The sequence below is a fragment of the Phocoena phocoena genome, chromosome 19 (assembly GCF_963924675.1).
Source record: "Phocoena phocoena chromosome 19, mPhoPho1.1, whole genome shotgun sequence".
Classification (NCBI taxonomy): domain Eukaryota; kingdom Metazoa; phylum Chordata; class Mammalia; order Artiodactyla; family Phocoenidae; genus Phocoena; species Phocoena phocoena.
Genome location: NC_089237.1, coordinates 15853778 through 15910084, shown reverse-complemented (window position 1 = coordinate 15910084; position 56307 = coordinate 15853778). Strand labels below are relative to the sequence as shown.

General features: G+C 47.4%; 1 protein-coding gene across 1 annotated transcript; it reads left to right on the top strand.

The window, feature by feature from the left end:
* The first annotated feature begins 5996 nt into the window (after positions 1 to 5996).
* On the top strand, positions 5997 to 55302 carry ITGB3 (integrin subunit beta 3). The gene is made up of 15 exons (XM_065897255.1): positions 5997 to 6063; positions 21660 to 21745; positions 29374 to 29569; positions 31098 to 31350; positions 32547 to 32709; positions 33340 to 33501; positions 35340 to 35435; positions 36064 to 36153; positions 36868 to 37002; positions 38485 to 38914; positions 44424 to 44646; positions 45558 to 45658; positions 47956 to 48075; positions 53586 to 53752; positions 55237 to 55302. The coding sequence occupies exons 1-15, from the start codon at positions 5997 to 5999 to the stop codon at positions 55300 to 55302; spliced, it is 2355 nt and encodes a 784-aa protein (XP_065753327.1).
* Positions 55303 to 56307: the final 1005 nt, after the last annotated feature.

Genomic DNA, 56307 nt, shown 5'->3' with positions numbered 1-56307 from the left:
TTCCCATTTAGGTTGTTACGTAATATTCAGCAGAGTTCTCTGTGCTATACAGTAGATCCTTGTCGGTTATCCATTTTTAATATAGCAGTGTGTACTGTCGGTCCCAAACTCCCTAACTCTCCCTTCCCCCTGGTACCCATAAGTTCATTCTCTAAGTCTATGAGTCTGTTTCTGTTTTGTAAATAAGTTCATTTGTATCATTTTTTTAGATGATATATATATATACCATATCTTCTTTATCCATTCCTCTGTTGATGGACATTTTGGTTGCTTCCATATCTTGGCTATTGTAAATAGTGCTGCAATGAACATTGGGGTGCATGTGTCCTTTTGGACCGTGTTTTTCTCCAGATATATGCCCAGGAGTGGGATTGAAGGATCATATGGTAGCTCTATTTTTAGTTTTTTAAGGAACCTCCATACTGTTCTCCACAGTGGCTGTACCAATTTACATTCCCACCAACAGTGTAGGAGGGTTCCCTTCTTGGAGACTTTTTCAAGATCACTTAACTAGTAAGAGGTGGGGCAGGGACCTGAATCCAGGGACCTTCAGACTCTTAGTACAAAGGGGAAATAAGCATGACCTTGAAGGCAAGAGGTCCAGGAAATGGCCACAAAAGTGTTTCCTCCAATTTATAGTGGTGACAATGAGGAACTGGATAAAAGTGAGGCTTCCCCAAGAGGGCAGACTATTGATGAGAGCACAGGGAAAGGATTCCTATCTTGGGGTCAGCCTGGCCAAGGTCAGTCAAGGAGCCAGATACTGTGACTCTTGCATCTTTTTTTTTTTTTTTTTTTAATTTTCCTCTTTCTACCGTCTCATCATAGACATTTATTTTTATTTTTTATTTTTTGGCCACCCTGTGCAGCTTGCGGGATCATAGTTTCCCAACCAGGGACAGACCCGGGCCCTGTCAGTGAAAGCACCAAGTCCCAACCACTGGGCCACTGGGGAACTCCTCTTGCATCCTAAATGGATCTTGGAGAAGATCTATCTGTCATGCATTGGATACCCCTCCATTGTCCTATCACCTGGGGAGTATGGTACTTGGGCAAATCACAGAATAGACACTCAGATCCCCCGACATCGTTGTTCAATTAATATTTTATTAAAATTAACTATCAAGGGCTGCTAAGAAGGCAAAAATAGGAAGAAATTCTTTTTTTTACTGAGAGCCTACTGGGGAATATAAAGATAATAAGCACTCAAGGATCTCACTGTCTACCACAGAGAGGTGATGGTGGAAGAGGTGGAGTGGAAAAAGAAATAATCACAGAACTTCTGCTTCTGACTATGACAAAGTGACTGGTATGGGACTTGCTCTTCCACAGATAACAACAATACATTTAGATAAAATATTTGAGAAACTGCTTTAGACATTGAATATGACAAAGCAGAATTATAATCCTTGAGGGAAGGGAAACACATGAGATGAGCCCTACATCTGCCGAGCTTTCTGCCTGGGGGAACTTTCTGGACCGCAGTGCAAGAAGGTGGAGCCTAATAAGTGCATGATGGTCTCACTGAGGTGAAGTGCATAGATTACAGTTCAGGGCTGCTGAGGAAGCTGTAATTTGTGGGAAAGGCTTTTAGAGAGGAGGGAGCTGAACAGAGAGGTGCCCCCAGAAATCTGCATGGGTGATCTCCATGGTCTTTGGATAAGGGATGAGCTACACATGCACATGATGAGACTCTATAAGGCTTAGCAGAGAGCAGCTGAGAGCTGACGAGAACACTACAGGTTGTACATGGCTTAGAGATGTTGGAGTTTTAGCTCAGTCAGAATGAAAAGATCTCACTAAACAACTTGGGTACTTAGGTGATACAGAAAGTCCATACCTTAGGAGTAAGGACCATGTTCTACAGTAAAAAACAAAAACACACCCTAAGACTAAGGATAAAATTTAAAATGACCAGCCCTGAAAAAGAATAAAACCAACCTGTCAAGATAACCTGCCAGTAATTTAATTGCCTAATATAACAAAACTCAATAATCTTCAAGGGAAGACAATATACACTCTGAAATGAATAATTCACAATGTTTAGTATGTAATCTAATATTACTATACATATGAAGAAGCAGGAAATTGGGACCCACCATCTTAAAAAAGCAGTAAAGTGATACATTTCCTGAGATGAGTCAGAATTAGCAGACTGAAATTTTAGAATAGTGGTTGTAAACATGTTTAAGGGCTTAAAGGAGAATATAGACATAATTATTGAAGCTATGGGGAATCTCTGCAGAGAAACTGAAACTATGAAAGACAAGCAAAGGGGAATTCTAGAACTTAAAACACAATGTCTGAAAAATTTCATGGCTAGGCTTAACAGCATATTAGAGAGTGCCAAAGAAAGGGTTTGGAAACTTAAAGAGAGATTACTATTTAACTGAAAAACAAACAAAAAAAATGATTAAAAAAACCTGGAGCCTCAGTGGCCTGTGGGACAATTTATTTTAGATAACATCTAAAATATGGGTAATTGGAGTTTCAGAAGGTAAGGAGAGGGAGAATGGGCAGAAAAAATATTGGAAGAAATAATGGCTAAGGAGTTCCTCTGTTTGGTGAAAAATAAACCACTTATGTATCCAAGAGTCTCACCAACCTCAAGCAGGATAAATATGAAGAAAACCACTTATTCATCTTACAGTCCAGCTGCTAAAAACCAAAGATAAAGAGTACATTAAAAGCAGCTAGAGTCAAACTGAGACAGTTTGAGCAACAAAATAAATCATAGTATTGGATTATAACTCATAGAATAAAATAGATGCCCATGAATTCATACTGATATAAATAAATAACTGAATTTTAAAAGCGAGGAAGAAGGGTGCAGGTCTTCCTTACTATGGAATACCAATTAATAGCTGTAGAAGGAAAAATGGAAGTGGAAAATCACTATTAACCAACCATCACACTAACGAATTGCAATCAAGAACCGTTGATGGATGCTAAAATTAGTGGGTGAAAGTATGAAGAGAAACAGGATATTTGCATAGAATTGCAGTATTATATTCTCATAAAGTATTTACTAATTACAAAGAGCAAGAGAAAAACAGTTATTTTATAGTGAAGAAACCTGGCAGACACCACCTTAACCATGTGACCAAAGTTAACACTGTAAGTAATAAGATGTATTGTCATCATGTACCCCTTGATATAATGTAATGACAAGGCACATACTTTTTGTGATATTCTTGTATAGAATGCCTCAATACAATCATGAGAAAACATCAGACAAACCCAAACTGAGGGTCATACTATACCATAACTGGCCTAATAATTGACACAAAAGTGTCAAGGTGATGAGAAGAAAAGGAAGACTGAGAAAATGTCACAGATTGAAGGAGACTAAGGAGACATGATGACAATACAATATGGGATCCTGGATTGGATCTTACACCAAAAAAAGGACGTTAGTGGAATACTGGCAAAATTCAAATATTGTGTCCAGATTAGTTAATAGTATCTTATCGATGTTAACTTCCTGTGTTCAATAATTACAATATGGTAATCCAAATGTTAATAGTAGGGGAAACACTGAAGAATAAAAGGGAACTCTAATATTTTTAAACTTTTCTGTAAGTGTAAATGATTTAAAAAAAAAAAAAGCCAGAGGGAAAAGACAAGGGAACAAGAATGTAAATGTTGGGAAATCCCTGGCAGTCCAATGGTTAGGACCCTGTGCTTTTACTGCCGAGGGCCAGGGTTCGATCCCCGGTCAGGGAACTAAGATACCAAAAGCTGCGTGTCGTGGCCAAAAATAAATAAATAAATAAATAAAATACAATAAATGATGGCTGACTTCTTATCAGAAACAGTGGAGGCCAAGATAACAGTGGGACAACATCTTTAAAGTACTGAAAGAAAAAAAAAACCCTGTTAATCTAGAAATCTCTATATAAGAAATATCACTAAAAATGAGGATGAAACAAATGAAAGTTGAGCACATCTGCTGCCAGTGAACCTTAATTACAAGATGTGCTAAAGAAAGTTCTTCAGGCTGAAGGGGTTGGAAATTTGGATGGCATGTTTTCTGGGCCAGTGCCCACCCCAAGTGGTTGGCACCAGCAGAGCTAGGCTGAGGAGACACTTAGGTGAATGGGAGACTGGTTATATATATATGGGAATTAAACACATAAGTAAATATCGAGACAGAGATGTAACCAGGCTGTGTGATCTGGATTTTGCACCAGGGCAATGGCAACACTGTTGAGATGGCTTCTGACCTAGAGGCCTTCCAGCAGCTAGGAGAGGTATATTGTCCTCAGGTCAGGAAGCCCATCTACCCACTGTGGGCTCGTTCCTCCCCTGCCTCCTTGCAAATTGCTAGTGACACTTCTGCTGATGTGTGCTATTCTTTTGGTGTATCCTAGTGTTTGGGAGGTCTGAGGAGGGAATGCCCATCTCTGCTGAGGGTGGGGCAGAAGGAAGGGGGATATCAGATAAGATTACATGGAAGAAGTGACATCTGAGATGTTTTGAAAGAGAAGTGGAATTTTCCAGGTGGAAAAAGGAAGTAAGATCAGTCAGACAGAGAGGCATGGCGTGTTCGGGAATGCTAAGTATCTTCCTGGACTAGGATGGGAGATGAGGCTGGACATCAGAGGCAGGGCCACTTTTCAGGTATCTTGTGTGTCTCAGGAGAGGGCTTAGGGAAGCCCAGGGGCAGCCTGAAAGCCTTTAGGGGAGCCCAAGAGCTGGAGAGATGTCCAAATCCTGCCTGATGCCTCAGGCCTTATTTTTTTTTTATTTTATAAATTTACTTATTCATTTATTTATTTTTGGCCGTGTTGGGTCTTTGTTGCTGTGCACGGGCTTTCTCTAGTTGTGGCGACCAGGGACTACTCTTCCTTGCGGCGCATGGGCTTCTCACTGCGGTGGCTTCTCTTGTTGCGGAACACAGGCTTTAGGCGCACGGGCTTCAGTAGCTGTGGCACATGGGCTCAGTAGTTGTGGCGCACGGGCTTAGTTGCTCTGTGGCATGTGGGACCAGGGCTCGAACCCGTGTCCCCTGCACTGGCAGGCGGATTCTTAACCACTGCGCCACCAGGGAAGTCTTCAGGCCTTGTTTGTAATCATCCTTGGAGTTTCCCATCGAGGCAGCCTGAACCAGCCCCTGCCACTGGTGGCCTCCTGCTCATAGCCCTAGCATTTTGCCCCTTTGAGCCTCCTGAAGTTTCTAGTTTGGGGAGGACCCAGAGAGCAATAGGTAGGATTCGGCAGAGGCAGGAGGCCTTTGAAGAGAGATAAAGCTCCAAAGCCTGTGAGTTTGAGTGGAGGTAGTATATTGACTGTGTCTTGAAACGTTTATCAGATACTTACCCTGTGCAAGCAAGTATTTGTAGAGAAAGGCCCTTTCTGGACATCAAGTGCTTACACAGCTTGAGATGGTTTTGGTCCTGTCCTCAAGAGGTTTACAGTTTACCTGAAAACCGAACCAACCCAAGATAAAAATGAGTGAATGATAAAGGACTAAACCGGGGCCTGGCACAGAGTAGGCATTCAGCAGGTTTGTCAATTAAATGAATGTGTGAATGACCAAAACTCAAGGTACAGAGGGCAAGTGCCCACGGAATTCAGGGGAAAGAGAAAGCCGCGTGGGTGTCTCCAGGGAAAAGTGCCAGAGGCTCCTGGTTTTTCTAAGTATTCCAAGTGCCCAGCGCGCACCCTGGGACCAGGATGTCTACGGAAGATGCGACCTCGACCCCCGCCCCCCTCTCCCCGGTCCCAGTCTTGCCTTGCGTACCGGCCGGCGATCCTCGGCGGCTGAGCCGAAGTGGCGAGAAACGAGCGGCGGTTTCTCACTTCCCCTCCATGCGGTGGAGGGTCCAGAAAAGTGCCAGAGGGGAGGAAGCGCAAGTCCACGGCCCGCCCCGTTGCGTCCCACCCCCTGCGTCCCCTCCCCTTCGGCCACGGGAAAAGCGGCCGCGGGCGCCGCTGCTAACTGTGGGGCTGGAGGACGCGGCCGAGGCGGAGCGCGGCGTCCAGCGGACGAGATGCGAGCGCTGCCGCTGTGGGCCGCTGTGCTGGTGCTGGGGGCGCTGGCGGGCGTCGGCGTCGGAGGTGAGTGAGGCTCCCGCGCGGCGGGGACGCAGCCAAGTGTGCAGACTTCGAGCGGGGAAACCGGGCGGGCGGGTCCTGCGCGGCTGCGCTCCGAGTGCGCGGGGCCAGCCTGGGGCTGTCGGAGCCCGGAGCTGGGGACCTTCCGGGCCCCGCTGTGGGAAAGGCGAGAGGCTACCTAGGGATGGGTCCGCCGGGACACCGAAGCCCTTAGCCAGGTTAGGCGCCTGCTCCGGTTGGTCTCAACGTACGCGGTGAGGTGGGCGCATCTCTGAGCCCCGAGTTCAGCCCCGGCTGCGCGTATCGCAGGTGGTCCCGGCCCTCCGAAGGCCGACTGGCTCTGGAAGCCAAGGCGAGCTGGGGCTTCCCGGGGCTGTTCCCGCGCGTTGGCAGAGGGATGCGGTTGTAGCTTCTCGGATGAGAGTCTGTGCGCCCCCGGGTTTGCCGGTTACTCGACATTCCCCTTTCTCTTTGTGTACACTTTCTCCCAAGTTTCTGTTTGGTTTTTGCTTGGTGGCTCCCCGCGGGAACGATTCGGAGGAGGATGAGGGCTCTGCCTCCTACAGTGTCCCCGGGTGGCAGCGGTGCCTCTGCTTCCGGGACAAACCCAGCATCCGAAAAATCTCCCCTGTATGCGAGCTGCTACGCCAGGGGTCCCTGGAGCTGGCTTGGCTCCCTGGCTTTGTCTCTCCTGCTGCTGCACACACTATTAGCTGCCAAGGCAGTTGGCATTCGGCCTCCTTGGTGCTGCGAGGGGCAGAGCAGAGCACAGCCCAAGGGTGCTGCCCGTGATCTTTCTGGAGCCTGGGTGACCTTCCCAGGGAGAACTCTGGCTCCTGGTCCTCTGTGTTTCTCTGCAGAGGACGCACAAGTGTGCATATACCTACTTTTAGTGAAAAGAGTAGTACTCATTGTAGGGCAACTTAGTTCCTGCAGAGGATATTTTTTAAAAAGTAAGATTTATTGCTAAGGCCATTTCGAAGATAGCTATTCATAAATACTTGATGACTTCCTTCAAGACTCGTGCATGTATAAGAGATTGTGCAGGAGAGGGCAACAGCATCATTTAAAAAAAACCACTTTATTGAGGTATGATTGACGTACAAAACGCTGTATATATTTAATGTATATGACTTGAATTTGGAGATAAGTATACACTCATGAAATCATCACAATTTATGACCCATAACTTGATGAAGGAGTTAGAGATAATATATAGGGGGCTGTTTAAGTTATTACTGCTGAAGCTTCCCATGTGACAGATGCTCAAACAGGTCAGCTGATGTCTTTAGCCTGCAGTGAGCAGCTTGATGACTATGGCATGGAATTATGAATCTCCAGCATTCAGCCCTGGGAGAGGTTAGAGCCTTGGTTCAGATGCTGTCTGAATGGAGAAATCCAGAGGCAATTCAGGTGTCTCCTACGGAGATGCCTGCTTCCATGAACTTAAAACATTTTTGCTTTTTTTTTTTTTTCCACATCTACAGCTTCCTGAATTTCAGAATGGTTTCTGAATCTAATCATTATATTTTCTTACAGTTTTAGAAGTAAGTAAGGTAACACAAGATGGAGCCTAGCGTGGTGCTTGGATCAATTAGTGAAAATGAAGAGCGTATTTGTTATTTTGGTGTCTCTTTCTCCACCCCTGAGTATACCTTTCGTCGATCTGGTTTTTTTTCCAATAATACGTAGAGGATTCCACTGCATTGACATACCTAAGTTTGCATGAAATATCCGCTTGGGGATCTGTTCACAGATTCATCGTTGTGATTGGGGTGATTCCAGAAGTGGTGATAGGTCGTACTGAGCTAGCCTCAGACTCCCTCTGAGAGGCAGGATAGAGTCATATTTAAGAGCATGGGCTCTAGAGAAGACCTCCAGAGTAATAAGCCCCCCGTAAAAGCAGTTGCAATTGTCATTAAATCCCCCATCTCAGTGTTGGGGGCTGGCTTGCAGGTAACATCAGATCCCTGGGAAGCAGATGCAGGATGAGAGTTGGAGAGCTATATTGGGATACACAGTGTTGAAGGGACAGAGACAGAACTGGGTGGCGGTGGCACAGAGAGGCCACCCCAGAGTGGGAGAGTCTCATATGGGGAATAGAGAGGTTGTTGGAGCGTAGACTTGAGTTTTGGAATTTATGTGCAAAGGTGATCTTTTCAGCTTCACTCAAGAACTCTTGGGTCTTGTGGCTTCCCCAAATATGGTTCTTTTATTTTTTATATAAATTTATTAATTTAATTTGTTTATTTTTGGCTGCATTGGGTCTTCGTTGCTGCACACGAGCTTTCTGTAGTTGCAGCGAGCAGGCGCTACTCTTTGTTGTGGTGCGCGGGCTTCTTACTGCGGTGGCTTCTCGTGTTGCAAAACATGGGCTCTAGGCACAGGCTTCAGTAGTTGCAGCACGCGGGCTCAGTAGTTGTGGCTCGCAGGCTCTAGAGCACAGGCTCAGTAGTTGTAGCACACAGGCTTAGTTGCTCCGCGACATGTGGGATCTTCCCGGACCAGGGCTCGAACCCATGTCCCCTGCATTGGCAGGCGGATTCTCAACCACTGTGGCACCAGGGAAGCCCCCAAATATGGTTCTTTATTCTAATCTGAGACCTACTGAGTGACAAGTTTTGTTTGCTATCACCATCTAAATTGGTTAGTTCTGAGCTGAGGTGCTGATTTCTCCTCCTGATTTATATCCTGGAAACTCTCCAACTGAAACCCTCTGCAGGAGCCCTCAGAACCTGGAGAGACATAGGAGGAAGCCTTGTTGGCTGGGGAAGGGGACAGCTGTGATTTAAAGCCAATCAGATGTGGGTTTAATTCTTGATTTTGCCTCTTACTATCTGTCTTACTTTGGGCAAGTGACTTAATCTCTTGGGTCCTCAGTTTCCTCATCTGTAAAGTGGAGGAAATAATACTTCTATGATTGTGCCAGTTAAATGAGATGAAGGCACAAAAAAAGTTTTCAATAAATGGCATTATTCTTCCTATCCTTGGTAACTACAATGTATTGGAGGTAAGGCTGCTACTGCTTCATGCATGAATACAATCCAGGTTCCTAAATGAGACCCATGGGATCCCTTTTCCCATGCCTATGTGACAGGGGACTCCTCCTTATTTCAACCCATTCTGCATCTGTGGCTTGGCATACCTCAGCCACTCCGTCGCAATAAGAATTCACAGAAGAGTCCAAGAGGAAGAGAGGCCCATACGTTTGCTTTATTCATGAGAAAACCTTAAGTTCTGTCCCTGGGAAAAGAGGAAAGTAAAATACATTCACAGGTTTTGAGAAGAAGGACATGTCTATTTTGTTTGACACTCTATGCCCAGTGGCTGACACATAGGTGGCAAAATACGTACCTATGGAAAGGCATCTAGAGGAGATGTGCCTCACCTCGAGATACCCAATATTTGAATGTCTGTATTCATCCATACACGATCCTCAAGTGCTCCATCTGGGCATTCTGGAGGATATTAGAATACAGCCAAGCCCATGAGTTCTTTGGGCATTTGGACCTCTATACTTTTGTGCCATTTAGACCTCTGCTCTGAGGGTGCTGGAAACTCAGGGGATCCTCCGTGAAGTGTTTGCTTTTTCCCCCACCTCCTAGGAGAATATACACAGGAGGGCAGCATTCTTCTTTACCACCTTCAAAATTGTGAGTGTGAGCGGCTGAGGTCTCCTGGGCACAGCATAATTGGGGCAAGGAGGCAACAGTGACGAGGGAGAGTCTGGATATGACTCTGGAATTTCCTAGTAGAAATTCCCCCTCTACAACTGCCCACCCCACTCAGGATCTCTGGTTATCATCCCCTCCCAGCCCTAAGACTCCTTCTGCCCTTGTTGGCAGGGATAGCCAGGAAACATGCCCACAGGACCCACAACTCATGAATCAGCAGACAGATAATTAACTGGGGGAATGACTGAGCGGCTTCAGGGATCAACCATTTGGCTTGACCCACCCCCCTCTGCTGCCCACAGAGCTGGCCTGCTGCGTCACCCCATCGCCTCTTCTCTCTTCTCCTGACCCCTGGCCCTTTCTGAGTGGGACAATCATTGTGGCTGATGGAGCTCAGGTCACAAGTGGAAGTGCAGGTGGCAGCAGGGAAATGACACTGCCTGTTCTCGCTGTGTGAACTGCTGGTGTTTATTTAAATGGGAGACTCTGCAGCAAACATTTATAAAATCTGCCTTTCTCTGCATGCACACAGTATCGCCAGGAACACTCTTTTCTTTATAGTTAGTTTATTTAGGTATAATTTATGTACTGTAAAATTCATCCTTTTTAGGTGTACAGTTCTATGAATTTTTACAAATGCTCACAGTCAAGTAACCATCAGCATAATCAAGATACAGAATATTTCCATCACCCTGAAGAGTTGTCTTGAGCTCCTTGTCAACAATTTCCTTTCCCCACCTTTATTTCCTGGCAGATCTGTTTCCTGTCCCTGCAATTCTTCCTTTTACAGAATGTCATATCAATGAAATCATACAATGTGTATGTAGCCTTTCAAGTCTGGCTTTTTTTTGTTATGCGGTAAGCGGGCCTCTCCCGTTGTGGAGCACAGGCTCCGGATGCGCAGGCTCAGCGGCCGTGGCTCACGGGCCTAGCCGCTCCGCGGCATGTGGGATCTTCCCGGACCGGGGCATGAACCCGTGTCCCCTGCATCGGCAGGCGGACTCTCAACCACTGCGCCACCAGGGAAGCCCAAGTCTGGCTTTTTTCACTTAGCATAATGTGTTCGAGACTCATCCATGTTGTTGCGTATATCAGAATGCTAAGAGGTTATCCCAGGCTACTCTGTCTTCCTCAGGTTCTGAGACAGTTACCCTGAAAGCAGGGGGCTATATCTGTTAAACCCAGATCCAGCTTTCAATTTCTAAATTTTGAAATTGGACAGATGCATTTGCAGCCAGCACTTTTATTATCCTTGGTCCTAAAATCAAATGTGGTCAAATATGGTATGTCACAATCTTTGGAGCTAGAAGCTAAGTAAACTGGGGCTATTCTACCTTTTAAAATTTGGGGTAGCATCTCTGAAAAAACCAACTCACCATAAGTCTTCCCTTCTGGTTTTCTTTCATGTTCCCACAAAAAGACTTCTCTTCCTCCCTGCCAGCATTTCTTAGTTCAGTTAGTAAAGCTATTTAAACATTCACGGGGTGAATGAGGTGGTGTATGCTCATTATATGAAAGCCACATGTTGGAGAGTAAATGGCTGGTTCCCCTCTAATTCTTTTCCCCCCTAATGTTCACTATTAATTAGATGGTGTGTTCTATTCATATTTTTTGTAAAATCTTGCATATGTAATACTTCTTGCATATGCAATAATGCAAGAATTATTGCATTATGTAATAATGCAAGTAATAATTCTCATGGGTGTGTGTATTCCTTTACCTAAACTTACATATGTAATATGTATATGTAATAATTCTCATGTGTATGTCTATTCTTTTACCTAAACTTGTGTTACATTTTTCAACTTAACAAAAGCCACTTTTTTGTTCATATAGAGAAAAACCCCTCAGGATGAAAAGAACTGTGGGTCTGGAATTGAGAAGCCGATATGCAGTTCATGGCTCTACAGGCTTTTCTGTCAATTTGCTGGGTGATTTTGAACAAGTCATCTTCCCTCTGGGCCTCAGGCTCTTGGGGTCTCAAGGGCTGCAAACGGGTGAATGTGTCAAAGGCAGAGATGTTGGTTTGCTCTTGCCCTTCCCACACCACCAGCTGGAGAAGTTTTTCCTTTAGCTGATTAATAGTGTGGAAGTCCGTATAAGGATTTCTTTGGGGGGGGGGGAAAGGGAGGTCTGCAGTTAAAAACAAGCTTGGAAAACTTCGCCCTGGAAGAAAGCTCCAGAAGTTTGGCAAAAGGCACATTCAGTAGCCACTTTGAAAGTCCCTGTCGTCAACCCTAAATCTGCTTGGTGATGGGATTCTTGGGTAGAGGGAACCCAGGTCTGTGAGAACCGCTGATTCCAACCCCCTGCTTTAGCCACTGCACGTGATAAACTCCTCCAGGTTCAACCTGGGCTGGAGCCACCTGCAAGGGGCAGGTTTGACCAACTCCTTGGGAAGGTGGAAGAGGAGGGAGTGTGGTGCCTCCATTCTGGGACTCCTACAAATTGAGAATAGACCACACTCTCCTGGGAGATTCCTGAAGGCTGTGGGAGTGGGCTGGACCAAGTTACTTCTGGAGTTCCCCTTGAGCATTGGGATTCCAAGAGGTTACTGGGTTTTGGTGCTGAAGGTGCTTGCTTGTAGAGAGCCTGGCATGCCCTGGGGAGCCTACATTTAAATGAATGCAAATGTAGAGACTGAGACAGAAGAGAAGACATTTAAAATTAGCTTTAGTTTTTTTTTTTAGCTTATAAAACGAATTCAACTTTTTGTGGGGGGAAAAAGAATTCAAGGACATTCCCTGGCCATCCAGTGGTTAGGACTCAGCACTTTCACTGCAGTGGCCAAGGTTCAATCCCTGGTCAGGGAACTAATATGCCACAAGCTGCATGGCACGGCTGGAAAAAAAAAGAAAGTCAAGCAGTACAGAAATAGAATAATGTAGAAAGTACAAGTCCCTTGTAGTCTTGTACTTAAAGATAACCGCTGTTGACAGTTACTCCAGAATTTTTTTCCTGTGTATATGTCACCATATATAATGATTTATCATTATTGTTGTTTCTCAAGCAGAGTCATCCACAATAGGATCATTGTCACTTAATAATATACCGTGAGCATCTTTTTATATCAGTGCATGGCCTTCCATTACTATTTATGCCAAGAGCTGTAACTCTCGCCAGAAGGCATATTGCTATGTGGATATACCCGAATTTTCTTAACCAGTTCCCTGTTGGTCGACATTGGGATCACCCCCAATTACCTGCTACTACAGATAAAGCGGCAGGGGACATCCTTGTTCATTATTATGCACCTTTGTTCAAGTGTTTCTGCAGGCTGAATTTCTTAAACGAAAGCTGCTGGGTCGAAGGACACGAATATTTTAAATTTTAATTTTAATAGGTTTTCCAAATTGTCCTCCAAAATGGTGGGACCAGTTTGCCTTCCTACCAAGACAGACTGGAAGCAAGGGCTGGTGACAGCACCACCGCCTGCTGTTTATACCCACAAGATATGAGCCTCAGGAGGAAAAGTAGCAGAATTGGACAGTTGAATGCCAAGGAGGTCACCAAAAGGGTACTGCTGGGCTGGGCCTCAAACAGAGCTTGGTATGGACTTGCCTCTTTTCTATACTGAATGAGTCAGATGGGAGGTGGGGCCTGTGCTGATAAAATTTTCCAGAACTTGAGATGCAACATTTGAATCAAATATTAGTTAGGCCATTAGGGAGAAATGGACATGTGTGCAATATTTGAGGGTTCTTGGGCCCTGGGATGTTAGGCTTCCTAGAGTATTAGTCAGCTTGTTGATGCTTTCTGTTTGGAATATATATACTTCCAGGGCTGGCAGCAGCTTGAAAATCATCTAATCTAATACCGTTTGTTTTACAGAGAAGCACAAGGGGAGGTCCTGAGAGGTGAAGTGACCTGCCCAAGATAACACAACTAGTTTAGTGGCGTTGGTGGGGTCTAGCCCTGGGGGCTCCTGTCTCCTGGCCAGTGATTCTTCACTGTATCCTGTAGAGACCAAGGACCCTCTCTCATCTGACCCTGAGGCGGGTAGGGGTGTGTGGGGGGGATGGGCATTCCTCGTGCAGGAAGTGATTTGCGTGAAGGTAAGTAGGAAGGAAACCAGCATTTACTGAGCATCCACTATGCTATCCGTGGTTCTTTCATCTGTGTTATCTCGTTTAATCCTAACAACTCCTGAGGTAAGTATTCCGCCCATATTTGGGAGCATGGGGGAAAGGAAGGTCTCCAGTGCTTGGCTGATGTGGCTGGGTTGCACCCGTTAAATAGGAGGGAACACTTATAAGTTCTCGAATAGAGATGTGACAGAGACTCAAAGAGTCACTGGAGGGCTTCCCTGGTGGCGCAGTGGTTGAGAGTCTGCCTGCCGATGCAGGGGACTCGGGTTCGTGCCCTGGTCCGGGAAGATCCCCCATGCTGCAGAGCGGTTGGGCCCGTGAGCCATGGCCGCTGAGCCTGCGCGTCCGGGGCAAAAAAAAAAGAGTCACTGGACCTTAGAGAGAGCACCAGAGAGATGAAGGGACGTGCCTGAGGTCACACAGCCAGTGGAGCTGTAAAAGTGGTTTTAGACCTGAGGTCTCCTGTCTGCTGTCCCACCACCATGCTTCCCCCACCACATCCACTGTTACACTGTCCATCGTTTACTCCCCCTGCCCTCAGGGTGTTTTCCAGGGGCTGGGTGTTAATTTTAGATAATAACTACACAGAAGACAGGACTCTGTCCTTTTTATGCAGTGTTCAGCATAAAACATGGCGACTTAATTATCCCAGTTGGAGATGATAACAAGACATGTTCTGGCTTCGCTTACAAGGGCAGGGCCTACTGGCTGAAGAAAGGTCAGTGAAAGGGCATGGCCAGTGGTCAGTACATTTGAACTTTGTCCAAGGGGATCCACTTGCTCAGGGAGAAATCCTTCCTGTCTTTCGGTCATGTCCCTCATGCCAGTGGATCAGCAAGTCCTCAGAGAACATCTAGGGTCTAACCATGCCATGGATACCACTACCATCCAAATCCAGCCCCCTGCCATCTGCTGCCTGGATGGTTGTAATGCTTCCTAATTGGTCTCCTTCTGGTCTTGTTCCCCTACTGTCTGCCCTCCTTTCGTGGCCAGGATGATCTTCTGCTCACCTCTGCTCACAGCCCACCAGCGGCTTCCCACCACATGGAGAATGACAGCCACACTCCCTACCATGGCTACTGCTTCCCAGTATTATGGTCTCTGACTGCGTTTCCAACTGCCTCTCTATCTCTCTCCTCTTCCCTCTCTCTTCCTGCTGTTTTTTTAAGAGGCTGAGGACCATCTAGCTGCTGTGGGTTCTTTCTGGAATACTCGTCCCCTAGATCTTCCCATGACTCACTCCTTCATATCATTTTGAAACGTCACTCTGAGAGGCCTTTCTTTAAAGGAGACACCCTCCCCTTACCGATGCTTTGTCCTGCTTTATTTTCTTAGTGCCTCGGCCACTTTTTGAAATTGTACTTTTTCGCTGTGTATGTTTTGGCTTTCTGTTGAGCATGTTTGATTTTCGCTAAACTCTAAGCTCCACAAGAGTAAGGGGGTTGTTTATTTCATCAGTGTGTCTCCAGTACTTAGCAGAGTGCCAGACACAGGTAGGTGCTCAGTGAATATTTGTTGAGTAAGTGAGTGGATGAGTGAATGCCAACACCATTGATATATGTTAGTAGAAAAGTATAAAAGAAAAGTAAACACTTTTCTGTTATCCATAGGTGGGTTAACCATTACAAAATGGTTAGGCTGGCTTTTTTCAATCATGCAGAGTATTTCAGAGCAGTGTTTCTCAAAATCATGTCATATATGCTATGGAAATGCAAATCCATTTTGTATTATTAGCTTCTTAGGGCTGCTGTAACTGGGTGGCTTAAAACAGCAGAAATTTATTCTCTCTGGAAGCTAGAAATCTGAAATCAGGGTGTCAACAGGGCCATGCTCCCTCTGAGACGCTGGATGGACTCCTTCCTCATATCTTCCTAGCTTCTGGTGGTAGCTGGCAACTCTTGGCGTTCCTTGGCTTCCAGCTACATCACTCCGATCTCTGCCTCTGTCTTTATACGGCAACGTTCTCGCTGTCTGTCTTCACGTGGTGTTTTCTTCTTATGAGGACATCAATCATATTGGTTTAGCACCCACCCTAATGACCCCATCTTGATTACATCTGCAAAGACCTTATTTCCAAATAAGATCATAGTTGTAGGTACTGGGGGTTAGGACTTCAGCATATCTTTCTGGGGGACACAGTTCAACCTGTAACACATTTTAATATTGGTCGAGGCAAATTGTACACAAACGGCTTCTGATGTTAAGTACCATATTTAGTTGGCTCTGATGCACTTTTTTTTTTTAAACATTTGAAAATCCCTGAAATCAGCCTGCCTCCTGTACGGTAGTTTGGACTCCCTACTGCTTTGGGAGATGCTTACTGAAGCTTTCTGCTCAGAGCACAGAGGTATGTGTTACCTTGAATCCCACCTTCCTGCCTTCTTCCCCTTCCTTGGATTACTGAGCTGCTGCTGCATGTAAATGAAAGAACAAAAATAAGATAAACTTTCTTAACAACTTGTTCTAGAGAAACCACTTGTTGTATCCATAGCACCGTTAGCCTATGTTTTGTTCTTGGATGACTCACCCAGCCAGGTGACTGCAATGGAAGATCAGGCACTGCCTGAGTCACCCAGTGTCCCCATGGACCTATTTGAGAAGTCACTAGTCAAAGGTCAGTGGCGGGGCTGGAGACCCAGGCCAGAACTCCTCCCTGCAGATAGTAAGAGAGATGCCCATGGTGTTTGCGTTATGGACAGTCCTCCCTCCCACTGAACACCTCTTCCTCTGACTGAGCCCTCTCCTGGAGTCCCCTGGCCTCACTAGGGTGGCCCGTTCCTGTGTTCTGACATCCTGTCTAATTGGACAGCATATCCTCAAAATAGCTCTCATTGACGCATTATGACTTCCACTGGTTCCAACTCCCTTCCTTGTTCCCTTTTTTTCCTCCATTTTCCCCACCCTTTGTCTCTCTTCTGGTTCTGTGAATTGGGCTGATGTGTCAAACTACAGCCTTCTACTTCTACTTTCCAGGCAAAGTTCTTTGCTGGTCTTGTCTATGTTTTCTAATTGGCCTTCTCTTCTTGGCCATCCCTCCTAGACTATATATATATATATATATATATATATATATATATATATATATATACTTATTTATTTATTTAACATCTTTATTGGGGTATAATTGCTCTACCGTGGTGCGTTAGTTTCTGCTTTATAACAAAGTGAATCAGTTATACATATACATATGTTCCCATATCTCTTCCCTCTTGCGTCTCCCTCCCTCCTACCCTCCCTATCGCACCCCTCCGGGGCCGTCACTTTTGATCCCCTTCCTTCAGCTGCTTGGGCCTCAGGATACAAACAGCAACAATAAAAACAATAGCAACCATAGCAGCAGCAGCCCTCATTGAGAACTTTCTGTCTTGCCAGCTGTTGTGCTCAGAGTGTGACAGGGATTGGTTGCTTTATAACTACACCGGGAGGACCAGGGCCAGTCCTCCTGTTGCCTCGCTGTGGCTAAGCTGTCCAAGGAAATGGGTGCTAGGGGTTGTTAATTCGTTTCAGTGACAAAGTTCTGATGAAGATCCTTGATTCTCCAGCAGAGCCGAGTCTGGGCCTCCGAGGCTGAGCAGGAACGTAGGCCTTATGAATGACTGGAAACAGAGGCCCAAACTCCTTCCACATGTTTTGGGGGAGGGGTGGCCTCGGAGCAGCGCTCGCATGGCCCAGGCGCAGAGACTTCTGATGAGTCAGTCGCTTTCAGCCACTGCATTCCGGGGAACCTGCCCTTGGTCACAGGTCTTGGTGGGGGGCATCCCAGGAAGCGGGTGGTGGGCGGGGAAATCATTGATTCTCATGAAATCAACCTGTGATTCATTAAAAAGGAGAGGTAAGGGGAGCTGGGTAACCGTGACTCCCCAGCCATGACTTCCTAAAGAACAAGTCCCAGCAGCTCATAGCATCCTCTGGGGTCAGGGACTGCCCGTTCACTGCGGGGGTGGGGGGGTAGGGGGGCGGGGGGGGGGTGGCCTGCTGTTGTTTATTTCACATCTGATAAGGCTTGCTTTTGTGGCTATGAGTCAAGGACTCATGGGGAAATGCTAATTTGAGAATGAATGGGTGGCTAAATGGATAGACTGGGAAAAGTTTTCAAAAAATAATTAGCGCCCACACCTCCCACAGCCCGCTTCTCTCTTCTGACGGTTCCTGCGATCTTGTGCGTCTCCTCTCCCTACCGAAAATCCATGTCACTTATGTCCAGAAGTACTCCCATGGATGTAGAGTCTCATGGAAACTTCAAAAGGGGATGCCTAAAATAGTGCAGGATGTGCTTCTCTCAGAACTCTTCCAATAAGGCAGTGAAAGGGGGATGAGTTCCCATCTGGCTGAGAAAAGAGCAGTTGTGAGCTAACAGCCGGCCAGGCAGCCCATGAAGGGAGAGGCCCTCTGGATGCATTGCTGGTTCTGAACATTCAGGCATTCTGAATCTGGCAGCTCTGGGAAGATTGGCTATTTTCCCTTCAATTAGAGACAGTACATGGCTGAGGGCCACCCCAGCTCAGAGGTGGCCTTGGTGCCTTAGGGCCAGGTCTGGAACCACTGCCGTAATTTCCACCTCGCAGTCCTTGTATGGCATGCTTAGGTTGGAGTCCATCAGAGGCTGGAGCCCCAGAGGTTACTCAGGGGCTCGCAGTAGCATATCACTTGAAGAATTTTAGGGTTGGGAATGGCCTTTTTTAAACTAAATTTATTTATTTATTTTTGGCTGCATTGGGTCTTTGTTGCTGCACCCGGGCTTTCTCTAGTTGTGGCGAGCAGGGGCTACTCTTCGTTGCGGTGCGCGGGCTTCTGAATGCGGTGGATTCTCTTGTTGCAGAACATGGGCTCTAGGCACGCGGGCTTCAGTAGTTGTGGCACGTGGGCTTAGTTGCTCCGCGGCATGTGGGATCTTCCTGGACCAGGGATCGAACCCATGTCCCCTGCATTAGCAGGTGGATTTTTTTTTTTTTTTTTTTGCGGTACACGGGCTTCTCACTGTTGTGGCCTCTCCCATTGCGGAGCACAGGCTCCTGACGTGCAGGCTCAGAGGCCATGGCTCACGGGCCCAGCCGCTCTGCAGTATGTGGGATCTTCCCGGACCGGGGCACAAACCCGTGTCCCCTGCATTGGCAGGCGGACTCTCAACCACTGCGCCACCAGGGAAGCCCTGGCAGGTAGATTTCTTAACCACTGTGCCACCAGGGAAGTCCTGGGAAAGGTCTTTGAAGTTAGACAGACTCAGGGCTCTGAGGAAATGTGGGGCTTCCAGAAGGCGCTTCAAGGATTCCACATATAATCTAGTGTTTTGTGGAGAACAATGAAAATTTAAATCGCCCAAGGAACAGTTTCAACCCATTTGCCTGTTTTATATTGGAATTGTATGCATAATTTGGAGAAATGAGCTCAGTTGCTTAAAAAACAAAAGCAAAACTGATCTAGTCCAATACCTCTCAATTTGCTCTAATATATATTTATTGAGCATCTCCTTTGAGCAGGGGCTGAGGCTGGGCTGGGCAGGACAGGCCTCAAAAGGCTTAAAATCTATTGAGCGGCAGTGCTGTTAAGGCAGATACATAAATAATTATAAGTTGGGAATATTGGAGTGAAGAAACTAAGGCTGAGAGGAATTAAATGACTCATCCAAGGCTATATTATTAGTGGGTGACTCAGTTAGGACCACAGTCTACTGACTGTGTGTGCACCTTTTCTGTTAGGTCACTCTGCCCTGAGATGGATACTGTTAAAGTGTAATTTTCAAAGAGTTAAAAGTATGATTCTCATACAACTATAAAATGAACATGTGTCAAAGATTTCATCCGACTTAATGAGGGAACCAATAAGATGTTGACTAGTTCAAAAGAGAATTCAAGTAAGGGAGTTATAGTCAGTCAGTCAAAGGAATGCTGAAATCAGTTACCTAACAGATTCAAAATTGGTTAATGTTCTACAAGGCAATAAACCTTAACCTTTGGGGGTTACCTTTTCTACCGGACAGAAATCATTTATGTTGCTGTTGGATAAGAATCATATATGTTGCTCTCCATTGTTGTTGGTTTTCTACAGGTCAACCTCTGTTCTTACAGAATCATAAGGTAGAAGTCAAACAAAGGTACACATCCCTGGAAAATCAGATAATCCCTAAGCATGGTGGGTCTACTAGTCAACCCTTTGCATTACCTTGAAAGGACACCCAGTACTCCCTTTGCCTATTTCCACATTTTGGATAATTTTTCTTAACAATATTTTGTGTATGTGTGTACACACGCATTTGCTGGGTGTTGTTTTTTTTTTTTTTTTCCCAGATGTTGAAAGGGAGTTCAGCCACGCTCTTATAAAAGGGACTGAGACAGCTCTGTAAGAAGTTTCAGGGACACTGGGAAAACATCCCAGTGATGAGGTTGATTTCCCCCAAATATATTTGCTGGTCTTATGAACTGGGGGCAAGGGACCACTTTAGAAAATTGGATCAAGTAATTGTCAAGATAATTGGGTCATAGTAGGAATGGATCTCCCTCATTCTGCTCTTTGCCCAGTCGTCCCTCGGGATCTGTGGGAGATTGATTCCAGGCTTCCCTGACGACCAAGGATGCTCAAGTCCCTTATAGAAATAGTTTAGTGTTTGTATATAACCTTTGCACATCCTCCTGTATTCTATAAATCATCTCTAGATTACTTACAGTACAATGTGAATGCTATGTAAATAGTTGTAAATCCAATGTAAATGCTATGTAAATAGTTGCTGGCACGTGGCAAATTCAACTTTTGCTTTTTGGAACTTTCTGGAATTTTTTTCCTGAATATTTCCAACTCGTGGTTGTTTGAATCTGCGGATGCAGAACCCACGGATATGGAGGGCTGACTGTACTGCAGAAGGCCTTCCTGGGGCACTGGAGGTTTACCTGACTGAGGCCAGGAAGGCTAAGCTGGGGGAAGGAGGGAGGTTGGGGGCTTCTGTCCAGGCAGATGTCTGGTTGGGCTTCTCAAGGCTCTTTTCATGCCTCTGGTTGTCTCTGCTCCTCCCTGCAGCTTTTTCTCTGTCCTTTGACAGTATGAAGACTGTTCACACTTGAGCGGCATTTTGTAGTGTACCCAGTGCTTCTCCTTTACCTCACTGACTTCTTTGCACACATCCTATGAGACAGATATCATTATTTCATGGAGGTTAACTAACTTGACCAAGGTCATGACACCTAGTAAGAAGAGCATTCAGAATTCAAATACAGGTCTTCCAACTCCAAAATTCCATGTTCTTCCAGCTTATATCAGTCAACTTTTTCTAATATTTCTGCGGTTTTCCCTAAAGCATTCTATTTACTTGGATCCCAAGATATATGTATTGGGAAGCTTGAGAAGATTTGCTTTCCCCTGGCAGGCCAGTAGGACACTGCCATGGTGGTCACCCCCACCCCCATATTTAGACCGTGTGTTAATGTTAGTGCATCCGGGCTCTGAATTCCCTGTGTAGCGGCTGTGACTAAGTCACTAGAATAATTGGAGAGAGGGTACGTTGCCATGGCTCTGGGCCTGAGATTTTCATTTGTACAATGTAGGTGTCAAATCAGTTGTTAATTAAATCTTTTCCGTCATTTATGATCTGACACTTGCTCCATCACTTGCCAGCACAGTGACCTCATCAATTGAGGGCTGTGATGAGTTTCTCCTGAGCTTCCTCATTCTCCTTCTCCCTTACCAAACAGCCTGTGTTTGGTAAATGTCTATGGGATGGGTAAGGTGTATTTGTGTGCATCTGAGAGCTGTAAACCTGGGCATTTGGGAAAGCTGGGAAAGGATGGGGGCAGACCAGGTACTTTGTCATGTCAAATGAGATACTAATGCCTCTGTCTCTCTGTTACAGGGCCCAACATCTGTGCCACACGAGGCGTGAGCTCCTGCCAGCAATGTCTGGCTGTGAGTCCCATGTGTGCCTGGTGCTCAGATGAGGTAAGCAGCAGATATCCGACTTTATTTCTTCCCCAGACTTAGCTGCTTTTGTGTAGAGACAGACCCATGGGGATATCTCCTTCCTCCTAAGTATACAAGCCCCTTGTCCCTTCTGAGCAAAACTAGGGAGAAGCCTTCCCACTGATGGGCGTCGAAGGGAGCTGTCATGGACTGTTGCTGGGAATGCCATCCAGAGTGTATTGCGTGGCCCCGGCCTTAGGCAGAGTGGTTAGGCCTGCTGGCCTCTCTGTAGCCATTGCCATCCTTTACCACACTTTGCTTGATTTTTGTTGGGGTGCAACACCCCCGAGAAGCAGGGCCTCGGGTCTCAAAAAGGGAGGCATGAGAGGGTTATAGGTACAAAGGGGATGCTGGCTTATGAACATTCCAGAATTTTTAAAAGGCAAGTAAGAGAGGGATCTTGCGCTTGTCTGGGGGGCTGTTTAGACAGAGGATCTCTTCTCTTCCCTTTTCCTGTCTGATGACCCCCATGGCTTTACATTTTCCCCTTTCTTTCTCCTCTTCCTCTCCTTCCTTCCTTCTCTTGGGAAGGTGTCAATGAAAGAAAGAGCTGGGCCAATTTGGTGAGGCTGGGAGGGTGACAGGAAAGGGTTAGCTGTGTCTAGGCAGATGATTTGTTGTGTCTGGGGCCCTAGGGAATGAGTGTGTCTGAGGGAATGGCTGTGTTTGTGGCTGGGATGGGAATTTGGAGCTGGCAAGAGCTGGGGGGTGAGTGTGGCTGGAGAAGGTCCAGTGACCACAGAGTCTGGGGCTGAGTCATGGGCCTGGTTCCCGGCAGGTGGTTACCTGAGCTCCTGGCCTGGCTGCGTGTCAGCCACCTGAGGTGCCCTCTCTGTCCCTGCCCTCTGCAGCTCCGTGACTGCTCTGACTCAGGCCCTCATTCTCTCCGCTTCTCTTCCCAATCTACTGAGTTTCCTAAAAAGGCAACCTCCCTGGAAGGCTGGTGGGGGGTGGGAGCCGAGAGGCTGTGTTTATCCCTCAACGAGAGGACAGCCAGAACGACAGAGGCCAGCCCAGCACACTGCGTTGGCCTCTGAGCAGTTCAGCACGAGAACTGCTTCCAGAGGCAGCTGCCCAACATCTGGGCCACATTGACTTCGTTTAGCAAATGAGATATTCCCTGGGGCTGGGAGTTGGGGGTGGGGCTGGGTTGAGTGAGCCCTTCCCCTCCACCCCGCAGGTTCTCCACCCCTCTGGGCTGAACTGGCTGCTCAAGTGTGATGTGGCCTCCTCCCTTCTCATTTGCCATATGCTCCTTCCCTTGGTCACCATCGTGATATTATTAAGCTTCTTTTACGAGGAAGTTGGAATTCTGCAGCTGAATCCTCGAAGAAGGGAAAGCTGGATGGGGAGGGCGCCTCATTGGATTGGATGGCCTGTAGCTGGTTGGAGCAGAGGGGTAGCCAGGGCAGAAGCCCTAGTATCACTCAAAAGATGCTCCCCTCTCTTCAACCCAAAGCAAGACAAAATGGAGAAACTGTGGTTCAGAGGAGTCTGGGATTCTTGGAATGTCTGTCACCTGTCTTGATCTGCATAGGAACAAGCCAGGTAACTGGCCTGCTGAGGCCATGCTGAGGCCTGACCAGACAAAGCCCTTAGGTCATGTGACCAGAATTTGGAGATATACAGAGAATATTTATTGATGGCCGTGGTGAATTTTTTCCCATGGGGCATACCAAGGTGGGAGGAGGGAAGAAGGAGGGTGGGAAAGGTACCAGGTAGGATCAAAATATAATGTAGGACTAGCCTAGGGATGGGGGATGGAGTCAGAGAGAAGATGGGTGTATCCAGGACCAAAGAAAACTAATGAGAGGCGATAGGTGGTCCAATAAGATATTTTCTAGGAGGATGGAATTTAAAAAGGAAAGTGTTTTTTTTGTTTTTGGTTTTTTTGAGTGATAAAGTCAGATTTATTGCTCTGGATTGAATCAGTGGACAGGACCTAGGGAGGGGGAGGGGGACACAGGAAGTTAGTGAAGCATCCTCCAGGCCTTTGCTGAGTTCTCAGCACCCTGGGGAAGTGGGAGGGCCAAGGGCTTAGTGAATGACTACAATTATCTCTCTAATAGGGGAGGAAGGGTAGCAGAGGAGACCAGTGTGGGTTAACATTTGTCAACCAGGGAGAAATGGGAGGTGGGAATCCCGGACTGTAACTTGAACAGGACTGCTGTTTTTTTCCTGAGGGCTTCCCCTGCACTGACCAAGTTTAACTGCTGAAAGTGTCTTGGCTGTTGATTTTAAAAACCAAAAGTGAACCATCTGGGCCACTTTGCATGTGATTTGTTGAATAATCAATCCTGGAGAGCCCTCTGCTCCTGCCTCTCCTGCCTTGGCTGTTACAGGCAGAGTTGGCAGTGCCTGGAAAAACAACTGGTTGGGCTCAGCTTTCCCTGGTCCTGGAGGACAGCAGCTCTGGGTGTGGATAGCAAGCCGTTGGCTGGGTAATAGGAAAACATAGCCAGTGTGGATGAGTGCAGAGTTTTGGGCTCATCTGTATAGGGTGTGTTCTTGGGGGACTGGATACTGATATGGGCTGGGGTGGTGTGCTGTCTCTGGACTGTGAATCCGGCAGAGAGGCTGGCTTCACAGAGAGGTTCAACTTGTGGTCTTGGCCTTCGTGGCATCATGTTGGGATCTAGAACCTTCCACATTTGCCTGCTGGTGAGAATCACCTAGGGTGCTTGTTAAATGTAAGGGTTTCCAGGATGGACCCTGAACCTATTGCGTCAGAATGGGTTGTTACAATAGCAAGTTTGGCAAATATTGCTAATTGAAGGGGCTGATCATTGGGGTCATGATGGGTGGAGCTGGAGTTAAGGTTGCCAGATAAAATACAGGACACCCCAGTTAAATTTGAATCAAACAACAAATACTTTTAGTATAAGCATGTCCCAAGTACTTTTAGTATAAGTATATCCCAAATATTTACCAAATTTGGCAACCCTAATGTGGAGAGAAATACTAGGAATTCTTCTATAGTTGTGAGTGCACGTCAGAAGGTAGACCTGCTCACACTCAGCCTGACATCCATGGATAAAACAAGAAGAAAGTGTTTGGATTCCACAAAGAAGAAGACTCTAAAAGGACTTACTTCTCATTTTTCTTCTCTGCCTTTTTGGTGGGGGGAGGTTTAGGCCACTGTTTAATTCCTTTTTAGTCACTAATATAATTTCATTCTCACTTCTCTGCTGCTTTTTCTTTCTTACTATTTTTTTTTCTTAATCTGGAGGGCAAACTCTCATCTTGAGTGTTTGGCCCCAATTTGTTATCATAAAAAAAAGGCATAATATTAAAAGTGCTCCTCCCTCTGTAAACAGTGGGGTGTGAGTATCAATAACCATAAACTAAAATGCTCTCCTTTTCCTCTCCTTTCTGTCCCCTCCACACCTCTCTGTCTCTATGTTCAAGTGATTTCTTGTCCTTACCAGATGTCAAGAGAACCATGTTCATTCTTTTGGATTGGAGGCATTTGTTAGCACTCTGGGGAAATAAAATGTACCACGACCTATGTGTTCCTTGTCCTCCAAGAAAGAGTATGCAATAATAGCAGTACTTAGAATGGTAATAGTAGAAAAGAGTCGCCTATTTGAATCTATTTGTTTATATCAGATCAAAAGGATTTGAGTATATTTGACTTTCGTTGAGATTTTTATATTTTGAAAGCATTTCCCATTCACAGCTTTATCCCCTGTCCCACCCTGTGAAATAAGTAGAATAATGACAGTTATTCATGCTGTCCTTTCCCAGTTTCTAAAATGGGATTAATGGAGAATGGGACTAGGAGCTGAATTCCCGCCAGGAGAGGGCGGGAATTCAGCTCACCCTGCACGTGGGTTGGGACCTCCCACTGCTGTGCTCTGGCTCTTCCCCTGGGTCTTGGTTATCTTTGCCCTTTTTGTGTAACATCTGGTTTCACTGGGAACTGGAACTTGAACACTCCTCCCCCCCTCCTTCCAGCTTTCTCTCTGAGTAACCTGGACACATTCCTTTTACCTTCTCAGCCTGGGTTATTAAGAAAGGAATGTGGCCCAGATGTGTTGAGGTCAGTGCCTTGGTGTCCTTTTGGGACAGCAGGCTCTCAGGGCGAGCGTGGCTGAGGAGCAGGCCTGTTATGTTCCTGACCCCTGATGTCAGCGACCAGAGAGGGAGGGAAGGAGACAGTTTTTGTTTCTCAGTGTTTAGATTTCTTCGGAAATTCATAACAAACCATAAGCACTGTCAGCAAGGCTTGGCACTTCAAACTTTCTTCTAATAAACACTGCCACGTTAGGAAATGGGGGTCAGGAAACCCCCGCCAAGATATTCTCTCCCTTCACCGTTGCAGCCTGAAGATACATGATGGCCTTGCTGTTCTCATTGTTTCCTGGTCTCCCCCTTCCCTCTCCTCTCCTTCAGCATCTGTCTTAGTCCTGGAAAGGATCAGCAACTCAGGGCATCTCGGTCCATCCAATCATTGCCTTTTTTGGAAGGTTTTCTCTCTGGGGTTTTGTGGGACCCTGGAATCAGAGATACAGTAGGGAGTTTTTTGAGCAAGAAAGAGACTGCTTCCTGAGAGAGAAGAGTTGGGAGAGATGGACAGAAACAGCAAGAATTGGGGCACAAAAACGTACAGTGTTCGTGAGTTCTCCCTTCTGCCATTCTGTCCCTGGCAGAGGGACCTGGCTGGGTGAGGGGAGGGCATCTTCATCTCTCTGAGGAGCTCTGATGTCCTGTTGGGATCTTCTGAACCAGGGAGATTAAGTCTCATGTACCATTTCCCATTGCTGATGCCATTTCTCTACCTCAGACCCGTGAAGAGGAAGAAGGAAGCTGCTGGCTTCTGGAAGCTCTTTCCACATTTTGCCCGGGCTAGGGCGGTCCTCATGCCATTTGTGTCCGTTCAGGCTGCTGTAGCAAAAATACCGCAGGCAGGCTGGCTAAACAACAAACATTTATTTCTTACAGTTCTGGAGGCTAGAAAGTCCAAGATCAAAGGAGCAGCAAATTCAGTGTCATCGATGGCCATCTCCTCACCGTGTCCTCCCATGGTGGAAGGGGCCAGGGAGGTGTCTGGGGCCTTCTTTTAAAATAAGGGCACAATCCCATTCATGAGGGCTCCACCTCATGACCTGTCACCTCCCAAGACCCCACCTCCTAATACCACCACCTTGGAGATTAGGGTTTAATATATGAATTCTGGGGGGACACACATTCAGTCTGTAGTACTGTTGGTGTTGTTCATGGTCCCATCCACATGGGGAAGCCTTTCTGCCTATCAGAGGAGGGCTGGGCAGGAGTGGGAGAGGGGCGTCGAGCATCGGGAGGGGTTTAAGCTACAGAGTCCTGAGTTTCTGAGTATGGATGTCTCCTTGTGGCCCAGTCCCTCTCCTGGAAACATGGCTTCCAGTCACCTGAGGGGCTGAGGAGGCAGAATGTTATCTGTCCTTCCCACACCTCCCGTATCCCCATCTTGCATCCTGTTCCCTACCTGGTGCATTCTCAGGTGTGGCTCTTCCCGGGACTGTTTCTTCTACGTTCCTGCTTCTCTGCCTTGATTCCCGCTCTACACAGAATGCAATACAACGTACCGTTTTATGAGGATAATTACAGTCAGACGATCCAGTCAGCATCTCACTTCTGCCACTTCTTAGCTCTGTAGCTTTGGGCAAAATACTTAATTTCTCCAAACCTTCGATTTCTTACTTGTAAGATTGGGTTCCTCATTTGTGAAACCTCCAAGCCTCAGGTTTGTAATTTGTAAAATAATAATAATTCCAGCATTACAGAACCGTGATCAGGAGGATTGCAATAATCCACGTAAAGTGCTTGTTATGGTACCTGACATGCAGTGAGTACTCCATAAATGTTAACACTAGCTGTTCTGGGATATTGGTGTGGGTTATTCAGCTGACTTCTGGAAGTGGTTGTGAGAGGGGGTGGGTAGGGATGCGGGGGATTGTGGGGTTGAAGGCCTAGATATTTCGAAATAGGTCCAAGGAGGGGTTTTCTAGCTTTGCAGGCAGTTCCCCCAGCCTGGCAAGAAGCCCTTATGGGCTTGAGCCCACACGGTGCTGGCTAAGTTTGCTGAATGTCAGAGCAGGAAGGGACTGAGAACACCATGTCATCTAACCCCTTTAACAGGGGTGAACAGGTGAGGGAACTGAGGCTCAGTGGAGTGAAATGACTTATCTGAGGTCACAGGCTGGTTAGTGGCAGACCTAGGATTGAACCCATTTCCTGATTTCTAGCGTTCATTCCAATGCAGCATGTCCCCCGTTCAATACTCAGGTGGAAACACACACTGAGCCCCAGAGGGCTGTGGGATACACACCGGGGTGTTTGGAAGGGCACTCAGTCTGCCATTTGGCCAGGGTGAGGGAGGAAGCTGAAAGTGATAGGACAGGCTCTGATCAGTGGCTTGACATCGTGGGATTTGCCTAAGCTTGTGAAGTTTATTCAAAATTAATTTATCCAGGAACTATTTATAGAACATCTTACAATAATAGCTGAGATTTATTGAGCATTTACACTATGGCAGGCACTGTGCTGTGTGTTTTACACACACTGTCTTATATGGGCTTGCAGAACATCCCTGTGAAGCTGGGGCTATTATTATTTTCATGTTATAGATGAGGAAACGAAGCCTGGAGAGTTTAGGTGACTCGCCCTAGTAACCAGCTAGTAAGAGGCAATGCTGCGATATAGTCTCAGCCAATCTGTGCTCTTAGCGCCTACTCTCTGCTGCTTCCCCATATCCTACCCCCATCACTTAGTTGTCAGTCTCACGTTGTGTGCTGGGAATAGAGGGGAAATGAGACACAAATAGTCCCTGCCTTCGTGGATCTCATACCCCAGCCAGTGTTTTAACACAGTGCCTTCCAAACTGTTTTGACCCTCACCTACAGAAAGACATACATTGTTATCATTATTTATTATACATATTATACCCTACTCCCCAACATATAAACCTTTCCTGGGACTTCCCTGGTGGTCCAGTGGGTAAGACTCCACGCTCCCAACGCAGGGGGCCCGGGGTTTGATCCACGGTGGGGGAACTAGATCCCGCATGTTGCAACTAAGAAGCCCGCCTGCCACAATGAAGATCCCCTGTGCCGCAACTAAGACCTGGCACAGCCAAAATAAATGAATAAAATAAAAACTAAATATTAATAAAAAGAAGCTTAAAAAAGATTTAAACTTAAAAAATAAATAAACCTTTCCCAAAACAATATTTACTTTTACCACTTACACACTTTGGTACTTTCTATTCTATTATGTTGCATTTTAATAAGTTGGTGGTTGAGACCTACTACATTGATTTTTGAGACCCACAGGTGGGTTGCATTTTACAGTTTGAAAAACACTGGTCCAACAGGCCTCTTATTGTACTGTTCCTCTTCCTACCTACCCATCCATGAGCAGGCACTCACCCAACCTTTCTGATGCCTCAGTCTCCCCCTTCTGTACAACAGGCCTAGGGGCTATCTTAGGAAGGACCACATGAGTTCATTTATGTTGGTTTAGCTCCAAAGTGCTGGGTAAGCTCTAGGCTGCTGGGATGTGGCAGAGCCTGCAGGAAGCAGAGAACCACCGTAGCTCTGATCACAGGGCTTCCTCTCGTCTTACAGGCTCTGCCTCCGGGCTCGCCCCGCTGTAACCTGAAGGAGAATCTGCTGAAGGATGACTGCGCCCTGGAGTCCATCGAGTTCCCCATCAGCGAGGCCAGAATCCTGGAGGCCAGGCCCCTCAGTGACAAGGGCTCTGGAGACAGCTCCCAGATCACTCAAGTCAGTCCCCAGAGGATTGCACTCCGGCTACGGCCAGGTGGGGATCCTGCAGAAGTAGCTCACAGTGGAATTGGGGTGGGAAGAGAAGGATGTGGAGGGAAGTGTGGGCAGGAGAATGGAAGAAAGTGGAAGGTTTGGGGACTTGAAGTCAGAAGATCTGAGTTTGAATCTTAACTCTTCCATATATTAGCTATTTGACTTTGGGCAAGTTACTTAACCCTTCTAACTTAGTAGGTACACAAAAAATGTTTGTTTCTTCTTTCCCCCAATGCCTGTTTTACCCAGCATATAGCTTTTTATTGAGGCTCAAGTGAGTCTAAGATGAGAAAGCAACTTGTAAGCTCGTTTTCCATGTAAGATTGGAGCAGGGCATGCATGGGGGCAGAGAAAATAGGGCAGGAGACCTTCAGAGGGGGGAAGGATTAGGCTAAGAGACAGGCTTTTTAAAAAAAAATTATTTTTGGCTCCGTTGGGTCTTTGTGCTGCATGTGGGCTTTCTCTAGTTGCAGCGAGCGGGGGCGACTCTTTGTTGCAGTGCGCGGGCTTCTCATTGCGGTGGCTTTTCTTGTTGCAGAGCATGGGCTCTCAGCATGTGGGCTTCAGTAGTTGTGGCACGTGGACTCAGTAGTTGTGGCTTGCCAGTTCTAGAGCACAGGCTCAGTAGTTGTGGCTCACGGGCTTAGTTGCTCCGTGGCATGTGGGATCTGCCCGGACCAGGGATTGAATCCGTGTCCCCTGCGTTGACAGGTGGACTTTTAATCTCTGCGCCACCAGGGAAGTCCAGAGACAGGCTTTTCTGAAGCACTCATTTTGACTTTTCAATTAAGTCAAGAATTTAAGAAAGTACCTTCTACGTGCAAGGCATATATTGGTTACTATGGGATTCAGAGAAGGGTGGGACATAGTTCCCACCTTTTACAGAGTCTGAAGTGTAATAACTGCCAACACTTCTGTGACTCAGGGTGGTAGACCCTTGGGACCCAGAGGATGAGACAGATGAGGATTTAGAGAGGGTGGAGACTTTTAGAATGGAAAAGAAGAGGTTAAGGGCTTCCCTGGTGGTGCAGTGGTTGAGAGTCCGCCTGCCGATGCAGGGGACGCGGGTTCTGTGCCCTGGTCCAGGAAGATCCCACATGCCGTGGAGTAGCTAGGCCCGTGAGCCATGGCCGCTGAGCCTGCGCGTCCGGAGCCTATGCTCCTCAACGGGAGAGGCCACAGCAGTGAGAGGCCTGCGTACAGCAAAAAAAAAAAAAAGAGGTTAAAAGTAAGAGGGTCAAGAGATTGGAAGAGGTATAGAATTGCAAGGGGAGAGGAAAAGGGACCAGGGCTTTCAAGTTTGGTTTGATTAAAAAGTTACTTCAGAGAATTCCCTGGAGGTCCAGTGGTTAAGACTTGGTGCTTTCACTGCCAGGTCCCGGGTTCAATCCCTGGTCGGGGAACTAAGATCCCGCAAGACGAGTGGTGAGGAAAAAAAAAAAAAATGTTACTTCATCCCAGCTGTGTCCAAATCTACTTAAGTCTTAGAGGGAGAAGAGGAGAAGAATTAACGTCCTTCTGCCTTGCAGATGATTCGAAGAATTTCTCCGTCCAAGTTCGGCAGGTGGAGGATTACCCTGTGGACATCTACTACTTAATGGACCTGTCTTATTCCATGAAGGATGATCTGTGGAGCATCCAGAACCTGGGTACCAAGCTGGCCTCCCAGATGCGTAAGCTCACCAGTAACCTGCGGATTGGCTTCGGGGCCTTTGTGGACAAGCCCGTTTCACCATACATGTACATCTCCCCACCAGAGGCCCTCAGAAACCCCTGCTATGAGTAAGTCTCTCTTCTAGAAGCCAGGGCAGCATCTCTCCTCATTGCCTCAGACAAATCCAAGTCCTGCTTCCTCTTTCTAGTCTAGGGTAGCTTTGTTGGCTGCCTTCTGGCCAAATCATATCTCCTCTCTACCATGGTCTCTCTGTCCGGCAAGTGGGCCAACCCATTGTTCTGGAGTGTTGTATTAGTAGAGTCCAAGACTGTTTGGAGACCTGGAAAGGAAATCCATCAGCTTCTTGGTCTAGGCCACGAATAAATAGTATAAGTAGATAGAGGAGTTACGATTTCAGAATGATTGATTCCATTGCTATTGTCCTCGTTATCCAGGATATGAGTCCTGCAGGGTTAAAATGCAAGGAATTAAGTCCTAGAGGCATAGGAAAGAGTGGAAATGATATTTGTTGAATGCTCTAATAGCATACGTTGATGTGTCCCTCTGTTGAGAGTTGGACTTACAACTGAATGGCTTATTTATTTGTTGGAGACTATGCAAATCCATGGATTATAATTTAAAATGATGGTTACCGAGCCTGACAAGGTATGAATTTACTTTTTAGATTCGAGAGTTATATGATGTGCCTTTTTAACCTTCTGTCTGGATTGTAAGGTTCCCCGGAAATTGTGTCAGCCATCAGTTAAACAGACCATCGGACTGGGGACAGAAATGCTCCTGTTCGGCACAGAGCTATCAATTTATTGGTAGTTCAGGGACATTAAGTTACTGACGAACTTTTGCTTTGTTGTTGTGTTAATGTTACTTTAGAGAGGTGTTAAGTATAAAGTGATAGCAACAACAACTAGAGCCTCACTCTGATCTAAAAGCGTTACATCTATTAACTCATTTAAGCCTCACAACTCTTATGAGATATGTGTTATCATGTCCCCATTGCTTTATAGGTTAGGTATAGAGAAGCTTGCCTAGGGTTCCATGACTAGTAAGTCAAGGAGCTGGGATTTGAACCCAGGTAGTCTGGTTCCACAGTTCACTCCCTTATCCTCTGATCTAGCTAGAGATTAGGTCAATGTGATGCCTAGGTAATTTGAAGGGTTTGGCGTCTAACCTGTCTGGGTAATGGTAGTTGTATAGAACTCGCCTGGGCATTCCACTGTCTATATCTGTCCCCCTCTTTTCCCTCCCACTCCCCATGCAGCCTTTTCCATCAGATGTCTGCTTAAATCATTCCTTCCCTCCCCAGTATGAAGACCACCTGTTTGCCCATGTTTGGCTACAAACACGTGCTGACGCTAACTGACCAGGTGACCCGTTTCAATGAGGAGGTGAAGAAGCAGAGTGTGTCACGAAACCGAGATGCCCCAGAGGGTGGCTTTGATGCCATCATGCAGGCTACCGTCTGTGATGTAGGTTTGGAGGGCATGGAGTGCCAGGTGTGGGTGGTGCGGATCAAAACGGGGAAGGAAGTGGCTCAACTGTGGGGATTTCTATGTGAACTACGAGATAGGAACTAGGCAGAGCTTTGTACAATTTGAGCAACAGGTTGCTCCCGATCAGCAGCCTCTGCTTGTATCTGCTCCCTGGCCAGAGCTGATACTTTTGGGAACCTCAGTGGTCCCAGATGTTTCCTGGGAAGAGGATCTTCTCTGGAAGTGTATCAGAGTCAAGTCTGGGCTCACCTAACCTCGGCAAAGTGGGCAGATGTCCAGATGGGATTTCTTCTAGCCCAACCCAGCTCTGCGGATGCAGATGGGTTTCTAGATGGGCCATGTGATTATCACTGAAGAAGTTCTGTTTGGAGTTGAAGTAGGTGTCTTTCAGCTGCTTGAAGTAATGAGCCCTGAGACTGTTTTCCTAAAAGAACAGAAACCCCTGAGCTGGAAAACTCCAGCTTATGTTCCAAGGGCTAGGACTGAGGCCCTTGTCCAAGACAACTTGTCTAGCCCTTCAGATGGGGAGCTTCTTGGGTCTTTGTTTTGTACCAGTGACATGGCTAAAGTCGCTGTCTCTCTTTTGCCTTTTTTTTTTTTTAACAGGAGAAGATTGGCTGGAGGAATGATGCCTCCCACTTGCTGGTGTTTACCACTGATGCCAAGACCCATATAGCGCTGGATGGAAGGCTGGCAGGCATTGTCCAGCCCAACGATGGGCAGTGTCATGTGGGCAGTGACAACCATTATGCTGCCTCCACTACCATGGTGAGATTCTCGGTACCACCTATGGTTCCTATTCACTATGGCCAGGACTGCCCTAACCCAGGCAGTCTTTGTGTGAATGTGAAAATGGCAGCCTTTCCTCTGGGCAAGGCTCAGGGCTCTTTTCAGCCCGCCCTCACCTCTCCCACCTACTGGACACCCTCATCCAGGGTACCACCTGTACAGCCATTAGAGATGATCCTGACTGTGGTCGGTGTTACCACTGCCTCCAGCACCAGCAGCATCGTCATGGCATCCAGAGTGGACCCAGAGGACTTTTGCAGGTCCAGCTGGAAAGCAGGCCATCCTGTCGACTGTGCACGGATTAGCCCCTTCTTGGAATATCATGGTCACTTGTGGTTATTGGAAGAAGACAGAGGAAAAAGAGACAAAGCTCGTCAAAAGCATAGAAAGCCAGTCCTGTGAGGAAACGTTAAAGGGCTCAGAGTCATTTAGCTGGAATAAAAGAAGGCTAAAGGATGCTTTAGCTGATACATGAGAAGACTTTTTTTTAATTTATTTTTTATTGAGGTAACATTGGCTTATAACATTATATAAGTCTCATGGGTACAGCATTATATTTCTCCTTTGGTGTACGCTACAGCGTGCTCACCACCAAAAATTTAGTTTCCATCTGTCACTGTACAGTTGATGCCCTTTACCTATTTCTCCCTCCCCACAGCCCCTTCCCCTCTGGTAATCACTGCTCTGTATGAGAAGACCTCTTATAAGTTGTTTTCTGTGTAAGTTGTTTTCATTTAACCATGCAAGGTTAAATAAGAGGAGAGGAGATTACGTTGAAACCGGAGGAATTGCAGTAAGCCGTAAAGAGAACGTAGAGCCCTGCCGCATGCTGCCACTCTGAGTATCTAGAGGGAGGTGTGAACTCTTCATTTCTTAAAGACAATGTAGCAACTACCTCATCTAGGTGGCTTAAAGGTACATCTGTGAAAAGGAACCTGAGTTGCGTGATCTCATGAGCTCCCTGAAAGGTCTGGGATTCCAGGGACACGTTCATAATTTACCAGCACCCCCATTTTGGCTTGAATTCTTTGGTGTCAGCCATATACAGGTTGAGCACTGCCAGGCAGTGGGCGAGTCTGTAACGATTGACACCTAGTCTATGCAGGGCCTTACCAGGGGCCAAGGGAGACAACAAGACTATATAACGTCCCGCCCTTAGGGAGATTTTGGTTTGCTCCAGGAGATGTGGTACCGATAACAGAAGATGCATGATTACTGCTAACTGGGTAGAACAGTTGATGAGGATTTTAGGTATTCAAAAGAGGAACGCTCGCCATGAACTGGGATGATCAGGGAAGGCCTCCTGGAGGAGGTGGGACCTGAGCTGGGTCCTAAGGAAGGAGGAGCATTACCAAGAAGAAGGCCACTCGAGGTGGGAGAAAGACAGTGGGCCAGCTCGGTGGTAAGTAGAAGGGGGAGAGAGGTGAATGATTGGAAAGGAAGGTTGAGACCACATGGTGAAGGATTGCAAGCAACAACCCAAGGCATTTGTCAGTAGCTGCAAAGTGGGAGGAAGCTTCAAAACAACGAGGTCTGGCAGTACCTGACCCGTGGAAGCTGCTCCTTGGTACGAATGCATTGAATTTGAGTAGGAAGACAGAGGTGCTTAGTTCTGGCACTACCAGCTTGTGCCTCTTTATCTGTCCTTAGAGTTCACAACTGGGTTTGTGTTTGCCTCACATTGTCATGGGGTGAAAAGGTTTAAATCCCACCACTGTCAGGGCCATGGCACAAACCACCCAAGTCCTAAGGCTTAGAATCCATGGATGTATGTGAATAGACTTCTTAACTAACCATCACATCCTCTCTTTTCATAGGATTATCCCTCTCTGGGGCTGATGACCGAGAAGCTGTCCCAGAAAAACATCAATTTGATCTTTGCAGTGACTGAAAATGTAGTCAATCTCTACCAGGTGACCATGCCTTTGGGGCTTCCTGGAGTGGGAGTGGGGCCTGTGATGGGTGGACTTGTCTCAGGGAACCAGCCCACACCAGCTTTGGCCATGCTCCCTAACTGGGAAAGACCCAGGAGCTAATGATTCCTCTCGACGGTCTCTCTCCTCCAACTTTGAACCTAGCAGGATAGGTGTGTTGTTGTTGGCAGTGGTGGAGGGGAGTAATTCAGTGGGGAGAGGGGTGTGAGAGGTTCTCTATAATTTTGCTCAGTGCTGAAAAACTGCTAGATATATTCCTGGCATTGACAAGTAAAATATCCCATCCTGGGCTTCCCTGGTGGCGCAGTGGTTGAGAGCCCGCCTGCCGATGCAGGGGACGCGGGTTCGTGCCCCAGTCCGGGAGGATCCCACATGCCGCAGAGCGGCTGGGCCCGTGAGCCGTGGCCGCTGGGCCTGCACATCCGGGGCCTGTGCTCCGCAGCGGGAGAGGCCGCAGCGGTGAAAGGCCCGTGTACCGCAAAAAAAAAAAAAAAATCCCATCCTTCCCTCAAGTTTCATTTCAAGACCCTCAGTCTGATTTGGGGAGGGCTTTTGGAGCCCACCAGCTTCATCAGTCATCCCCGGACATCTCTGTCTTCCTTTCTAGAACTATAGTGAGCTCATCCCAGGGACCACAGTGGGGGTCCTGTCTACTGATTCCAGCAATGTCCTCCAGCTCATTGTTGATGCTTACGGGGTAAGTGTCTTACACTGGGAATGGGCCTGCTAAGAGTCCACTTCACTTGGCATTACCCAGGAGGGCTCAGATTTGGGAGTCCTGGCTGCAAGTCCACCATGCAGCTTTCACCGCCTTCCTCTTCTTCCAGAGGCCAGGAAGTGATAGCCAGCACTGGGAGGACTGCAGCCGTCTGAGATAGAAATGGCTCAGAAAGGAACGCCAAGGAGGCTTAGGAACAATGGGGGAAGAGCTTAGAGAAGGTGGAAGAGAGAGGATGGGGATGGTGATGAGGACGAGCAGGGCCCTGAAATTGGGGGGGGCTGGTGCAGAGTGATGGAGATCTGGGCTCCAGCAATAGAGCAGAGAGGGAGCTGAACCATGGGGAATGTGAGGTTGATGAAAGATCAGGTAGAAAGTGCTACTAGCCAAGGTGACCAGTATTAGCACTCCCTTCTCACACGTCCGTGAGGCCTGCAGGAGGGCGTAGCTGGTTTAGATTTTACCCAGACTCACCTAGAAGCAAGTGGAGAAAGAGAGAGAGCATGTCTTGGGCTGGAAATATAGCAGGAAACAGGCTCCTAGGGATGCTCTGGCAGCTTGCAGGTGGACCTCAGCATCTGGCACTGCAGGTGAGTCCAGGACCATCTGGGAGGTTTTGCTTGGGATGTAATTGGCTCCTACTCATTTCCTCTCAGCCCATTTTCTTATCTTCTCTTGCCCTTTTCTGCTCAGAAAATCCGCTCTAAAGTAGAGCTGGAAGTGCGTGACCTCCCTGAGGAGTTGTCCTTATCCTTCAACGCCACCTGTCTCAACAACGAGGTCATCCCAGGCCTTAAGTCTTGTGTCGGACTCAAGATTGGAGACACGGTGAGGTGGGCTGGGCAGGGGCTGAGGCTGCAGCTCTGACCTTAGCCTGTGCCCCAGAGCGTCTGTGGGCACCCACCCCTTCCTTCCCTGTACCTTCTTTCTGAACGTCCTTACAAGTTAGATGTAATGGAGCTGCCAGCCTTTTCCTCTGAGGCTTCTGTTGCCTATTCTCTATCTGTTAAGTAACTTCACCATCAGGATTTTTAAAAACTTGCGTTTAGGTTACCTCTGTTTATGCACAGTTGATTGCAAATGAAAATATTTCTACCTTCAGCCCCTAACTGGTCTCCAGCCTCCCCTAAGGTAATGCCTTTCTTTGCTTCACAAGGTAAAACAGCAGTGTCATCTATAAATATTTATTGACCACCGACTTTGTGCCAGGCATTGTTCCAGCTGCTGAAGATTTGGCAGCAAACAGAATAGGCAAAAATAGCCACGCTTGGGCTTCCCTGGTGGTGCAGTGGTTGAGAGTCCGCCTGCCGATGCAGGGGACACGGGTTCGTGCCCCGGTCCAGGAAGATCCCACATGCCGCGGAGCGGCTGGGCCCGTGAGCCACGGCCGCTGAGCCTGCGCGTCCGGAGCCTGTGCTCCGCAACGGGAGAGGCCACAACAGTGAGAGGCCCGCGTACCGCAAAAAAAAAAAAAAAAAAAGAAAAAAAGCCACCCTCGAAATTAACACAACATTTTAAATCAATTATACCCCAATAAAAATTAAAAAGAAAAAAAAAATATACACACACAAAATACCCACCCTCCTGGAACGTCAGAATGCAAATGTTCATTTTGCCTCTCCAGTCCATCTATAGTTTTCCTTCCTTAGTGGCTGGTTCTTCTCTGCTTCTGCCTTAGGGGAGAGGGGTTGGTGAAAGGGGTGGAAAAAAAGAGGGGATATCTATAGCTATATCATCTATATCTGCATCATCTCTGTCTATATATCTGTTTCCATCCATCCATCTCTCTATCTTCCAGGCACATGTGCACACACCCTATGTAAAACATACTGGCCTGAAACATGTTTGATCGCAGAAGTGATGAAATGTTTTGTGGAAATTGCACAGTAGACTCCGAGCCTGTGGTTGGCCACTGTGTGGTGTGAAATAGTGCTTTGTATATCTTGATGATATTACGTAATCAGTCCCTCTAGCTTATTTGGCCACGGCAGAGCGTTTGTAAGATCAAAGGTTCTTTTCTGCTTGAGCTGGTTTATTTTCACGTATGGAATTTTAGAAAAAAGCTATCTTGTGATTGTAAACCACGTCTACACCCAGCCAGATATGTCCCAACTGCACAACTATCCCCAGGCTCTTGCTTTGGCTTTGCAGACCGTGGTGGTGGGAAGGCTGAGGAACTCCAGCTTGCTGGGGGACAGGACACCCAGTTTGGGTATTCCTGGGCAGGGCAGGGAACAGCTTCTTTCCCTCCAGGGCTGGAGTATCAACAGGGTCCACCTGTGTCAGAATGCGATCTTACTTTCCATCCAGGTGAGCTTCAGCATTGAGGCCAAGGTGCGTGGCTGCCCCCAGGAGAAGGAGAAGTCCTTCACCATCAAGCCTGTGGGCTTCAAAGACAGCCTCACCGTCCAGGTCACCTTCGACTGTGACTGTGCCTGCCAGGCCCAGGCTGAGCCTCACAGCCACCACTGCAACAACGGCAACGGGACCTTTGAGTGTGGGGTGTGCCGCTGCGGGCCTGGCTGGCTGGGGTCCCAGTGTGAGTGCTCAGAAGAGGACTACCACCCCTCCCAGCAGGACGAGTGTAGCCCCCGGGAGGGCCAGCCCATCTGCAGCCAGCGGGGCGAGTGTCTCTGTGGCCAGTGCGTCTGCCATAGCAGTGACTTTGGCAAGATCACGGGCAAGTACTGCGAGTGTGATGACTTCTCCTGTGTCCGCTACAAGGGGGAGATGTGCTCAGGTGAGTAGAACTGCACACCCCTCCCGTCCTGGTACCCCCACACACTCACACATCTGCAGCCTCTGGAAATGGATGCAGGCCAGGGCTTGAGGTGGGCACAGGAAGGCCCGGGGCAGAGCGAGTAGATGGTGTGCCACTCCAATGGCAGGAAACAGAAGTGAGTTTCTCTTTAATCCTCTCAGCTCCCTCTGCCCTTGCTCGAGGGGCACAAGGAAGAGAAATGAGCATCTGCTTCCTGGGGCTTCTCTGCTAGAAGAGGGTGGGAAGACGTGGGGAAACTTGAAAGTGAAGATAGTTTTTTTTTTTCTTTTCCTTCATCTGCCCTTCCGCTAGTATTTTGTCACTGGTTCCTAATCTTTTCGAGGATATGGACCAACCCCTTTTTAAGTTTAAAAACAATCACTGACTGATGATAATTAAATTTTTAGTATATATAGGTTGGAAACTACATGGTGTCAGAATATGTAATGAAGTTAGTAACATTTATTTATTTTCAAACAATTATTTTACATGAATTTATTTTTTCATCACAAAAGACGTGGAAAATAGTAATGTATATGCAAGATATTGGAGCGCATTTAATATGTCAGTATACTTAAGACAATGACTGGAAAATAGTGAGCTCTTATTAAATGTTGGTACTATTTTGTTATCACTGTTGATATACTATTACTTTTTGTACTCGAGATCGCTGTTGTCCAATATGGTGGTTATTTAAATTAAGAGTAAAGTCTAGGGCTTCCCTGGTGGCGCAGTGTTTGGGAGTCCGCCTGCCGATGCAGGGGACGCGGGTTCGTGCCCCGGTCCGGGAGGATCCCGCATGCTGTGGAGCGGCTGGGCCCGTGGGCCATGGCCGCTGAGCCTGTGCATCCGGAGCCTGTGCATCCAGAGCCTGTGCTCCGCAGCGGGAGAGGCCGCAACAGTGAGAGGCCCGCGTACAGAAAAAAAAAAAAAAAAAAGAGTAAAGTCTAAGTACATTTAAATCTAAATCAAATTCAATAAAAAAGAAAACATTTCATTTCTCTGTCGCTCAGGAGCCACATGTGGCTAGCGGCTGCCCTTTTGGACAGCACAGATGTTTATTGGATAGCACTGCCATAGAGAGTCCCAGCCTGCAGATTGGGGGTTATGAATTTGAGTCCTTCTCCCTGCAGGGTACTGCGTTTTGTCCTTCTCATTACGAAATTCAGTAAAATCTTGAGGCCCACTGGTAATCTGAAGCTGGTTTCACCTTGCCCCAAAGCCCACTCCTGGGGTACTTCGCCAGCTAGAAGAAGTCCAGCCAATGTTAATGTAGTCTTTATCTGCAGACACACTGACAACACTTCCAGAGGCAGTTAGGCAGTCTGAGTTATTCCTGGGCACTGGGGATACATTTCTGCTGGGGTGTAGTCACTGTGGCTTAATCCCTCTTGTGAGAGAGAGATTGGAGATATTTGCAAATTGGTTGGGACTGGTTTGTGGGTGTCTTGTGTGGCCAATCAAAGAGAGATTATAATCGGCTTCTGGGGTGATCAAATCCATGACCCAGATTGGCTTCACTTGCATGGGGGCTCTAACCAGCTGAGCTAATTTACCCAGATGTTCACTTTAACATCAGCCCTTCAGAAAGCCTGACAAGGAATGTAAATGTGTGTCATGCTAAAGCATGCCCAAGTAATACAAAAATGGCTCCTATTTATTATCTACAACATTGTTTCCTTTACTCATTTTTTTAAATTAATCTTTATTGGAGTATGGTTGCTTTACAATGTTGTGTTAGCCTCCACTGCACAACAAAATGAGTCAGCCACACACACAGATAGCCCCTCCCTTTTGGACTCCCTCCCATTTAGGTCACCACAGTGCATTAGGTAGAGCTCCCTGTGCTATACAGTTGTTTCCTTTACTCATGCCAACAAAATTCGAGAGAGAGATTGGAGAAAAATGGTATCAGAGAGATTATGGGAAAGAGAGATCAGGTACACACAGATCAATCTGAATTAGGGTGTGAGGCAGAAATTTCAGTTCCTTCTGATATTTAATAGTATTTACATCATATTCTAGTTTCCAAAGGGAATGGTTAAGTTTGACATGGGAGACCCATGAGGAGAAGTGTGGGGTTGAGGGGAAGAGCGCTACCCTAGGAGAGGCCTACGCATAGCCTACGGGGGCACCAGGGATGGAGGGAGGTCCTCTGCTCCTCTGTGGCCTGATTGTTCCTGGTCTGATTGAGGCATGTGGGAGGGACCCTGGCCAGAGTGTGTTTCCTTTGGCTGCCGGCCACCCTGAAGCCACAAAACAAAGCTGCCGGGGTCAGCAGCGCTGGTTCCTGCCTCCCAGCAGTGCAAGAACAGCCCGTCCTCAGCGTGCTCCTGCCAATTACACGAGGGAACCCCGGACAGCCGCTGCAGCTTCTCAGAGGCCTCGCTCTCCCTTCCTGCCAGGGTGTTGGGTGCCTGCTGGCCTCAGGTCTGGACCCTGTGGTGCCATCATCACATTCTCCATTGACAGATAGTCAGGAACACATGCTCCTTGAGCACCTGCTCTGTGCCAGGCACTCGGTCCATATGGATGAACGGGGCTCATGCATGATTCCTGACCTGGCCAGGCTTATAGCCCAGCTCACCATTGTCCCTGCCCAGAGCTGCTGGCCTGGTCTGTTTTTTGTTTTTCTTTTGCCGTACGCGGGCCTCTCACTGTTGCGGCCTCTCCCGTCGCGGAGCACAGGCTCCGGATGCGCAGGCTCAGCGGCCATGGCTCACGGACCCAGCCGCTCCACGGCATGTGGGATCCTCCCGGACCGGGGCACGAACCCGTGTTCCCTGCATCGGCAGGCGGACTCTCAACCACTGCGCCACCAGGGAAGCCCTGGTCTGTTCTTTGCTCAAGCAGGGGCTCATGAGACAGGAGCACTATGCCTTGGCCATTGTTTCAGCCCCTGGACGTCCCTGTCCTCTCCTCCCCACCGGAGGCATGGTCTTCGTGGTCGCACGGTTTCAGCACCCCTCAAACGTCAGGGCGTGCATCCTTGTCGTCAAGGGACTCTTCCACCTGCCACATCCACGAACATAGGTTGATCGGGCATCCACGTGAGCCAGGTTCTGTGCTGTTGCCATAGTGTTGTGGGATAAAGAGGCATGAAAAAGACAGTTTTGCTCTCCATTAACTTACCTAAGGAGAATTCACAGCACGAGGCAGAACCTCCCAGATCCTGGAAGTGGGTGTTATGGGAGTCCTCCGGAGAGAGACTCACTGTGGACCGGGGAGGCCTGGGCGGCTTCATGGAGGAGGTGGGAAGTCAGAGGAAGGGCTGGCTTATAAAGGAGGGCGGTGGAGTGAGGCATCAGCCCAGAAGGTCAAGCTATATAAGGAGAGTGACTTCATTCCTTCTGACCTGGAACACCGGCCCCTCCCTTTCCTCCTCCCTCCCTCTCCCGCACCCCCCCCTTCTTCCCTACCTCCCTCTTCTTTCTTACACTTTCTCTTCATTTCCCACCCTCCTCCCCTGACTTTCCTGTGAACCCGTTTTGCTGGAGGGGTGCCAGTCCTGTGACATTACCACACTGTGGCTTCCTTTTAAGGGTTGACCCTGCTGGGGCCTTGGAGTCAGCCTAGTGGCACTGGCCTGCCACTTCCACTCCCAACCTCACTCCCTGGCTGGCCTGCACAAGTCTTCTCAAAGATCGCTTTGTTTAGCCTCACAAAGGAAACACTATGGGACAAGTGTTTCAGAGGAGACTGAGGCCTCTGAGTGCTGCCAGGCCTCTGTGATGTCTTTTCCCTATCTGGGAGGTGTGGCCAGAAGCTGGGTGTAGTGGACACTGTGGGGTCCCACTCTGCTGGCTGGCCCACCCATCCCCCAGCTGCTGGTAGGGCTACTGATAATACCTCACAGCTGCCCCTTCTCTGGAGAATTATATTCAGCTGACAGGACCTGGATTGCTCTCAGAGCTTGGCGAATGACTGACAGACAGTGGGGATACACAAAGCCAATCCCTTTGCCTCGAGGTTATTGTGGTACCGTTCATGTTCCTGAGCCCACCGTGGGATCAGGCTGCGGGGAGTCTCTGGATGAGACCGCATTCCTGCCAGCCTTTGCCTCCTGCCCTGTCCTGCGTCCCTCCTTCCCTTCTGCTTCCCCAGTAAGTCACTGGAACAAGAATCCTCACCACAAGCTATACTGCTAGGGAACCCAACCTCACGATGCAGTCTTTCTTCTTTCTCCACCCTTCTGCCAACCCGGTAGCTCTACTCTCTAGATGTCCCTGGCAGCTGGGACAGATGAGGTTGTATTTCCCTTCCTTCTTGGGAAGCAGACACACACACAGTGAAGGTGTGTCTGAGTCTTGAATGCCGGTGTGGTTCCTAGAGGATTATGCCGGTATCACTCATCCTTTAGTGGGTGACACCCATCCAGAGGGACCCATAGTGGCCAAGGGACATTTATCAGACCCACTGGGGTCACCGGGGACAGGGCTGCCAGCTAGTTGCTATTTGAGCTTGGCTGTGTACCACCCTCTCCTCCACCATCTTGGGGCCCATCTGCTCACACAGTGGCATGGTTTTCAGACCAATTCAGGTTACTTCCCCCTTGCTCCCTGCCTTTCCTCTGATTAACAATCAGATTTCTATTGTTCACCCACTTCTTCCTGATTCAGAATCCTGCAGAATGAGTCACCTTTCTGTAGGGTTTAGGAGCCAAGTTTACCAATATTCATTGGTAAATGAATATTAGGGGAATATAGTGTTGAGAGTTAATGCCTACATTTAAGCCGTCCAACCCCCCACCCTAGTCTCTCTGTCCCGTTCCTATACTCATGTAGGAAAGTGAATAGGTCTTTCCTACTAGGGCTGACAGCTCTTTGCAATACTATGATAATACAACCCAGGGCACATGTTGGTGGAGGTTTGTGTGAATTTCCAGGAATTTAACTAGAATGTAAGCTCCATGATGATGGTAGGGACCTTGCATGTCTTGTTCACTGCTGAGTCTCCAGTGCGCAGGTTGTGGTATGAGCTCAGTAAATATTTGTTGAATGGATGGATAAATAAACATTAATGGCATGCCTACTTTGTACCAGGTGTTATGCTAATCACTATTGTTGGAAAAATGAATATGATATGTGCTCCCCCATCAGGGAGCTCACAATCCAGAAAGAGAAACAGACAAGCAAGCAAATGGGTTGAACATCAGGGTTGAAATAGAGGTATTTATAAGTGCTGGGAGAGCACATGGACAGACAGTTGCTTTGGCCTGGGGAGGTCAGGAAAAGTTACGGAGGGAAAGGAACATTTGGGTTGGGCTTTAAAGGGTGAGTAGGAGTTTGGTAGTGGTCACAGGATGAAAGGGCATCTAGGCAGAGGGAACAGGATGCAGAGAAGCATGAGGCTATGAGGACTGTAGAAGATGATTAACGGCTCAGTGTGGGGGTGAAAGTGTGGCAATGTGAGGAGGGGTAAAGCCAGGCTGCTGTCCTGGGGTGGGGCCTCACTGGCTGGTCTGCCCCTTTGGGCTGTGTGTTTTCAGGCCATGGCCAGTGCAGCTGTGGGGACTGCCTGTGTGACTCCGACTGGACCGGCTACTACTGCAACTGTACCACACGCACGGACACCTGCATGTCCAGCAATGGGCTGCTGTGCAGCGGGCGGGGCAAGTGTGAATGCGGCAGCTGCGTCTGCATCCAGCCGGGCTCCTACGGGGACACCTGTGAGAAGTGTCCCACCTGCCCTGATGCCTGCACCTTTAAGAAGTGAGTGAATTGGAGAGAGTTGAGTGTCTGGGGGTCCCCCAGACTGTGCAGGTTCTCTCTTACTCACCAAAGCTTTAGGGAGAGGAGTCTGTTACAGCAAATGACTAGCTTTCCTCTTTCCATTGAAAACTTGGGGAAAAACTGGAGGTAGAGCCAAGCGTGAAGGGGACAGAGTAGTACCAGCTGGACTGCTGTTGGAGAAACCTCTCTTTTAGGCTGGATCCTGAATCCCTGAGTTGGGAGGAAGGCTAAACCAGGTGACTCCTGGGGAGTGTTCCGGTGCTCATGTTCTGATTCTGTGCGGGATGTGGGGCTGGGGTTACAGAGGACACTATGTGAAACAGGAGAAGTTCACCGCGGCAAATGACGCCTCATCTGGGCGTCAGAGGAAGTCCCTGCTAGCCCAGGCCTGTGGCGCTGCTGTTTCTCTTACTACTTTAAGCAGAGCTGGATTCATGGGCGTGCAACCTGCACATTTGTACAGAACCCCGTGCTTGGAAGGGCTCTACGCTTCGTTTAATGTTCTGCTGTCACTGTTTTGAAATTCCTACTAAGTTTTGAATAAGGAACCTGACATTTTCATTTTGCACCGGGCCCCCAAATTTTGAGACCATTTCTGACTTTAAGGCTCCCAGAAGTGGCGTAGGGTTCGCCCTCCTGTCACAGTCTTGGATGGGACATAAAGAAGTTTAATGAAGTTACCTGGCCTTACCTATAGGTGAGGAGGGCACTCCCACCCCGAACTCCAGACGTGACTATCTGGGACCCTAGGATTGTCTTACAAATGTTGTTGTTTGTGTTTGTTTTCTGGGGTGGAACAGTTTTCCTGGTGTATGGCAGGCAGAGCCAGACTGAAACACATTGAGGTTTGTTCTTTCCCTGCCTTCATGCCTATGTCCTCTCTCCTTTAGGGAGTGTGTGGAGTGTAAGAAGTTTAACCGAGGAGCCCTGTACGAGGAGAATACCTGCAGCCGTTACTGTCGTGATGAGATTGAGCCTGTGAAGGAGCTTAGTAAGTTCGGCATGTCATACAGCTGCACACACCCACGTGCTAAATTTTTCCGATCTAATCCCATAACCTATCCAAGTCTCATCTGTAAAACGGAAGAGTAATTCCTACCTCAAAGGCATGTTGTGCAGGCCTGATGTACAGTAGGCACTTAAAAGCTGGCTTTCTTGAGAGTCCTCCTGCATCTTTACTTACCTGTTGAGCAGTCCCTTCCCCTTCTGCTTCCCAGAGCCCACGGGCTCAGCAGAATCCTGCAAATACCCTTTAAAGTATGTCTAAATCAGGCAACCCTAACTTTACCACCCCAAGGAAAGGAAGATAATGTACCCCATTTTACAGATGGAGAAACTGAGGCACAGAGTGAGGAAGTGGTTACCCATGATAATCTTAGCTTAGTAGGCTAGTAATCATTTACTAAGTTTATCTAACTCAGAGTGTTACGCAATGCCCAGGCATACAGCTTTGCTGGTTTATAGGGAAACCTTCGCCCTTATGGATTTGTAGCCAAAATCATTAGCCTGAAGCCCTTTTGGCTCTCCAGAGCCCCTCCTGGAGTAAGACAGATAGAAACATGATGGAGAGCAAAACTCTTGCCTGCAATTATTCTGGTTTGTATTTCATCTTGACTTAAAAGGAGATGATCTTTGCTGCTGTCACATACCTGACGTGGTTATCTGGGCCAGCTAGGCATTGGGTGGTGCCAGGAGATGGCAATCTCTCTGGAGATGGTGATCTCCCATGAAGGCAGGAAACACATTTTCAGTGAGAGCCACAGTAAGACACAGCTAGCCAGCCAGCTTCTGGGTGGGGTGTTATGGGAAGGAGTTAGATCTCTGGACCCTTTGGCTACTATCAAAAGTGGGGCTGGAGTGAGGGTAGTGATTTGGGGATTGAGTTAAGAGACAGTTTTTCCTCTGGAGGAGACCAGGCTTCCTATGATTAGCTTAGATGGAACAGACTGCTGAGATAAGAGATTTTTTTTTTTTTTTTTTTTTTGATACGCGGACCTCTCACTGCTGCGGCCTCTCCCGTTGTGGAGCACAGGCTCTGGACGCGCAGGCTCAGTGGCCATGGCTCACGGGCCCAGCCGCTCTGCGGCGTGTGGGATCTTCCTGGACCGGGGCGTGAACCCGCGTCCCCTGCATCGGCAGGCAGACTCTCAACCACTGCGCCACCAGGGAAGCCCAGAGATATTTTTATCATCTAGACCAGATGGGTATTCCAAGTTAGTCGATAAGTACCCCAGCCCCCCACCATGATAACCATAAAAATAAATGCTTCTTTGTATGGAATTTTATAACTCATACAAATTATAAAAGTATCTTTTCATGCACATTATCTTATTCTTCTCCCAACAACCTAGTAAAGTAGAACTTAGTACTATTGTTATCTTCATTTTGAGGATAAGGAAATTGAATCTGAAGAAAGTTAAGTAACTTGTCCAAGCAAATGAGTGGTGAGTTAAGATCAGAACTAAATCCTGAAATCCTTACTCTTTCCACTGTCCTGTAATACTACTGGCTTACTGAAGGCATATTGAGTTAAAGTCCGTAGGATGTACTTTGAGACTCATGCACTAGTCCTACTCCATCACTTATTTGCTGTGTGACCTTGGCACCTTTGCTTAATCTTGTAGGGGCATAGTGCAGCTGGTGGAGGGTAACCCATAGTTTCACAGTCAGAATAACAGGTTTTAGAATTAGAAGGGATGAAGCCAACAAAACATGATGGGAGTCAGAGAAGAGGAGATGTCTCTGGAGAGGAACACTGGATTGGAAGCAGAAATAGAAGAAATATAAGGGCTGAGTAAACAAACTATTGAGAATCATTGAGCAAGTAGAGAAAGGAATGAGGGGGAAGGGCACGCCCACTGTGTGTTGGGTAGTTGACTTCATGCTGTTTGATTCTCAACCATCCCTGTGAGTGAGGGTATCTTTTCTTCGATTAGAAGAAGGGAGAGATTCGATGAGGTCAAGTAACTTAGCCAAGATCACATAGCCGGTAGGTGATAGAGCCAGGTTTTGAATCAGATCATGTAATGCTTTTATGTCATGTCCCTTGCAGAGGAAAGAATAAGAACCGAAAAGGGCCTGTGAGGGACAAAGTACATCAGCGAGGGTCATCCAGAGGCAATTGCCAGGCACCACAGCCCTCTCGAATCTAGGCATCTCACCTGACGTCAGGCCTACGTGACATCCTGTCACCTGCTTTCCCAGACGTCCCATGACTGGCTTTGGAGGTGGCTCCATCTTTCCGGAATTGCCTTGTTTTTCATCCTCCCATCTTTCCCCCTCCCCCAGAGGACACTGGAAAGGATGCTGTGAATTGTACCTACAAGAATGAGGAGGACTGTGTCGTCAGATTCCAGTACTATGAAGACTCCAGTGGAAAGTCCATCCTGTATGTGGTAGAAGAGCCCGGTGAGTGAACCCTGAGGGTCCCAACCCTGCCCCGCAGGGAGAGGGAGACCAATATTAGGCAGTTATTTCCACCCATCACTCCTCTTAAACAGAGGCAGCCAGGTTAAACCTGACCTTACAAGTGATAAGTCAGGGCCTGTTATCTGGGTGTGGGGGTATATAAATACAAATATTAGCAAGAACTTACTTGCTAATTTAGGAGATAGAAAAATAAGAAGGTGGGTCAGGAGAGGAAGAAGGGAGGTATGGAGCTCATCAAGGAACAGAGTATATATAGCATGGCGTTTTTTGAGGTTGATAATGTTAGGAAGTAAGGAATTTCAATTCTAGCACTTTCCAGCACAAGGCATCTGCTCTTCTAAAAGTTAAATGGTTGCCAAGAGCAACCTGCTTGCTGCTTCAGAGGAAGGCCTGAGGTTTGAGGGCAAGCTGCCCCTGCCAGCTTCACCACAGGATGTGGTTAAGTGCTTGAGGCACCGGCCCAAGGCTGCCTTGGACGCTGAAAAGTTACCTCTTGTTCTCAAGACCCTCTGGAAGCAGGGGAGCTCATCCCGTCATACACAGACCCACCACGGATTTGTCACCATCCAGCATGGTAGATTTGCTTGCTTGCCCTTATTTCCTTCATCTCCTTTCTTTCCCTTAAACAACGGACTAAGTAATGAATCATTTGACAATATTTTTGAGTACTTATTATATATCAGGCAGTGGGCTAGGTGCTGGGGTTATAACAGTAAATAAGGCAGATGTGGTACTCACAGACCATGGGGGAGAGAGGCATGTAAATCGGTAATGACACTGCAGAGGGATAAAGGCTACAGTGTGGCGGGCGTTGGGGATGGGAGGGGTGGACAAGAACTTTCAGGAGTGAAGGAACAATTTCTGAAGGCAGAGGGTAAATCAGTCGGTCGCTGGACATTCTTTACAGCCATAGGAGTTTCTTCAAATCATCCTTTAGACCAGGGGCCAGCAAACTTTTTCTGTAAAGGGCCAGATATTAAATATTTTAGGCTTTGTGGGCCAGGTGGTTTCTGCCGTGACTACTCAACTCTGACATAGTAGCAGGAAAGCAGCCATAGACTATATGCAAATGAAGGGGTCTGACTGCGTTTACAGAAACAGGTGGCCAGCCGCATTTGGCTTACTGGGCCGTCGTTTGCTGGCCCCTGCTTTAGGGCAGTGGTTCTCAAACTTTTGTATGTTCCCTTGTTAAAAAATCCAGAGTCCTGAGCCCTGTCTTACTTCCACAGGCCTATGCCTCTGTGTCCTTTATTAATGCTCCTGGTAATTGTGACATATTCCCCAATGTTTGAGTGCCTCTGCTTTAGATATATCACGTCCCCGGATGAGCCATCTCAGACCTCCTCCAGCCTCCATTCCGATGACTAGATTTGGTGACCTGTTTGATTCTCACAGCAGCTGTGCTTCCCTTTAGATGGGCCTTCATCACACTATCAAATTGCTTCTTTTTTTTTTATTGGAGTATAATTGCTTTACAGTGGTGTGTTAGTTTCTGCTTTATAACGAAGTGAATCAGTTATACATATACGTATGTTCCCGTATCTCTTCCCTCTTGCGTCTCCCTCCCTTCCACCCTCCCTATCCCACCCCTCTAGGTGGTCACAAAGCACTGAGCTGATCTCCCTGTGCTATGCGGCTGCTTCCCACTAGCTAACTATTTTACATTTGGTAGTGTATATATGTCCATGCCACTCTCTCACTTTGTCACAGCTTACCCTTCCCCCTCCCCATATCCTCAAGTCCATTCTCTGGTAGGTCTGTATCTTTATCCCTGTCTTACCCCTAGGTTCTTCATGACATTTTTTTTTCTTAAATTCCATATATATGTGTTAGCATACGGTATTTGTCTTTCTCTTTCTGACTTACTTCACTCTGTATGACAGACTCTAGGTCCATCCACCTCATTACAAATAGCTCAATTTCATTTCTTTTTATGGCTGAGTAGTATTCCGTTGTATGTATGTGCCACATCTTCTTTATCCATTCATCTGTCGATGGACACTTAGGTTGCTTCCATGTCCTGGCTATTGTAAATAGAGCTGCAATGAACATTGTGGTACATGAATTTTTGAATTATGGTTTTCTCAGGGTATATGCCCAGTAGTGGGATTGCTGGGTCGTATGGTAGTTCTATTTGTAGTTTTTAAAGGAACTTCCATACTGTTCTCCATAGTGGCTGTCTCCCTCAGCTGACCATAAGTTCCATGAACACAGGAATGGTGTCTGTCTTATCTACTGTTATATCCCCATACTTGGCTCAGTCATTTACAGAGAAGATACTTAAGAAGAAGTATCTTCAGAGAAGATACACAGTTTTTGAATGAATTAATAGGACTGATTATTCCTAGGAGACAGACAGACTTAATATCTGTTGGCAGAATTTTAGCTGCTTAAAGAAGGGAGGGGTTGAAGCTGGGAAGAGGGCTACATCTATGTCACCCAGGGTGTTGCTGTCCCCGTGGGTAGAGGAAAGCATGGGGTCCCCATTTGTGATATTGTTCATCAGCCTTTCCAGAACTCTCATCCTTTATAAGGGAGAAGGAAGGTAAGGAAAGGGCATCACCTTAGTTTTATTTTGTGACTCAGGGAAGGCTGGCCTGGGGAAGTGGAGAGGGAGGAGTCTGGGTATATCTCTCTGGGGGAGCAGATGTAGGTTAGTTTGGCCATGACTTCCTCACACTTTCCCATCCACCTGTGCTAACACATTAAATGGATTTTCCCACACCCTCCCGATCTGTACCATTGTCCCTTCTCATTACAGAAGGGCAGTGTGTTCCTGCTTTGGGGTTTAACATTACTTCATCTCTTTGTTATAACAATCCGGCTGGTGCTCTTGCTGTATCACTTACCAAATCATTTGACCTGGTATTCTGAGACTGGAATCTACTTCCTGGAGTTGTGGGGAATGAAGATGATAACTGGGATGGTAACACATAACTAGTTAACAAAGTGGAGGGTAACCTTTTAGGCTTACTGCCAGTAGACCCCTTCCTCCACATTAGGAGATGGGACCCTAGACCTACGTTTCCTACCTTGTAGTCCTGGAATTCCAAGTTCTGCCTCTCCTCTCACCCCAACCTCCAATCATTTTCAGGGTCTCTGGCTTTTAGTAGAAGGTAGCGTCTGAGGCCCTGAGTGTAGGAGGAGATTATTCTCATTCTCTTCCCTAACTCATGTCCTTGCATATGTCCTTTTTGAAGGGCTGAGCCACTGCAGGGCAGTGAAGAGGGCACCACCAGAGTTTGGCGTTGGCCAGGTGGTGTTCAGCCCTCAGGTTATGAGCTCCCCCGAGCTGAGCCCTCATCACTTCCAGATAGTGTTGCCTGATAAAGTATAATATGTCCCATGCAATATGTGGTACATACTTAAAAAGTTATTTGTTGTTTATCTGAAGTTCAAATTTAACTGGACTTCCTGTACTTTTGTCTGTCAAGTCTGCTAACCCTACCCTGTCTTCCCTGACCTTGGGTCATCACCCACCATGGGTCATCGTCACTGTGGCTGGGAGGGCTCTCCAGAGACCGCCTGATCTTGTGTCTGCTTCCAGGAAGCCTGCCATCCACCCCTCTCAGGACAGATGGTTAAGAGATTTAATTTTTCCCCTTAAGATCTGGCATTCTACCTGTCCTGCCTGTACTGACATGTAAAATTGAAGAGATTCCACTTTGAGGTTTGAGGGTCAGCCCTACCTCAGTCTTCCAGAGAATTCGTAACTGCTTTTCCCAGAAGAACGGGGGCCCTTCACTCCTAGGACCTCGGACACTGGAACCTCACAGCCTCTCTCCAGACATTTCTTTCATTATAGACAGGTTGTAATTTGGTGGGATGGGTTGGGTAGTGTGTGGTGAGCATAGTGTATATGTTTAGAGAAGAAGGTGCGAAACAGTGGGGAAAGTAGGTGTGACTCCTTTCCAGGCCCATCAATACTCACATATACAAACACCTAATTACATAACACCTGAGAAGTTACCGGAGCGAGGTCACTCATCAGACGTCTGTGGTTGATGGGAAGCAGAGCTGTTCAGAGCATACTCATCTTGGCCCTCAGAGGGGTGATGTACCTCTGTTTATGTTGGTTGTTGACTGGGATTGAACAGGAAGTCGGTTCTCAATAGGGGGGTTTTGGATGACTAAATATTTTGGGAACAAACCCAAAATATTGTCTTGGCTGGCAGGCCTCCTAGTCTCAAAGTATGCTAAAATTGTCATTGGTTCCCAGCCCTCAGGGATGTTAGATATCTGAACCAGGGCAGCTAACTCAAATGCCTACAGGAGCTGGGTAAGTAAATTAGGGAAAACAGCCACGTGTAACAGGGGCACCAGTAATAATGGTAGCTGATATTTATCGAGCACTGGCTCTGCCAGGCACTGTTCTGAGTTCTTTCAATATATTTAACTTAATTATTCCTCATAATAAAGGTTTGAAGTCAGGGCTATTACTGTTAGAGATGGAGAAATGGGAAACAGGCACCAGAAAGGTTAAATAATTTATCAAAGGTCACATAACAGAGTAAGTGGAAAGCCAGGATTCACACCCAGGCAGTCTGGCTCCAAAGCCCACAGTGGCACAGACTCAATGACAAGTCACACTTTGCCTCTGTTTAGTGGAGAAAAGAGGGAGTAGTGAGGAGTCTGGCAAACTAAAAAACGTGTCCCATCTAAAAGGGGCAGCAGCTCCTCAGCCCTAGCCATTTACAACCCTATAAAAATATAGGTTCAGTGGTTCTAGGTCTTTTGACTTTTTTTTTAAAAAGAGAAGAAGAAGAATCTGAAATTCTAAGGGAAGAATCTCCTGATTATTCAGTGTTGCCCACAAAATCAAATTTTTAATAAACAACTGTGTGGGTCTTCCCTGGTGGTGCAGTGGTTGAGAATCCGCCTGCCAATGCAGGGGACACGGGTTCAACACCTGATCCGGGAGGATCCCACATGCCGCGGAGCAACTAAGTCCGTGCGCCACAACTACTGAGCCTGCACTCTCGAGTCCGTGTGCCACAACAAGAGAAGCCACTGCAATGAGAAGTCCGCGCGCCGCAGCGAAGAGTAGCCCCCGCTTGCGCAACTGGAGAAAGCCCGCGCACAGCAACAAAGACCCCACGCAGCCAAAAATAAATAAATTTATTTTAAAAAACAAAAACCAATTGTGGGGACTCACACAGAGTAGGCTAGATTCCGCCTGTGGGTGACCAACTAACAACCTCTCATTTAAAACAATCAGGACAGATTATTGCTGCTCTAAAGCTTGTACCCCCCTCCTTTAAAAAATTAATTGGCTTATTTTATAAGTCCTGTTCCCTTTAGATAACGTTCTAGTGTGAGTTGGCCAAAAAGTTCGTTCGGGTTTTTATATCATTGGCCAGAAAAACCCGAACGAACTTTTTGGCCAACGCAATACTTTTATTACTTTGTCAAGAAGATCTTATTTATAGCCAATTCGAATGATTCCTGTTCCATTGCCAACCACCCTGCTCTGTGCTCTCTCCTGACAGAGTGTCCCAAGGGCCCTGACATCCTGGTGGTCCTGCTGTCAGTGATGGGGGCCATTCTGCTCATCGGCCTTGCTACTCTGCTCATCTGGAAGCTCCTCATTACCATCCACGACCGGAAGGAGTTTGCTAAATTTGAGGAAGAGAGAGCCAGAGCCAAATGGGACACAGTAAGAGGCTGGGCTGAGCTGGGCATTTTCCTCAGTCGCTGGTTCAAGGGTCTCAAGAGGAAGCCGCAGATGCTTATTTAGGGTGGCCAGTGTCAGCCAGCACCATAGTTTCCCAGTTAGCCTCTGTTCTGGAAGTTGAGAGATGGTCTAACTGTCCTGTTGTCCGTATGCTTCTTGGAAACCACCTGATTCTCTACTGCATCAGTGAGTACCAGCTGAGCCCAGGGAGGCCTCAGCTCTGCTCTGGACACTGCGAAGTGATGAAAGGAAACTTATTCTCTGAGTGAGGAAGACAGGACGAGCTTGAGAATCCTACACTGAGGACATATAGTAATACATGATACACTACTGATGAAAGCATTAAACACAGACAGAGACAGATAATAATAACTAACATTTACCGAGGATTTACCAGGAACTGTTCTAGATGCTTTTTACGTATTAATTTATTTCATCTCTATAACAGCCCTATGTGGTAGGTAACATTATTATTCCCATTTTATAGACCAAGAAACTGAGTATAGAGAAGTTAAACAGCTTTCCTGATTGTGGGAGGGAATTAGGTTATGATAGGAATTATTTTGGGTCAGCCTCTTAAAAGTACGCTCCCTGAAGTTTATCCTGATTGAATCCAATCAAACAAGCATTTATGGAGAACCTTCTGTATACTTAAGTTTACTCTCTTCTCCTTTGGCTCGTGTTCCACATTTTAACTTTTTTCTGGACTTCCAAATGACCGACTCCCTGAATACCTGAGGTTAGGCTGAAAGTTTGTTCCCATTTGATGGTGACCTCAGGCCATTGTACTCAAGGGTCCCAAGAAACTGAGATGTTTCTGTTCAGATGATGTAGAAATCCTGACTGTCTGAGGCCCATGAGAATGTGCTCTGTTTCTTGAGGCTACCACTAAGGACTACTAGACCTAATGGGATTTGTCACTTTTTGTTAGAAAATAATTTGGGAAACCAAATGATTGTGAGGGCCTTTTTCCTGATAACGTGATAGTTTGTGGGTAGTGCTTGAGGGATGAGATGAAAACAGATTAAGAATTATTTGAGCAGATGTGGTCCTATATGTTCCAGCCACCACCTGCTACATTTCTCTTCTCCGCCCACACTCCCAATCACAGTCACAACAAAGAAAAAAAGGGAGAAAGGCAAAAGAGAGAGTTCATAGGGAGGGAGGAAATAGGAAGTATTGGCTAAAAGCTATCTTGAAGTGTTCTGGGATCACCAAAAGTGATGGGCTGAATTTAACCCCTTAGGCATGGTGGCAGGATAGCATTCCACTTTATCTCTCCTCTCATTTCCTATCCATTCCCTCCTTAAGAGCAAATGTGTGAGTACCATGAGCATCAAGCAGTCCATCGATGGTGTATCCCAGAGAAGAGTGTCTTGGGTAAACATCTCAGATGACGTGTAAACCCTGAGGGTAGGGAAGAATTGAGGAATTCGCTGTAAGACACTTTTCTGTTCTCTCCGCAGGCCAACAACCCACTGTATAAAGAGGCCACGTCCACCTTCACCAACATCACCTATCGGGGCACTTAATGACAGGCAGTCATCCTCAGATCACTGTCAGACTGTCCCAGGATTGTGGGTGTCTCTGCTGTCGTGTTTACAGGGGCAATACCTGTGGGGCGGAATTGGGGGCTTGGAGTGGGGTGGGTGGGAAGAATGTGGGTCTCTGTGCGTGTGTGCATGTGGGTGTGCTGCGTGTGGGAGAGTGTGTAACTTAAAACTTGTGATGTGTCCCAGAGAAGCAGAGCTCCTCACCTTTGCCCTCAGAACGCCTCCTTCAGGGAGTCTACCTGCTTAACCTGAGGGTGACCTAGTAGCTGAGCAGGTATTCTTCATTACCTCAGTGGGAAACCAGCTTTCCTTCTCAGGCCATTCTCTTAAAGAGGAGGGCAGGGCCAAGGCCTCTCATTTCAGAGAAAGGGGCCTTGATTTACCCTGTGTTTATGGTTCTTGGGCCTGACTCTCAGCAGCTCTGGTAGGAACTGCCAGGCTTTGCAGCCTTGCTGTGTCATCCATGCCCCTAGCTCCTCTCCCTTCCCTCAGGCAGAAGGAGAAATCCGGGGAGAGCTGAACCATCAGAGCTGCCTGTCTTTGCCATCACCTCAGTCCAACATGGTTCTCTCCTAAAGGAAGTCCTTTCTACCTATTCTTCGGTCTGTTGAGAGTGAGAATGGCAGGGTCACCCACGGGTCATGCATGGCCTGGGGTTAAGGTGCCCGAGTTCCCCAGTTCATAATCCTAACCCTTCAGATTTGCCTCATTGACAGCTCTACCCTAGTGATTCGTGTAGAAAAAGTGTGTCACCCTTAGACCAGCAACACCTCTTTACCTCCTATTCCACCCTCTCACTACTATAGACATTTGCTACATACTGGGAATTTCTCTCATGACCAGAAGCTTTTCCTTCCAGGGAGAGTGCTATGGTTAGAGCCAGAGGTCTGGCCTCACCCTTCAGGCCTTCTGTCTCGTGTCCAAGGCACCTCCACACACCCAACCCTGTGCTTCTGTGTGCTACGTCCACCCATGGGGCTGATT

What these genes read in the sequence shown, in the direction of transcription:
- ITGB3 (XM_065897255.1), top strand. Translation starts at nt 5,997, where the DNA reads ATGCGAGCGCTGCCGCTGTGGGCCGCTGTGCTGGTGCTGGGGGCGCTG. An exon ending in TGCAGGCTACCGTCTGTGAT is followed by an intron (nt 32,710 to 33,339) that starts GTAGGTTTGGAG and finishes TTTTTTTAACAG; the next exon opens with GAGAAGATTGGCTGGAGGAA. An exon ending in TGAGCCTGTGAAGGAGCTTA is followed by an intron (nt 45,659 to 47,955) that starts GTAAGTTCGGCA and finishes CCCCTCCCCCAG; the next exon opens with AGGACACTGGAAAGGATGCT.